Source organism: Rattus rattus, chromosome 8, assembly GCF_011064425.1.
Source record: "Rattus rattus isolate New Zealand chromosome 8, Rrattus_CSIRO_v1, whole genome shotgun sequence".
Lineage (NCBI taxonomy): Eukaryota > Metazoa > Chordata > Mammalia > Rodentia > Muridae > Rattus > Rattus rattus.
The window spans coordinates 111,269,057-111,330,004 of record NC_046161.1 but is presented as its reverse complement, the minus strand read 5'-3'; the positions used below and the strand labels follow the sequence as shown (position 1 = coordinate 111,330,004).

General features: G+C 48.4%; 1 protein-coding gene across 2 annotated transcripts; it reads left to right on the top strand.

The window, feature by feature from the left end:
- Window positions 1–20,564: 20,564 nt before the first annotated feature.
- On the top strand, window positions 20,565–34,918 carry Cx3cr1 (C-X3-C motif chemokine receptor 1). Of its 2 annotated transcripts, none has more exons than XM_032909851.1 (2): window positions 20,565–20,625; window positions 33,715–34,918. In XM_032909851.1, exon 2 carries the CDS (start codon window positions 33,724–33,726, stop codon window positions 34,786–34,788), a length of 1,065 nt encoding a protein of 354 aa, XP_032765742.1. In that variant the 5' UTR covers window positions 20,565–20,625; window positions 33,715–33,723; the 3' UTR covers window positions 34,789–34,918. The 2 variants fall into 2 exon arrangements, with proteins under 2 accessions (XP_032765742.1, XP_032765741.1); XM_032909850.1 differs by lacking the exon at window positions 20,565–20,625 and adding an exon at window positions 21,112–21,174.
- Window positions 34,919–60,948: the final 26,030 nt, after the last annotated feature.

Sequence of the window (60,948 nt, the reverse complement as noted above, 5' to 3'; positions counted from 1 at the left end):
GTTCCTGTTTGTTTGTTTGTTTGTTTGTTTGTTTGTTTTGTTGTGTGTAGCCCTGGCTGTCCTAGAACTCACTCTGTAGACCAGGCTGGCCTCGAACTCAGAGATCCACCTGCCTCTGCCTCTGGAGTGCTGGGATTACAGGTGTGCGGCACTGCTGCTCAGCACAACGCTTGCTCTTAATACGTCCTTACCATTTGCTTCTGTTGTTTTCCTGTTGTCTCTCAGTGACTTGGAACTCCCGAATCGGGCTAGGCTGGCTATCCAGAGAGCCCCAGGATCCATGTAACGCTGCCTCCCTGAGAACTAGAATTGCAAGCATGGGCTACCCTGCCTGGTTTTTGTTTCTGAACGTGGGTTCTGGGCATCAATGCAGCTCCTCGAACTTGTAAGGTGTTCTCTCTCTCTCTCTCTCTCTCTCTCTCTCTCTCTCTCTCTCTCTTCTCTTCTCTTCTCTTCTCTTTCCTCTCTTCCTCTCCTCTCCCCCTCCCTCTCTCCCTCTCCCTTTCCCTCTCTCCCCTCTCTCCTCCTCCCTCTCCTCCTCTCCTCCTCTCCTCCCTCTCCTCCCCTCTCCTCTCCTCTCCTCTCCTCTCCTCTCCTCTCTTCTCCTCCTCTCCTCCCCTCTCCTCTCCCCTCCCTCTCCCTTCCCTCCCCTCTCCCTCCCTCCTCCTTCTCTTCCTCCTCCTGTCCCTCCTCCTTCCTCTCTCTCTCTCTCTCTCTCTCTCTCTCTCTCTCTCTCTCTCTCTCTCCTCCACACTTGGACCTTGGATGCTATTCACTGTATCCCTCTCAGCTTCTGTTCTGTGACCCATAAATCTAACTGCCTTCTGACTAGTGAGTTTATCGTTTAGAAGCATCTTCTGACACCTCAGTTCATCACCAAGAGGTTTTAGGTGAGCTTGGGGGAAGCCCCAGCCTTTAAGACAGTATAGCGATAAGAAAATGTCAGTGTCGAGCTGACTGCGAACACTGGACTCTCGGGTACTGCTGATGCTTGTTGTGACAGTGGAAAGTATGAATCCAACTCCATCAGTGAGGTGCCAGGTCAGAAAGAGCTGGCTCCCATCCCTGCCCAGCAGGACCACTTGTGCATCTGCCCTCATCCTGTGTGTTAGTCCCCTCCAGAGACTGTGACACAGTGCCAGTGACTTAAAGCAATACTTGTTCTCCTACAGACCTAGAGACAAGATGATTGTCATTTACCAGTATGGCCTTCCCCAGGAAGCTCAAAGGACAACCCTTTTTATGGCTTCCAAGTGCTACCCAGCAACCTTGATCTGTCAGTCACATCCCTCCATCTTGGTCTCTATCTCCTTCTCAGTGTGTTTGAGGCCAGTCTTTCTGCTTCTCATCTATAAACGCTCTGACCACCCAGATAATCCGCAGTAAACCCCTCACTTCAAGACCACTGACTGAATTACACCACAGAAGACCTTCTCCCCAAATAATGTAACAAGTACAAATTCCAGAGGTTGGGAATCTCAGTCTGTGGCATTCTGGTCTGCAGACAGGCAGGCAGCAGCTTAACAGAGAGGCCTTTCTGGGTGTGGTGGTACACACATGTGGTCCCAGAACTTGGGAAGTGGAGGCAGGGAAATTGGGAGTTCAAGGCCACCCTCAGATACATAGTACGATCAAGGCCAGCCTGGGCTATATGAAACCTTGTCTCAAAAGAAGGAAGGAAAGAAAAGTAAAAGAGAGGAGAGAAAAGGGAGAAGAAGGGTCCTCGAACACCTGTTGAAAGCATCAGTGATTATGAAGACTTATTTGTGACAGGTTCTTACTTCGTAGCCTTGGATGGCCTGGAGCTCCCTGTGTAGACTAGGCTAGTCCAGAACTCCCTATGTACACTAGGCTGGCCTGGACATCCCTATGTAGACTAAGCTGGCCGAGTACTCAGAGATCTGCCTCACTCTGCTTCCTGGATTCTGGGATTAAAATGATCACACCCGGCAATTTGTTTTATTCTTACTTCATGTGTCTGTGTATATGCACACATGCACCCAAGTGGCCTTGGAGGAGAACAGATTCCCCAGAGCTGGAGATAAAGGCTTTTTGAGCCTCTGAACTTAGTCCCCTGCAAGAGCAGGGCACACTCGTAACCACTGAGCCATCTCTCCAGCACCTTCCCCTTTTAAAAAACTTTCTTTATTTTTAAGGAATTGATTATAAACGTGAAGCCATGGATGTTCCCACTTCAATGGCCGCTCGAAGGCACACTCCGTCACCCAGACACTCAGTTGAGCTATAGGGCTGGAATGGCTCTGCCAGGGGTGGCCTCGCTTGTCACCGTGCTAGGTTTCCAGGGTCCCCAGCAGATGCAAGGGAGTACATTGTCCTCTTCTCTCCCAAACGATGAGACTGTGAAGGTGGCCTTCAACCTCAAGTGGGGATGGAACGACTGCCATTTCAGACGCGTCTCACGGTGTATAGGGAAGATGACCTCAGCCTCCAGTCTGTATAGGGAAGATGACCTCAGCCTCCAGTCTGTCTTTCTCTTCTCACACTCGAGCTCTTTCATTATGAATGTTTAATTCCACAGAAGTGAGGCAAATTGCCCCTGTATCACAGCGTGATGGGGAGAGATTGGGTAGGCAAAGTGCACACTGAGCGAGGCTAAGGATTCATACTCCACATTAAAGGCGCGCTCAGAGCTTCTGCCTGTGATCCCAGTCTGTGGAGGAGAGAGACTAAAGGATCTATGGAGTTCCACGGCAGCCATTCTGACAGAACCAAGCCCTGGGATCAGTGAAAGCCTCTTTCTTAAAGGGTGGAGGGGGAATCGACTAAGAACTATGCCTAAGATCAACTTCTGGCCTTCACATGCATGTGCACACGTGTGCACACCCATGCACATGCACAAAATATAGGGGCAAGGGCATGCATGCACTCATGTGAGCACGCACATGCACACAGACGCACATGCACACACACACACACACACACACACACACACACACACACACACACACAGGCACACAGCTATTTGGTTGTAGGACCAGAGCCTGCACTGAAGCTTCCTAAAGCACAGGTCAAGGGGAATCTTCTAATTAACCTGCATTAAAACTTGTCATATGATAAATATCAAGAAAAGACAGGTGACACTAGGAAAAAAATCTTTTAGAATTATCTGTTCGGAAAATTCTCAGAACTGAAATGGAGTGGCTTATGCCGGCCCTAGTAAGAAATAAAGGAGTCGAGAGTGGCTCAACATGTAAGACCATCAGAGGCTGCTCTTCCAAAGGACCTGGGTTCACTCCCAGCACCCACAACTGGCTTTAAATCAAGTCCGGGAGATGCCATGCCCTCTTCTGGCTTTCGCAGTATCAGGCACGCATGTGATGCACAGACAGACATGCAGGCAAAAGACCAGTTCACGTGAAATAAATCTTCAAATCTTTAAAAACAAAGCAAATTGGGACCATCTGAGGAAGAAAGATGGGCAAAAATTGAATGAATGAATGAATAAATGAATGAATGAACCAACAACCAACGAACGAACCATGAGGTTGCGGAGGAAGGGGTCCCACATACCGCCGGAAGCCACTGACACAGAACTTCCGCCACAGGTTGAGAGAATGGCTCAGCAGTGAAGGGTACTTACTCCCTTGGAAATCAGGAGGACCAGGATTTGGTTCCCAGAACCTGTGTAACAAGTTGTGTTCCTGCAAAGCTTGTAACCCCAGCTCTAAGAAGAGCAAAGATGAGAGGGTAGCTAGACTTGCTGGCGTCCACCCACCACAGAAATCAGGAAGTCCCAAAGAGCCTCGGCTTCAGGAGGAGGCAGAGTGTGGTGCCTCCTGCCTCTACTCACCTCTACATGACCACTCAAATGAGCAGCACACACAACTAACATCTTTTATAAAGGGATGTAGTTTTATTTTTATCTCTACATTTATGTGTGAGTGAATGTCATGCGTGTGCAGTGCCCACAGAAGCCAGTAGAGGGCATAGGATCCCCTGGAACTGGAGTTACGAGCCACTGTGTGAGTGCTGGGAACTGAACTTGGGGCCTCTGCAAGAGCAGCGGCCTTCTTAATCTCCGACTTGTCCCTGTAGCCTTAAATAAAAGAAACCTTAGCAACAAACCACTGCCCAAAACACACCCCACACAACACCCCCACAACCTTACACAGAAAGCATCAGCCGGTATGTCTGTCAGTCAACTGTGGGTTTAGCCTCAGACTGGCGCCATTAGTATTAGTCCTTGGGGCCAGGGATTACTGTTTCAAAGTATCTTACACAATCTCATTTTGTGTTTCTGGACTTTCCATGCTTCAACCTCGTTGTTGAACCTGGGGTTACTGTGAATCTTGCTGCACGTTGTAACATTGTACTCTTTCCAAATCAGCATTGTTTTCCTTCAGAGTATGCCTCTCTGTTCTTTATAGTAACACCCTCCTTCCCATCTACAAATCCATTAGCATTTGCTTCCAAGAGTTTGCAGACAGCAACCTGTATTTAACAAAAGCTCACACGGAGAAAAAAAAATTAACTAAAAGCCCATGTGTTATTGATAGTAAATGAACATATCAGAAAAGTCTTTGGCATCTGGTTAATTTAATTTCTACAGAAGATCTGATGTAACAGCCTGGGGAAACTGCTGTTTACAGGGGCATTGCCACAGACCATTGAAGAGACAACCACAAAACGACAAGGCTGAGTGTGAAAAACCATGGTCAATGGTTTATAGTTTAGGCACTTTCTTTTTCAAGAGATTTATAGCACATGGTATACAAGAAAAACTGATTACCTCTCTCACCCTTGAGGTGGGACATAATGGCTTTCCTGGGGTACCTGGTGCCCCTACTTCATGGGAATTAGATAGAAACTGAGGAAGGGAGCTTTTGACACTCACTTATTCCCAAGATTCATTTTGTAACACTTTTACTTCTGTCACCATGATATAACATGCTGACAAAAGGCATCCTAGGAGACTGTCATAATTACTATTCTATTGCTGTGAAGAGACACCCTTATTTTTTACCTAGATGCCCTCCCACTCCCTACAGGAAATGTCTTCCTTATGTTTCTGGAATGGTACAGAAAGGGACACTGGATGGTGTGTACAGAAAGCTGTGATTTCTCCTTCCAGATGGACCAAGTATTAACATTCTCACGACCTACCTTCGTCATTTTCTCCATGTAGATTTTTCTGAATCATTTGAGAAACATAATGGCTTCTTCCGTGTTCCTTCTTCCCTAAATGAATTCTGTAAAAGCAAGGAGGCATTGCTCTTCTGAAGTGGTGGTACCATTATCAACACCAAGAAATTTATCATCAGGAGCTGGCAAAGTGGCAAGGTGGTTAGGGGCCCTGGCTGCCTTCCTAGAGGACTTGCATTCCCCTCCCTGCACTATCATGGTGGCCATAACTGGCTGTAACTCCAGATCCTGGAGATCGAGTGCCCTCTCCTGACCTCCTCATTTACCAGGCAGACACATGCAGGCAAAATACCCATCCATGTACAGGGAAATAAAATATTTTTTAAGCTTAACACCAGCACAATAAACGCTATTCTGAAGAAAGTATATAATCTAACTTCACCAATGGTTTCAGTAACGTTTTTCTTTCTCTCAGCATTCAGTTTGGAGTCACTAACTGCATAGAGTGAAATACCTTTGTTGGATTTTGGCTAGAAATGATGCTCTTGCCCAAGTCACCATAGGAATATCACACAGCCAGGTAGAACGACATCGTCTCAGTTGGAGGAACTGAATGGAAGGGGCAAGGTATCACATTCTAAAACTTAAGCCAGACACAGAACCACACGTAGTGTGCATTTCCCGTCACATACAGAAACTTTAAAATAAAAAAGGGCCAAAAATGGTGGCACACTCCAGAGGCAGAGGCAGGAGGATCTCTGTGAGTTGGAGGCCAGCCTGGTCTACAGAATGGGTTCCAGGACAGCCAGGGCTGCATAGTGAGGCCTTGTCTCAATAAAACAAACAAACAAAAAAATAAGTAAATAAAATAAAAATGAATAAGATAAAATGTAAAGCATCAAGAAGGAGGAGAGGGGGTTACCAACGGACAGGGATGAGACTTGGCCAGGAAGCCTGTTATCTTGTGCAATTAATATGCATTAATAATTATAATTTGGAACTGGCAGGGGATTGCTTTCAAGCTCTCACAATTATTGATTGTATCAAAGGGAAGAAGCTTCAAGACTTAAGGGGATTTGGTCTCACTGTCCGTGAGTGTGTCAGGAAGCTGTGTCCAGCCTGGCTCTCCATCTCAGTGCACAGCTGACTTCCTGTGCATGGACCTTGCACACAAACCTTCCCCTGGTCTGCACAGAAACTTCAAAGCAGCCCCATCTCCTCCCCTAAGGCCCGCCCTGGCTTTAAGTTAGTTCAGTGGTCTCACACACAGCTGGATAGTGGTTAGGGCGGAAGGATGCCTTTTATCAGCAGGCATCTTGTGCGCTGGTGTGAGGTACAGGGCTGCAGGTGGGCTGCTGGCTTATCTTCCCTGCATGAGTAGAGGCTCCGATGGCTTTGCTCGAGATGTATATTCTACAAGTAAATAACAATTGTGGTTCATATGCATTCTCAAGGGTTCTCAATTTTATCCATTTCTAGGGCGGTGGAGAATGATAAAAACATTGGTGCCGAGGTCCTGTGTTCCAGATGGGTGGAGCCTCAGTCTCTGAGTTGTTCTGAAATCTCCTCTGTGTGTGTGTGTGTGTGTGTGTGTGTGTGTGTGTGTGTGGCCAGAGGTGGATGTCGTGTGTCTTCTCCAAACGCTACCTTATTTCTTGAGACAGGTATCTCACTGAGCCTAGAGCCATCAGTGAACCCCAGAGGGCCTTCTTTCTCAAGCCTCCCCAGTGCTGGTTGCCACTCTGAGTTACCGCACCCAGTTTAGGCAGCAGGTGGAAGAGCTGTGCAGAAGAAGAATTTATAATAACCCTCGATAAACTCATTTCTAGATCTGTATCCACTCTCCACGGCAGGTGCTACTGAGGCCAGACACCCTCTGAGCTCAGCCTCTGAACGTCCCCATACCGCTGGTAGACGGTTTCTGTGGGGCTCATAGCTTCTGTCTCCTGCATGGCCTAGGTCTAGAAGAGCCAGAATAAAAGACAAGAGGCTCAGTTCAGTCCCCGCGGGGGCGGGAATCTGTAATTTGATCTCCAGCATCCTTCTCGCTCTGTGGGAGGAGAGTGAAGTGAGTTCGAGTCTCTCAGAACAGGTAAGGTAAGAAACACACCCAAGGACCTGCTCAGTCAGGATGGTGTGAGAGCAGTACCTGAGCCGGAGCGCACGTCCTTCGGGTGTGGACCTGAGCGGGCGCACGTCCCGGTGTGGACCTGAGCGGAGAGCACGTCCTTCAGTGTGGGACCTGAGCCGGGCGCATGTCGCCGGTGTGGACCTGAGCGGAGAGCACGCCTTCAGTGTGGACCTGAGCCGAGAGCACGTCCTTGGTGTGGACCTGAGCCGAGAGCACGTCCTTCAGTGTGGACCTGAGCCAGTGTGGACCTGAGCCGGAGCGCACGTCCTTCAGTGTGGACCTGAGCCGGAGCGCACGTCCTTCAGTGTGGACCTGAGCCGGAGCGCACGTCCTTCAGTGTGGACCTGAGCCGGAGCGCACGTCCTTCAGTGTGGACCTGAGCCGGAGAGCACGTCCTTCGGTGTGGCACCTGTGGGACAGCAGGGAGTGGAGACCTGTGGGCACAGAAGAGCCTTGCTGTGGTGGGCACAAATGAGTCACACTGTGGTATTCTCAGTGCTATTCTCGGCTCTCATGACAGGGAACTCTGGCTCTGAGATGTCTCCTGGATGGAAAGAGGAAGCCAGATGCTCACACCTAAGTGCTGAGCTGCCAGCAGATACAAGAAGCTTCAAGAGGGGGCTTGACCTTTGACTAGGTGTCGTTCTTCAGTCAAGGCAATGATTCAGAGGCCTGACCACAGGTGGCCATCTGCCAGCAGCACTAGGAGTCTTTAGCATGAAGGTGCCAGGGGTGTAGCTCAAATGGTTACCATGTTTTTATCTCTGGGGCCATCTCTGTCCTCTATCACACAGTGGGAGGAATGGCTCAGAAATTTCTCCAGCCCTCACGATAGCCCTAACAAACACATTTGTTCACGGGTGGGCTTGATGCTGATGAGACCTTTGACTTCCATGAGCCTGCATCTCAAGAAAGCCGTCACAAACCTCGCCACACGGGCAGAATCATCTTCAGACAGAGAAAGCCACAAAGACAGTATCTTTTGAGGTTCCAGCTCTAGCTCTGTCTGTCTGTTCTTGTAGGCAAGATGATAGCCTGGAGGAGGAGGCGGAAGGAAAAGAGGAGGAGGGAGGCTGAGGCCCAGAGTCTCAATGAGCTGGGTAAGACGGGGAGACCCAAGAGATAGAGAAGGCCTGCTGCAGTGAGAGCCTCCACCACAAAAGGACCCAGGTCTGGGACAGCAGGGAAAGGACACAGGTTCAGGAAGCCCCACACTTCCTACCATCCCCTCCCTCCCTTCCCTCCTAATCCCAACCTCGGTGTCCCCCCACCTCCAATCTTAATGTCACCGCGTGAGTCACTGGACGAGCTCTCCAGATTAGCTCCTGTGATAAAGCAAGGAAGGCAGGCAGGGTTTATTTTGGCTCCCTGTTCAAGAGCAGAGTCCATCACAGTGGGAGTGGTTTTCGGTGTGAATTGTCAGATCGACAGGATCTGCGGTCACCCGGAAGGTAAGCCCCAAACACGATTAGGGGTTAATAATGTTGATTGTGCTCATTGAAATGGGAAGACAACCTCACCGTGGGCAGCACCATTCCCTGGCTGGAATCCTGGATGGTGAGAGCACAGAAGGGGAGCTGGGCTGTGTGCTCATTGATCCTGGTTGTGGATATGATGTGACCAAGGGCTGCTCAACTTCCCTGCTACAGTGGACCACGCCCAGGAGCCACAGGTAAACCACGCCCAGGAGTCTTGGGTAGACCACGCCCAGGAGCCTCGGATGGACAACGCCCAGAAGCCGCAAGCCAGGATCAACCCTTTCTCTTTGCAATTATCATAATATTTTTCACAGCAACAGGAAAAGACGATAAGTTGGCAGGAGTATGAGGCAGTTGGTCACAGAGCACAGAGCGATGGATGCTGGCCACAGGGTGTCCACGGTCAGAGAGCACAGAGCAATGGATGCTGGTACTCCACTTATGTGGGGTTTTGTCTGTTTGCTTTTTTATTTTGTGTTTTGTTTTATTGAGGTTACATTCTATTTTGCCTGTGTCCTAGAAAAAAAAAAAAAACTGAAGAAACTTCGAGAGCCAAGGCAGAAGAGAGAGTTCAGTGGTCAGGAGCATTGGCTGCAAAGGATGAGTCAGCTCCCAGCACCCACACAGCGGCTCACAACCATCTATAACTCCACTCCAGGGGGATCTGCGCCCTCTTCTGGCCGCTGCAGGCACTCCACACACATGGCACATATACATACATGCAGACAAAGCACCTATGCACATAAAATAAAACTTGAAAAAGAAAGGTGAAGCAAACTGGGGCCACAGAAAATGTGCCTTCAGTGAATTAAGAAATGTATAGCTCCCCCACCTATCACAGGCTCCACGGCGTAAAGCTGCATATGCCGTTGAAAGACTTTTATTTTAAAGGATTTCCACAAGGGGTGTGCTGCTTGAGCAAGGTTTTCTGGGGAAATACTTTCTCAGGCCCTGCCATGCAGACATTAGTGGCTGGTACAGTTCTCTCTGCCCAAGGGCCCAACTCCTGCACAAGCTAGTGGCTGAGCTTGCGCTGGGCTCTGCTCCCATGTGACAGTTTTTTTTTTTGAATTGTTTATTTATTTTATGTATATGAGTACACTGTTGCTGTCTTCAGACACACCAGATGAGGGCATCAGGCCCCATTACAGATGGTTGTGAGCCACCATGTGGTTGCTGGGAATTGAACTCAGGACCTCTGGAAGAACAGTCAGTGCTCTTAACCTCTGAGCCATCTCTTCAGCCCGACAGTTTTTTTTTTTTCTCCTTTTTTTTTTCCAGGGCTGGGGACCGAACCCAGGACCTTGCGCTTCCTAGGCAAGCGCTCTACCACTGAGCCAAATCCCCAACCCCTTCATGGGACAGTTTTTACAGCCATGCAGAATACATGAGTCCCAGGGTTGTGAGGGGGTTGCATTCAGACTTCCAAAAAATTTTTTTTATTTGTGTATGGGTTTGTGTGCCACACGTGTGTATGTGCTCTGAGAGGCCAGAGGGGGGCGCCAGATGCCCTGCAGCTGGAGTTAAGAGTGGCTGTAAGCCGCTGATTTACCGGGTGCTAAGTATGAAAGTTGGATCCTCTGGAAGAGAATCGAGTTCCCGTCTGCTGAGCCATTTCTTCAGCCACTGCATCCTGATTTTTAAGGAAAGCCTGTGGTGCCTGCCAGTGTGAAATGGGATTATGTAGGGAGCCTCGGAGAAGCCAATGCATGAAGCCGTGAGGACAACTCCAGGTGCAATGGGGACTTCCATGGGTGGTCACCTTTGCTACCCAGAAGCTTTGGGCTAGAGGCAATCCCATCCGTTGGTTCTCAACACTGGGATCCTGAGTTCCTGGGCTCTAGTCAAAGCACGATGTTTGAATCTTCTCCCTAGTTCTTTCTACTTGTTTCTGGTTTTTTTGGTTTTGGTGTTTTGTTTTTTGAAACAGAGACCATCTCCATAGCCACCTAACAGCCACCCTCCAACAGCAAGCCAGACTCCCAAGTTATAACAGTCTCCCCCCCCCCAAGTTTAAACACATACACACTGTACTCTAACAAATTTCAGCCCCAATTACTTTCTCTTTGCTTGCATCGAGGCCACTGCAAGACTGTCTTCCTACTTCTTTCTTAACATAGCTGTCCCTGGTACACAGAGAAGCTACTGGGTTTGCATGTTGATTTCGAACCTGATTTGTTGCTAAAAGTGGTTTTTTATCAGATTTACCGGTTTACTTCCTTCCTTCCTCCCTGCTTCCTCCCGAAGTTCATGATCAAGAAAGCTAGCAAGTGACAAAATTCGTTGATGTTTAAAACCACTCGTGGTTCTGTGATAGAATTCTGGTATTAAGTGTACCAGGCAGCCTGTTGCAGATGAAGACACTCAGCTCAAATAGCCTTTTATAGCTGGTTCCACCCCACAAAAATGCTAACTCCATCCTGGTGCTGAAGGGGCATTCCTCTAGCTGGTGATAACTGGCATGTATGTGTGTGCGCTTACATGTTTGTATGTGTGCCATGTGAATTCAATGCCTGTGGAGGCCAGAAGAAGGCATTGGACCCCCTGGAACTGGAGTTATAGACAGATGTGAGCCACCATGCAGGTGCTGGGGGCTGAATCCAGGTCCTCTGGAAGAGCAGTCAGTGTTCTTAGCTGCTGAATCATCTCTCCAGTCCCAAGTTGTCTATTTGTAATTTTAGAGTAATCAGGTTAGTATCAAGTATGACTTTTAAGTCCAATAACACATGATGCCAAGATCCCTTAAAACTCATAATATCATATTCATATTTTGCACAAAATATACTTTAATGTCACTTGACACACCAGCTAAAATCACTCTTTGTAAGAGTCCAAATGCAGTTAGTAAGAAAAATGTGAAGAAAGATTGAAGAAAGAGGTTTTCTAGCTAACGTAAAAGATGTAACAGAACCTTCCAGAAAACAAGCTGTTCAGTATGGAGTGATTTGCTCTACTGTGCTGTACAGTCAGCTTATGCTATAGTGTGAGACCCTGCCTCAAGAAAAAGACCCACAAAAAAACAACAAAAAGCAAAAACAAAACAAACAAAAAACCCCGAGCTTCTTGGTTGCCCACAAGAACAGGATCATAAGACCCCATTGCTGGAGCTGGAGAGATGGTCCAGCGGTTAAGAGCACTGATTGCTCTTCCAGAGGTCCTGAGCTCAATTCCCAGCAACCACATGGTGGCTCACAACCATCTGTAATGAGATCTGATACCCTCTCCTGGTGTGTCTGAAGACAGCTACAGTGTACTTACATACATAAAGTAAATAAATAAAATATTTAAAAAAAAAAAAAGAGAGAGAGAGAGATTGGGGGGGGGGGATGCAGGCTGTCCATGTGGGATAAGTCAGAGAATTGGAGGGATGCATGGGACAAGACTGGATTACATAAGTGTGAAATTGTCAAAGAATAAATTAAAGTAGAAAAACAAAACCTAAGAGCTGGATTGTAGCCACATGGTGGAGTACTTGCTAAGAGTGCCCAGACTGAGTTCCATCCCCAGCATTTACCACAATGGGTTGTATGTGGTGGGCAGGGCTTCTGGTTTAATGTGTATTCAATCACGACACTGTTTTTCTTTCTCTGCCACCGTTTTGGAGACATTTTCTGAGTTGAAATGAGAGTTTGGACTTTTTAGATTTGATTTCACCCATAACAGCACTTTGCCAAAACGACATTAGCAGTTGCCACTGGATAAAGGAGTGAGGTCCCACCTGTTACATTGTTATAACTGGCCTTTCACACCAGAGAGCAGACGAGCATGCGCACTTGAAATTCTGTTGGCTTAAGACCTCATCCTGCTTCTATTCAGACACATTGTCTTTTCCCCGTTTTTTGGTGTGAGCATGTGGTTGCACGTTTGTGTGGGGCCCATGCCTGTGTGTATGGAGGTCAGAAGTCAATTTCAGGTGTTGTTCTTGAGGACCGATCTATCTTAGTTTTTTAGACAGTACCTTTCATTGGCCTAGAGCTCACAGAACAGGTTAGGCTCTGTGGCCATTGAGATCCAGAAGAGCCCCCATCTCTGCCTTCCTGGAGCTGGGATCACAAGTGCATACCATCATACCCAGCTTTTCACATGGGTTCTGGTATAAATCCTGGGTCCTAATGCTTGTACAACAAACACTTTGTGGACTGACCCACCTTAGCCTTTTTAAAAAAATCTTTTCATTATTTCATGACCTAGTACATTAGAGGTACCTCTGACTGAGGTGTCATTTCTAACCCTTCTCTCCTTCTCACCAGGACACAGTGCTTCTGACATTTTTGAAATGAAGATAAACATTGTGTGTAGTTTTTGCTACCCCACTTTAAGCTCTGGGCGGCCCTCGCTGCCGGCCCCCACCCAGATTCCCTTGGATCCACAGACATAAAACAACACACACACACACACACACACACACACACACACACACACGCACTCGAGCATGCCAGTTAATCTTAAAATGCCTTTGCTAACTCAATGACTGTGCACTCCTGAACCTCCCTTGCCACCCCAGGCATAATCGGATAGAGCGGCCATTGGCCACTCCAACAGAAAACTCACATGGCTGCCTAGCTTTATCTCCTGCTGCTACTGCCTCCTCCTCCTCCTGCTTCCCCAGTTCTCCCCATTCTCCCTGCATCCTCCAGCGCAACTCTAAGTGTCCCACCCTGTCCTCAGCATTGGTTGTTGGTATCTTTGTTGATCTGTCAAGAACCAGTTGGGGAACAGGACCCTTTCGCATCAGAGCCACCTTCTACAGATCAAGGCAAGTTTTATCTTCACTTGCCCTAAGCCCTTTAGCATACAGCCGATGTTGTGAACTCCCAGCATGCACCAACTCGAAGCCCTGAACAGATCTTGTGGAGAGAGAACCCACAAGAGAGCCGCTAGCACAAATGACATCTCAACCTACGAGACTCTATGTCATGGAAGACGTACCCCACTGCCTCCCTATGGTCTAGTGGTTACAAGCAAGCCATGAGTCCTGACCACACTCCCCACAGGACATTAAAAAGACACAGACAACAGAAGACACGGACAGCAGAAGATGACGGTTGGCCCGAGTCTTCCCTGGCAGTTGTCATCTGAGACTGATAAGACCCGCACCAAGAAGTCCTCATCTTGTATCTCATTCCTGCTCTCTCAGACCCTCCAGCCTCATGACTTTCTGTACATAAATCTGACAATACCACCACCAAAACCTCCTTAAAGTCTTTGTTTAACCTTCTACTCAGCTCAATGAATTTCATATTTCCAGTCAGCCTGCATAGTTTATGACTAGTGCATCTATCCCATTGTTCTCGATACCTTCCTGTGTGTCCTTGGGCATATTAGCATTCTAATTTGTATTCTTTTGGTTTTTGGGAGTGTTCTTGGATTTTGTTTTTTCAAGACAGAGTTTCTTTGTATACCCCAGGCTGTCCCAGAACTCACTTTTAGACCAACCTGGCCTCAAACTCAGAGATCCACCTGTCTCTGCCTCTCACAAGTGCTGGGATTAAAAGCATGTACCACCAACACCCGATTAATTTTATATTCTTTATTTACCAAGTCTGCATCTAAAGTCTTTGTGGATCTGCTGTTGGGAACTGATGCCTTTGCTGATTCTTATTCATGGCAGCCTATCCTTGTGTGCTCCGAATTTCTGATTGTGAGTTCGTATTCCCAGACCTTTCCCTGGGTCATGCCAGCCGTGGTCAGTTTGTCAGGTTGCCTGATAGCATCCTTTCCCACAGTTATGGGCTCTCCCTATGAAACTCAAGCCAACATAAACTTTTCCATAACTTTTAGGTCTTGGTATTTTACCACAGCAACAGAAAGTCACCGACACCCTCCTTCAGATCCAGGTAAACCATGTTTCCCAGGCTGTCCTCTACACATCCGCACCTAATTTTCCCTATTGACCTCTTTGAAACCTACCATCATCCCTGGGGTCTCTAGCCAAAAGGTTCATCCCCAAGGGCACTCTCTGGAGTGCATGGCTGTCTGCCTTCTGTTCTGGAAGCCTCCACCTCTCTTTGCCCCTTTAAGCTTAAGGTGACCCATTGGTTGGTTTTTGTCCTCACAACGACCAAAAACTGACGAGAAGCAGCCCAAGGGAGGAAGGACTTACTGTGGCTTACGTTCCAAGGGTTAAGTACTCTCAACCACTAGGACACCCTCCAGCCCCTCAGTAAACCCCTCCTTTCCCCAAAACAGGTGGTGAGCTCTGACCTCTACATGAGTCCTGCATGGCCATGGGCAAGGGACAATGTGACTTGGTTTCTGCCCCTGGAACAGTAGGGCATGGGCCTCCAGGAGTGTTCGTGGTTGCTAGGTGTAAGGCTTTTTGTATATTTCACTTTATTTAGAAATGTCTGTTGTCTGCAGGGCCTGTTAGGTACAGACTGAGGCAGTCAGAGCAGTGAGGAAACTCAACATTCCAAGAGTTCCTCGAATCTAGGTTTTGCCCTGAGTCCCACCCCCAAGGTAGGCCGTGGAGACCACAAACTGTGGATAACCAGTCACAGAAAAAAATACTGACTCAGGTGACAGCTAAGTAAGAGAAACCTTCTGAAGCCTCTTTCTCTCACAGAGAGGCCGCACGGCGCCTCCAGATACTGCTGATCCTTCTTCTCGATGGCTGGCTTTCTCAGCTTCCGCTGGTTGGAGCAATTGGTTCTGAGGAAATGGCTGTGCTGGTTTTAATGGGTGACTTCATTCTGAGTTCTCATGTGGGTGTATATATAGTTTCATAATGAACATCTTTCAGTCAACAGTGCACCACGTCTTCAGTGGTAGTTCCAAGAGATCATATCTCCTAATGACGTGGGTACCTCTCCATTTGTGTAAGGGCACCCTGTGGTGTTCTGATATCGACAGAAGTGTCTAGTTAATGTCTTTCTCAGGTGAGTCTCCTCTGTCAAGGAACACATGACTGTGTGTTGTATGTGTCTTGTCTTCATACAGAACAAGAACTGTTGACTGGGAACTGTTAATTGAGAACTGTTTTTGGAAATGTTCTTTGGTCATTTTTCCAACCCACCCATAACTGTGTGAGAAGAGCTGACTGCAGAGCTCACATAACACATCATACCTTGGGGAGAGGGTTGGCCTTGTTGTTCCTCGAAACCTCTCCAGCTCAGAGAGACTGAAGTATGCTCTGAATGTCACATGACACAGTTCTAGTGGCAGCACAGAATCCTCAGGTCTGGGAGATAGCCCGTAAAATCCTTCCTTCCTTGTTCTTTATTTCTGTTATTGTTCTTTTGTTTCATTTCTTTGTTGTTTTGTTTTGAGACATGGTTTCTCTGTGTTTCTGTATAGCTCTGGCTGTCCTGGAACTCACTCCCCTTGGCTCTGCCTCCCAAGTGCTGGGAACAAAGGCAGGTGCAACCACCTCCCATCCTAAAGTACATGCTTAAATGCATAAATGGTTGTTCTGTAGGAAGCCAAGTGAAATCCTCACTGTCGGAAAGCAAATCTAGAGATGTATACTGGGACTCTGACTGGTCCCTTGGTCCCCTGGGCCCTTGACCTCACCTCCTAACGTGTGGCACACCTGAGAACGTGCAGCCCCCAAGCTGATGGGCGGAGCTCAGATGAGACCTGGCCCTCAGGTGCACAAGGTGGACTTAGATGTCCAGTTCTCAGCTCTGGATCTTTGCCCGGATGCCCAGTCTGTGTCAGACCAGGCCTCAGGCAGCAGTTCACCTCGTCACCTCAAGGGGGCGCTCCAAGGTTTCCAGATAGGAAATTGTTGGAAGTGAGAGGGACCAGGCCAGCCATTTCTTGTCTCCAGTGGCTTTCTTGGAGAAAGAGCCTTGGAAAAGGAGTGGTGGACACTTACTCTGCCTGAGGGCCCTGGAGACACCTGCTCTGAGCTCTAGAACCTTATAGAAGCCACTTGTTTCCTTATTGCACATGTAAATCTCTGACGTGGGTGACAGGTGGCCTTAAGTTGTCCCTTTAATGTCCTCCAACTTCAGTCTCCTCACCTGAAAGATTGAAAATTAAAACAACCAGGGAGAAGAAGGGAGGAGGGAGAGAGATGGGCTGGGAATCTGAGTAAGGTCCAAAGATAACAACAAAAACTCCAGACCTGTTACTCTGAGTGGGCTGAGGGTCACACACATGTAACCTCAGCAGCACTCGGGAGTTGGAATCAGGAGGATCAGAAGTTCAAGGCCGCCCTCAGCTCCGTGGTGAGTACCTGGATAACCTGATAAATCAACCTCTGACTTTGTATCTTGATTGCCAGGGCTACCGTGGTAACCGTGACAGTCTGGGGCCTTAGAAGGTAACACATTGTTTCTGATGGTTTTGGAGCCTGGGAGACCAAGCTCCAAGTGTCATCGGGTTTGCTCTGCAGATTCAATCTGTGGGTTGCAGACAGCCACAGCTCACTGTGTCCTCTGCCCACGCACCTCCCGGGCTGGTTGCACAGTGCAATGTAGCCAAGGATGAGCTTCAAGTCCTCGCCCTCCGCTTCCGAGTGCTGGCATTGCAGCTGTGTCATCAGCTCCAGCGGCTTGCAGGCGCAGGAGATCAACCCAGAGTAAACGCTGCATTTACCGAGCCGCACCCCAAGTCACCATTTTAGAGGAGACCCTCATGCATGAGGGAAGCCTCAGCGTAGCTCAAGATTAGTGTAGCGTGGGAGAGAGGATGGATGGTGTGGGGACAGAGGGTGCAGCCTCTGGGACGCCAGCAGCTCCATCCCTGGTCTGGCTCCCTACTTCCCTGTCCAGGTAAATTCCGACTTCACTAGTGCTTCCTTCCTAACACAGGGCACAACTGAGAACATGAAAGCATTCCAACCTGGACCATCTCCCCGTAAAACTGAGCATTCGCCTTGCGGGCTCTGCCTTAGCCTCTGGGTTGTGGGGAGAGGGAATACAGCTAGGTACTCCCCCATTAGGATTTAAAATGATTCTTTTTTAGGTAGACAGAGCTTTCAGAAAAGCAGAGGGAGAAGTCTGTCTGACAGGGTTGGGTGGTAATGGAGACAGGGCTGCCGAGAATGCGGAGAGTTCTACGAGGACACTGGGCAAAGCCCAGGGAAGTGGGCAGCTCTACTGGGCTCCCTGACAAGTGAAGCATCCTCTGCGACACCTGGTCCCTCTCCTGGAGCTGCCCCTGCAAGAGGGAGACCTGGATCCCTAGGCAGACACAGCTCCTTCCTCTGTGAGCCCCCAAATTCAATCCCCTCCTTACACCCACCTGGCCTTAATTACTTTGGGGTTGTTGCTTCTGCTTTGAGACAAGACCTCGAGTAGCTCAGGCTGGCCTCCAAGTCGCAGCAATCCTCCGGCCTCGGCCTCCCAAGTGCTGGGGTCCCAGGTATGAGCCATATCACCCCACAAGAGGGCAATGCTTAATGGTGATCATTAATAATTATTAAATAGTTAAGGGCTGTGGTAATTTGAACGCAAATGGCCCTCATAGCTCATATGCTCGAATACTTGGACCCAGTTGGTCAATCGTTTGGAAATAATTAGTGGGTGTGGCCTTGTTGGAAGGGGTGTATTACTGGGGATTTCCCAATGTGTCTGTCTCTCTGCTTCGTTCTTTTGGATCAAGATGTGGGTTCTCGGCTGTTCCTGCTCCCAGGCCTTTACTCCACCACTGGACCTTAACCCTCCGAAACCATTAGCTCGGTAAATCCTCCTCTCTAAGTCGCCGAGGGTTGCGCTGAGCATCACGGCATGTGCCGGTTGTCCTGAGAGCTTGTCCTGGGGTGACAGAAGAGCTTAGAAGTTCTAGTTTGGAGGGGCTGAGGTAAGAACTTAGTGCTCGAATAGGCCGGGCAGCAGAGCAAGAGCCTGACTCAGGAGCGAGGGGACTAGGCGACATCTGATGGTCTTATTCCGGAATGAAAGAGAACTTTTGCTCTGATTTGTAACGCACCTCAGTTCCGCCACCTCCAAATGCTATTGCTTAGGAAAACTTTAATCAGGGGCTCAGTAGTGAAGAGCACTGGCTGCTCTGCCAGAGGACCTGGATTTGATTCCCTGCCCCCACTCTGTGGCTCACAACCATGTGCAACTCCAGTCTCAGGGGGCCTGGGATCCACTGCCCTCTTCTGGCCTCTTTGGGTCCAAGCATGCATGTGGTAGTGGCCACACAGGCAAACACTTATATACACAAAATAATAAAAAATAGTTTGTTTTTTGTTTGCTTCTTTGTTTTTGGTTTTGTTTTGTTTTTTTTTTTTAAGAAATAGCTTGGTCCAAGGCTGGAAAGATGGCTCAGTGGTTAGGAGTGCTTACCACCTTCCAGAGGTCACAGTGTCGATCTCAGCACCCGCATCAGATGGCTCACACCCGCCTATAACCCCAGATCCAGGAATCAGTGCCCGATTCTGAACTTCATTTATGCTGTATAGACAGTACACGTATGGCACACGCACAAACATGCACACACACACATGTGCACACACCCTTGCACACACACACACTCACGGATGAGGTAGTGTTTGTCCCCTTCAGGTCCGTAGACCAGGCTTGCTGCCTCCTCACTCTAAAATGGAGCGTCCCACAAGCTCAGGCGAGCTCAGTCCCTCTCCTACACTGTGTCCCTCCGTGTGTGCAGCTGTCCATCTGGGCAGGTGTGCTCATCCTGTGGCAACGGGGCACAAGGAGACTAGCGTGAGTATATTGACACTCATCGCAGAGTTCTGCCCATGGCAGCGCCCATGGATGGGACAGGCTGACTTGTCAGCCCACAAGCGTGTGAGGCAGGGAGGAAAGGCATGCACAGGCCAGGGTATGTGTGCTGGAGGAAGAGGAAGCGGTTAGAGTGCAGTGGGAAGTAAAAAGCCATGGTGCTGAGAAAATGTACACAAGACAGAGGAGAGGAACCTCCGAGAGTGCGAAGTCTGTGGAGCTGTCTCTGGCACGTGGATAGACGGCTGGACCGAAGGATGAAACAGGCTGGACGGGAAGGGAGTGGTGGGCACACGATGCCATCCGGCCCCAGCTGGAGGTGGAGTTGTGTCAGAAGTGGACATTGATGGAATTGTTGGACAGGAGCAGAGGGAGACTCCAGACTCCAGACAGGAGCGAAGAAGAGCTTGAATGCACTGGAGACACAGTTCAGATGGCAGAACGTTCAACGAGCCTGTGTGAAGCCCTGAGTTCAGCCCCACAGCACCTCATAAACCAGACACAGCGGATCATCCCAGACTTGGGAAGTGGAGGAGAAGGGAAAGAGGAGCTCAAGGTCTTTTTAACTCCATAGTTATTTGAAGTCCAGTCCAGGGTGTGTGGGATCTGTCTCGACAACAGAATAAACAAACAAATAAAAACAAAGCCGGGGGTGGGGGGGATGAAGAAATGACTCAGTGCCTAAGAGCACATACCGCTCTTGCAGAGGACATGAGTTCGATTCCCAGCACCCACAGTGATGGGCAGCTCATGACTGCCTACAACTCCAGCCACAGGGAGACCGGAGTTCTCTGACCTCCCTGAGCACACGTACATAATTAAAAAGAAAGCTCTAAAACAAAAAGTTTAGCAGAAATGGATAAGGACTCAACTCTTGTGGGGTAGGGTGGGGAGGAGAGAGGTAGAGAGAGGATTGTGATTGAAATACATGTGAGTTCCCAAGGAATTCATAAAAATAAAAGCCAAGAACCAAGAGCTGTAGTGGGCAGAGTCAAGGTGAGGAGCTGAGACCGGGGGATGCCGAGCAGCCTCTGACCTCGCTGCTGGGGCAACGGGAAAGGGCCAATGTCTGAGAGCCCGTGAGGATCGGCTGGCTCTCTGTGCATCTCTTGGCTTCTGCAGGGGAAGGTGAGCAGACAGGGAGGCCAGAAGGAAGGAGAAAAGGAACTGCCAGTGGACTTCCTCAAATGTGAACAGGTGGAGATCGTCTGGAGCTCTTAGTTCCTACCTCAATGGACAAAGAAGACTCCTGAGAACTCCCAAGAACTGTGATAAGGTCAGTGAGCCTGGGCCCCGGTGCTGCACGGTGGGTACCAGATGCTTTCTAAGATGACTGGAAAGACAAGGGGCTCTCGCGGCTTGCCTGAGACCCCTATTAATGAGAGCTTGAGACCTGCTTGTTTGCTGCTGGACTCTGAGGCTACAGACTCACATATCCATCCATCCCCAGGTCTGCCACCCCACATCCAGCAACTCCCCAGCAGTTCCCAGGTCTGCCACCCCACAGCCCCCAGCAGTCCCCAGGTCTGCTACCCCACAGTCCCCAGCTACCCCACAGTCCCCAGCAAGCCCCCCCCCGGGTCTCGAGTCCCCTAGATTTGAAGCAGACTCTCTTGTGGTCAGCTGGTTCCCAGCCTGGAGCTCTGAGCTTGCTTGTCACAGCATCTAAAGATAGGGTACCACACAGGAAACCAGATGCTATTGGCTAACTTCGAAAATAAAGATGCCCTCATAGAGAGGGAAGCTCTTGCCTCTGGTGGAGTCTGCATGGGACTGGGTGAGTGGCTGGCACTTCCTGCAGAAGTCCCCGTCCCCAGCTGCTCAGGTAAGTACCAGGACTCCTCCCATACCTGGGTGTGGGGTGAACCAGGCGCAGCCACAGGGCTTCTGACGCTGTCTGCCTTCCGTGTCTATTTTCCTGAAGATCTTGCAGATAAAGCAGGAGAGTAAAAGACCTTTTGCCCGATCCTAACTTGAGGCGTTAGTAATTACATTTTAGGGGTGCGGAGAAAGGTTTATGTTAGATGTTACCCAAAAAAGGGCTTGATATAAAACCTCATTCTGGTAAGTGGAAACATTGATGTTCTTAAAGATCACAATTCAGACTGTCAGTCAGATTTTTCGGTTCATGCCTCTAATCCCAGCACTTGGGTAGCTGAGGCAGGAGGATTGCTACAAGTTGGAGGCCAGCCTAGGCTATGGAGTGAGCTCCAGGCTGGTTGGAGCTGCTGTGTGGGACTATCTTAAACAAACAATACCAACTGTAAAAACTAGTGACGATGGTTTCCATTTTTTTTAAAAGGGGCATTTTGTCTTCAGAGATCCACACTCGAATGACTATAAAACGGAATAATCTAATTCAGCCCTGAAGCAGGACTCAGATGGACTATTAACTGGGAGTTTATAATTCCTGGAACAGAGTGGCAGGTGCCTGTTGTTTCCATTGTTTTGTTTTGTTTTGTTTTTGAGTGGGGGTTTTTCTGTGTAGCTGTGGCTCTCCTGGAACTCACTCTGTAGGCCAGGCTTTTCTTGAACTCACAGAGATCCACCTGCCTCTCCCTCCCGAGTGCTGGGATTAAAGGTGTGCACCCCCATTGCCTGGCTCCCCGATTTTGTATAGGCTTGAGGATATGAGGAGAGATAGAGTAGAGTTGTTTGCCTTGCAAGGAACCCTGGGTCCTGGCACAGTCCTCAGCATCTATAATAAAATTAGACTTGGTGGCATTTGCCTCTGGTCACAGCACCCAGGAGGTAAAGGCAGGAGGGTCACAAGTGCAAGGTTTTTCTTGATACACAGGAATTTGAGGCCAGTCTGGACTTTATAGGATCCTGTCTCTAAAAACAACGATGGCGACGACGACGACCACGATGATAAATGTTCAAAATGATGTTAGCATTTCTACTATAAACAAAAAGCTAAAGGAATGTTATACTGAATCTGCAAAGTTGGATAGTTTTAAGGACCCCTCCCCCCCCGTTTTTAAATGCTTTTTTTGGTGCCATCTTTGACTGACATAATGAACACTTATTACGTTTGTCGTAAGCTTGGCACGAGTTCATTCTTCAGTCTCATAAATGCTCAGAACCGTGGCTCAGACTCTTGGGTGCAGATAACCTAGCTACAATGATTGTGGTCTTTGGGAGGGAATCATAAGAACTGGCCAGGAGGGGTTATGCCCCTGCTTGACACAGACCCTGCAGCCTCCCTCTGTGCCTGTGCATTCTCTGTCTTTCCCTCCCCCTGGCTCTGTTCTTCCAAGTCCTCCAAGTTGTTGTTATTGTTGTTGTTGTTGTTGTTGTTGTTGTTGTTGTTGTTGTTGTGCCCTAACTGCCTGAAATATAGTGCTTGAGGTAGGAAGAAATTCAGTCAAACGTGAAGACACTCAGACCCTAAGAAAACACCCTGCTCTGACCCAGACTGTAAGAGGGACCCAGAGTTTACCAACAGGAAACAAGCTTAGAGTGGGGCCTGGCCTGTTCAGCTTTGGGCACCTATGAGGGTCAGCAGGGTAGGGGCAGTGGCTCAACTGGGGTGGGGGTCTCCTGGACAACAGATATGGCCCCAGGAAGGTGTTCGGTTGCTTTTCCAGGAGAGGTGTGAACCAAGTTGTCCACTGAACCTAGGACTCCCGGGGCAGGCAGGAAGGACCCCCACACCCACGTCTCGTCTGGAGAACCAGTAAGTCTTTGGGGGTTATTGATAGGAAAATGCCCTAGGGTTAGTCATAGCTCATCCCAGTGGGGTGCCCACTCATGACAGCTGTGTCCCTGGAGCTCCTTGGAAGCCTCCTGAGGGGGATTCTTACAAGTTAGCTGAATCCTGTGAGCTTCCCTCCTCTTTCCTGAAGGAATAGTTCCTAGAGACACAACAGGAGGCCATCATTGCTTCTCTTATACTCTGTCTTTTGCTGGCCTTTGTTTTTAACAAAGGATTCTGGAACGGGAAATAGTCCCAGCCCAAATTTAGTCAGACTAGCCTGGCCCTTCACACACCCCTGTTTTCTGGGAAGAAGAACCCACCCAACGCTACTCTCTTCGAAATTTTCCTCTACCCTTTCCTTCAGCTGACTCCTTTGCACTGAGAGGGCTGGAGGGTGGCAAGAGATGTTGTTCAATTTAGGGACACAGCCCTGACTCCTCTTCCATCACTTCCGGTGAAGTCAGCCTCCAGCTTCTCCAGTGACAATAGGACCAGGCTATGGAGTGCACCATGAGTGTTAGAGTGTGTTATGTAAATTCCCAGGTTGGATGTCTTTGGTGCTTAAAACCATATGGACCGGGGCTGGGGATTTAGCTCAGTGGTAGAGCGCTTACCTAGGAAGCGCAAGGCCCTGGGTTCGGTCCCCAGCTCCGAAAAAAAAGAACCAAATAAATAAACAAATAAATAAATAAATAAATAAACCATATGGACCAGCAAAGCGTCTGTCACCAAGCTTGACCACCTGAATCTGATCTCTGGGACATGCACAGTGGAAGGAGAGAACTGGCTCCCTCAAGATGTATGCTGATCACATGTTGTGGCATGTGCAAGTGTGCACACACATACACACACCACACACACATATAAATGATCAAGATGTACTTTGATCACATGTTGTGGCATGTGCAAGTGTATACATACACACACACATATGATCAAGATGTACTCTGATCACATGTGGTGGCATGTGCAAGTGTGCACACACATACACTTACACACACACATGTATAAATGATCAAGATGTACTCTGACCACATGTGGCATTTTCAAGTGTGTACATACACACACATACACACACAAACACGCACACACACATATATAAATGATCAAGATGTACTGGCTAGTCCAAGTGTGTGCACACATACGTATAAATAAATGTAATTTTAAAAACAGTGCATGCCTATTGCTTCAGGGAGAGTAAAGCTCTGTGACTTTAGGGATTTAAAGCGACTGCCTGTTTTCAAAGGTTACTAAGGATCCCAAGTCCTAGGGACGGGAGAAAAAGGTGCTAGAGCTGCTCCAGTTCAAAACAACTCTAGTTCCTCCCCTCCCAAACCAGGGGTGGTCTGGGTTCTGGACGAACTGCAGGGAGGGGGTCTCAGGCTGTTGCAGGGCTGGGTGTGTGTGTGTGTGTGTGTGTGTGTGTGTGTGTGTGTGTGTGTGTAAAGCCAATATCCAGTGGCCTTCTCAGTCATTTCCACCTTGTCTCTTCAGAGAGGGCCTCTTCTTTTTACCTAGTACTCACCCATTTGTGGAGGAAGATTTTGTACTGCAAGAAGGTTTTGATTTTCATTCTGCTCCTAGAGTACTGTACTAGAGGAGTACCATACTAGATGAGTACTGTACTAGAGGAGTACTGTGCTAGAGGAGTACTGTACTAAAGGAGTACTGCACTAGAGGAGTACTGTTCTAGAGGAGTACTGTACTAGATGAGTACTGAACTAGAGGGGTACCATACTAGATGAGTACTGTACTAGATGAGTACTGTACTAGAGGAGTCTAGAGGAGTACTGTGCTAAAGGAGTACTGTGCTAGAGGGGTACTGTACTAGAGGAGTACTGTACTAGAGGAGTACTGTACTAGAGGAGTACCATACTAGAATTGGCTGAGAAAGAAACAGCAGTATGAGCGTTCATTACAGAATGTAGGGAAGGTTAAATGATGCCTCAGGCCTGGGCCTCTCTATCTGTCTGCTTTAGGACTGAAGGAGGGGCATTAAGATATTCAAAACAATTTGACTAAAGGAGTTGGTTAAAGGGCTCTCAGGGTTCAGGAGATTCCACTCTCAGGGCACTTTGCACATTCTGAGCCACCGAGAGGAAAGGCACACCACAGCAGTTTTGGTCACAAGCCTCAGCCTTCCTTTGGTTTTCCTTGGCAGGCAATGACCTGCGTCAAACAAGTCCCAGCTTCTGAAAGCTCCTGAGCACTGGCACTCATCAAAGTCAGCAGGGCCTGGGCCACATCCCCCACCCTGCCCCGCCCCCACTTTACCTCTCCGACCCCACCTCCTCACCCTTACTCCAGCCCCTGCCCCCCCCTTTCTTCACCCTCCTCTGCAACAGCTTGAGATCCCCACCCCTGCAGCTCATCCAGTCCCCAGACCACCCCTACACAGCTGGCTTGGGAGGGGAAGGAACTAGAGTTGGTTTTGAACTGGTCAAAGAGAAAGAAAGGAAGCCCTCCCCTTACTGGCTCAATAAACCAAAGTGTGTTATCCTAGACGATCTACCAGGAAACTTGGAGACAGGAATCTTCCTCTCTTCCCATGGCCCAGCAGACACACTCAAATGCACCATTAAGGTGATCAACAACTGCTCATGAAGCAAGAGGATCTGACAGCATATACATATATACATGTATGCATGTGTGCAAGTGTGTACATGTCTGTACATGTATGGATATGTGTGTACATGTATGCACGAGTTTGTGTGAGCGTGTGTGCCTGTGTGTGTATATGTGTGTACGTGTGTGCATGAGTGTGTGTACATGTGCGTGTATGTGAGCATGTGTGCACGTGTGTGTGCATGTGTGGATATATGTGTGCACATGTATGCATGAGTGTGTGTGTGAGCATGTGTGTGAGGGTGTGTGCACATGCATGTGTGTATGTACATGTGCGTGAGCATGTGCACATGTTTGTGTGTATGTGTATATGTGTGTGCATGTGGGCACGAGTGTACATGTGAGTGAGTGAGTGAGAGAGTGTGTATGTGTGCATGCGTGTGTGTGTGTGTGTGTGTGTGTGTGTGTGTGTATGCGTGTAAAGCCAATAGCCAGTGCCGCTCTCAGTCATTTCCACCTTGTCTCTTCAGACAGGCTCTCTTCTTTTTACCTAGCACTCACCCATTTGGTTAGGCTGACTGGCCAGGGAGTGCCAAGGATCCCTCTGTTCCCATTTCTCCAGGGCTGGGGTTACAAAGGTGCACATTCATGCTTTGCTCCTTACGCTTTTGGTTGTGAGCCTTTAATAACTGAGTCATCTCTCCAGCTCCGTGTTTAGCTTCTTGTATGGGTTCAGAGGCTAGAACTCTTGTCTTGGAGCTTGCAATAAGTACTTTGCTGACTGGGCCGCCCCCCCAGTCCCTCAACAGCGTTCTTTGTAACCTTTACGCACCAGCTCTACCTGTGGGGTTGCACTGGTCACTTTTGCTAGCCAATTGGCTCTGTGCAGAGGACCAACCTCCTCATATCTTAGTGGCAGGAGGTAACTTGGAGGCGAGCTCTGAAACTCCTACATCCCCACCGAGATGGAAGATGGCACTCACATTTCCAAGTCCCAGTGCCCAGGTCCTGGAGAAAAGCATTCCTCTAAGACACAGTGGACCAAAGGCCCAATAGGTTTCAAAAGGTCTCACACATTCAGAGAGGAGAAATTACTTACAAACTTTCTGAAGTAACAGTTTTAAGAGAAAAGGGGGCCAGAGAGAAAGGACCCTCTCTTGTTTTCAACAAACTGAGTTAAAAATCTCTTGGTCTGAATTTCTAATTGTACTTAAACATGTGGCTGGCTTTGCTAGGGTCCCTGCAAACTCTACGACCAGCAGAGAGTAATGACTCTCAAGAGGCAAGAAGGAAACACAGTTCAGTGTGACTTAGTTATCTGGTTACTGGTGCAAACACAGGAGTCTGACCCTGAGTAGTTCATTGCAAGCATCCTCAAGTGCAGTACAATTTGGGAGGAAATCCTAGAAACAGTTATCTCAGTCCCTTGTGAACAATAAAACTTAAGGTATGAGGACAACAAGCTCCTTTACAAAGCACTGTAACCTCTTCCAGAAAGACCTAGGACCTGACACCTGGATCTGGAACTGGTCATACGATAGCATAGAGGTTACCAAGCTATGACATATATGTGACATCTCACACAAGGATGGGATCCATGACCAAGAAACAAAGCTAAAGGTCAGGGAGGAAGAGTCTGGGATAAACGTAATACTCTGGAGGGTTCACATGAAGCCTGGCCCTACAGAGAGCACAGGTCACCAGGCTATAAGTTCCATCTACTCCCAATCTTCCGGTGGAAACTGAAGAAGAAGCTGTGTGCTCCACATTGCTGGTTCCCTCCCGCTTATCTCTGGTCAGGAGGACCTCCTTCCTCATGACTTAGTTAACCGAGTGGGCTCGATGGTGGCTCACACCTTTAATCCCAGTACTCAGGAGGCTCAAGCAAGGCCATTGCAGTGAGTATGAGGCTAACTTAGGCTAAATAGAGAATTCTGGGTTAGTGATGGGTGATAGCGTGAGACCTTGTCTCAAAAATTCCTACAGTAACTAGAATTCTATTGCTAAAAAGTCCATCTGTTTCTCCATTACTTAAAAAAAAAGAGAGATTATAAAACATTTGCTTGTTCACAGTTTATTTGGACAGAAATAAACAAATACCACAAAGTGATTTAAAGAGGAAAAGGGAGGGAGGGGTGCCAAACCTCAAATAATGGTGTGCTTTAGAAAGGAGGTAACTCCTTTACCCACAGGGAGGGTCCTGTAGCTTGAGTTTGGGTTTGTTTCTCTGTGCATTCATTGTTTTTTTGGCTTGGTGGTGGCCTTTGATCTGGGCTAAAGCCTGTTGGGCAGCACTGGCAGGCTACTTTATGTGAGCTCATAGCTGTAGGAAGTCGGTGAGCTAACTTGCACAGGAAACAGGGTGGAAATTATAGGAGGGGAAGGGGGAGAGGGAGAGGGAGAGGGGATGGGTAGAGGGAGGAGAAAGGAGTGGGAGGGGGAGGGGGAAGGGGAAGGGGTAGAGGACTGTCAGAGACTGGAGACATAGCTCCCTCAGTGAAGTATAATGCCTGGGGACCAGAGCTCAGACCTCAGAAACTAAAAGCCCGTCTCAGGGACTAAGGAGAATGAAAACCTAATGGGAAACACTGGGTTTAGAAATCAGTAAACAGTGGGGCTGGAGAGATGGCTCAGTGGTTAAGAGCACTGACTACTCTTCCAGAAGTCCTGAGTTCAATTCCCAGCAACCACATGGTGGCTCACAACCATTCGTAATGAGATCTGATGCCCTCTTCTTGTGTGTCTGAAGACAGCTATGCTATAGGGTACTCAAAAGTTAATAAAATATTTTTTCTAAAAAAAATCAGTAAGCCGAACGTGGATCCCAAAGAGAGGAGGGAACACCACAGAAAGGACGCCAGCAAGAAGAAAAGAACTTAGCCATCTTAGGAGAAGGAAGTAAAGAAACAGGAAGCTGGCTGGAAGCTGAGGGTAAGGGTGCCCCATCCCTCGAACAAGGAACGCTACAAAGTAAAGGAGTAGACCCTGATAAAAGGAAGTAGCCAGAGGAAGTGGACCAGGATGGGCAGTGAGAGTGAGGAGGGAGTTTTATAAAGTGGGTCATACGGGAGTCATTTCTGTTTGGATTTAGAACAAGTGTTTCTCAACCTCCCTAATGCTGCAACCTTTAAATATAGTTCCTCCTGTCGTGGTGACTCCCAACCGTAAAATTACTTCATTGCTACTGCTGTTAGGAATTACAATGTACCTATCTGTGTTTTCTGGTGGTCTTAGATGACCTCCGTGAAAGGGTCATGACCCACGGGTTGAGAACCGCTGATGTAGAGCATTCCAATCTCTGCTTCCAGGTTCAACTCAGATTCCCCAGCTGAACATCAGTTAGTGAGACCACAAGCTAGTGCCGGAGAATGGAGACCTGAGAGCAGCTTGCAGGGATTTATGGGAGTTTTCGGTGGATAGGGTTGGGAAGGGGTAGGAAGGATATTTGTGCATGCATGTGTGTGGGTGTAGGTGTGTGTGGGGATGCACCCGTGTGTGTACATGTGTGTTTGTGCAGGTGCATCTGTGCACACATGTGCATGCATGTGTATGTTTGTGCAGGTGCATCTCTGCACACATGTATGACATGCATGTGTGTGCAGGTGCATCTGTGCACACATATATGTGCATGCATGTGGAGGTCAGAGGTCAACCTTAAGTGTCATTCCTCAGGTGGCCTCCACCTTATGTTTTTAGATTGTCTCTCAATGACATCTGAGGCTTTATGACTCAGTTTCCCGGCCAGTGAGTCCCAGGATCTGCCTCCCCAGGGCTGGGGATACAAGCACGCCCTACCATACCTGTCTTTCTTTTCCTGTGTGGTTCTGGATCTCTTCTTGTTTTCACAGCGGGCATTTCACTGACTGAGCCCGTGGGATTTGTGTTCTCGCCTGAGTTATGTAATGCACAGCCCCAGCTGTTGGCTGATGGTACATTTATTGGTGCTAATCCAAACCACCCTCCAGGTATGCTTCCTGGAGCCCTCCTAGGAGTGAAAGCCAGCTGAGAGAATCCTGCAGAGAGATTTCTTGTCAGATTTTTACCCTTCCTTTTCTAGCGTCCTCTGCTTCCATGGAATGCCAGTATCGGGATGGATCTCTGATCTCAGACTTCTCACTATGTAGCCCAGGCTGACCTCAAACTAAGATGGCCCTGGATTCTTGACTCTTCTCTATCTACTGCCAGGAAGGAAACTCTGCCTTTAAGTTCATTCCCCAATCTAAATATCTCAGAGAACCCAGAGATAAAGGCTTGCTCAGGTCAGACCAGAAAGTTCGTTTGCTGGGTTTATCGGGCTGGAGGATGACTTGAGAGAGAGCATTCTTTGCTGACTTGAGGTTTCCAAATCTAGGGGAACCCTGGTGCTTTGGGGCTCATGGATGACAATGGGTTTGAACCGACACAGCGTGCTAGAACCTTCCGGGTAGATAGAGATTTATACACCCTGTGTCATTCTGACTCACGAAGCGGAGGCAGCGTGGTTTCTCAGTATCGGGGGAGAAGACTTGGAAGAAATTGCTGGCACAGGTGTCTGTCTGTCTGTCCACCTGTAGCCATGGCCAGTGTGATGGCTGAGAATGAGTGCTGAGATGATGGTTTCTGGCTGTGGAGACACGGTGGGTCCCTACTGGGACCCCACGTGCTGAGACTTATCTTACCCTGCGTGGTCTTACCGTTACTCAGTCACTCGCTCCCTCGCACACCAGACACCTGCAGAGCTGTCAAGTGTAAGGGCCCGGGGGATAAAAGATAAGTGCATGCCCTGTGCAATTCTCCAGGAAGAGAATGTGTGGAAGGTGACACCGTCACTTTCTCAGAACCTGCCGTTGTGTCACTGTTTATTGTACCTTTTCATTAAAATTCATGTTTCTTCTTGATTTTTAAAATTGGAAAATCCATCAGTTAAAACATTTTGTAGGTGGAGAATACTTACGTGGCTAAGAAAAAAAATCCAAACAAATACAGTAAAAACTAAATCTCCTTTCCCAGATCCTTTGGTCCCCAGAATGGCCCTCTGGCACTGTTGCTCCCAGGGATTCAGATTCACAGACACACACACACACACACACACACACATGCACAAACACACGCACACTCACAGACACACATACACACACGACCCTTTCCAACCTTCTCCAAAATGGAAGCATTCTGTGTCCGTGGGAACTTACATGGTCCTCGTGGTTTTGTCTTGAAGCAGGCGTTTAGCATTCTGTCAGATTCACTGTAGTCAGGACTGATCAGAGCTCAATAAAGGGCACCAGACTCTCCTCCACTTTCAAAATAAGCAGAGGAAGGTACATTTCTTACGTCAGTGGAAAAAAACCACAATCTTTACCATGCCAAATTTCCACAAGGCTCGGGGTCCGGTAAAACAAGAGTTCTCCACCGGCTGTCTAATAGTCAGAAGGTCTCTGCAAAAGTCTGCTGTGACAGAAACAGCCTCTCTCCCTAGAATACGTCTGAGTCAATCCTGAAAGTGAACTTCAGACTTGCAGGGAGACCCAGCAAGCCCAGAGGCCCCTAGCTCATCCTCTGGCTAGAGGGGTCCATCCTCTGAGTTCACAGAAGCTGTTGGACTGGAAGACAGGTCCCAGGCCAACGAGTGTTTGCTGGCTTTGACCTCCTCTTGTGGGGTCAGCATTGCTAAATCTTCACACGAGGAGGAGGAGGAAGAATGTGGCTGTCCTGGGGTCCCCGACTCATGACCTCCGCGGGTCATGTCACCGCATGACACGTCTTTCCATGACAATCTCCTCAGCGTGACAAGCCTCTTAGGCTAAGCAACAACTCCGGCTTGCTCATCTGTCAACTACGGATAAATGAAACATCACATTTTAGGGGATAGTTATTGATTTACTTATTTATGAGACAAAGTCTCAAATATGCCAAATTGGACTGAGGCTTGCTGAAGCTTGCTGTGAAGCCAAGGATGAGGTGACCTTGAACTCTAGCTTTCCTGCCTCCATCTCCCGACTGCTGGGATTACACATGTATACCAACATGCTTAGTTTATGTGACGCTGAGCTCTGACCCCGTGGCTCCCTAGGAAGGTACTCACACCAGCCACATCCTCAGCCCCAAAGTGACACCTGCTGGGTGGAGAGCGCTGTGAGCCAGCAGTCTGGGACTCATCAGCTTGAATGCTGCTGAGTAAGATTATAGCAAGGGCTCTCCTCAGAGGAAAAGGCCCTGCGGCCTGAAGCAAAGACTGACTATGCTCTTCCTGCGGCCTGGACTCCATCACAGCCTGAGGTGATCCAGAGCAGACGGCCTCAGCCCAGTCAGTCCACCAGGGGAGAGGCGGGCTGGCTGTCAGACATGGGAACTCGCAGACGGTTGATGCAGGAAGAAGCCAGGGCTGGGTGGGTGGGCTGCGGTGAGACCATGTTGAGCAGGGTGCGCTGGGTGTGGAAACTCCCTCTGTTAAAAAATCATGAGCTTTGCTTTCCGTTTTCAATGGGGAACGAGGCAATGGCAGCCAGGAAGTGCGCTCTGAGATAACTTCAGACTTCTGAAGGGTCTGTCTGTGGTTTCGAGAGGCAGAAGGGGAGGCTCAGATTCGCAGTGCGGAGTGACCGACCGACCAACCAGCACATCCTGGCTGGGAAGTGAGGGGAAGGGGACAGGTGTCATTACCCAAGTCCTGCACAAATGTCCTCTTTTCCAATTCTCACCCCCAAGAAAACAGGAGAAAGAGTTTCCTCTTCACCTGGAGCTGCAAGATGACCAACCCAGTGGGACTGGGATCGAGGAGTTTTCCACGCAGAATTTTAACCCTGACAAAGTTCCTGGATAGCATGAGACAAGAGTGTGGGACTATGTTGGTTATTTAACTCATACCAGTGGCCAAATACCAGACAAGAAGCAGCTAAGGGAGGAAGAGGTTACAGCGTCTTCTGTAATACCCTGGGCTGAGGCCGTCTGCTCTGGATCACCTCAGACCGTGATGGAGTCCAGGCTGCAGGAAGAGCATAGTCAGTCTTTGCTTCGGGCCACAGGGCCTTGTTCTCTGAGCACCTCCGCTGTGATGTTAGTAATATTCGAGCCGGTTGGTAAGCTGATGTGTCCTTCCTCCTCAAGAGGAGGCGGCCTCCCAGCTGGTGGGATCGTTCTGGTAGCCGGTGTGAAACAGTGTGAAACTCCGGCAGGCGTGTGAGGCAGCGGGTTACAAGGCACCTGTAAGTAGGAAAACTCACTGTCCCTTTTTCTAGGAGGTTTGGGACCCTAACCCATGCAATGGCTCCAGCCACATTTACAGCGTTTGGGCTTTGGTTCTGTCTTTGTCTTTGTTTTTCTGAGACAGGATTTCACCGTGTTGCCCTGGCTGTCCTGGAACTCACTCTGTAGACCAGGCTGGCCTCGGACTCAGAGATCTGCCAGCCTCTGCCTCCTAAGCTCTGAGATTAAAGGCGTGCACCACCAGGCCCATGGCTACAGTGGGTCTCTCTCTACCTTGTTAACTCGATATTTAAAATCCCTCACGTGGGGCTGGAGGGATGGCTCAGGAGTTTAGAGCATTTGCTGATCTTCCGGAGGACTTAGGTTCAGATTCCAGCACCCACCATCCGTTTCAGGGGTTCCAATACCCTCTTCTGGTCTGGGCACCGGGCACATACACATGGTGCCGGCAAGACATGCACACATAAAAACACATAAATCTTTATAAAAATTATAAATGAATTTAAGTCCCCACAGATGTGCTGATAGGCATTTCCTTGGAGATTCTAAATTCCATCAATGAGCTGGAGAGATAGATGCAAGCACTACTCTCGAAGAGGACTCAGTTAGGGTGGCTCCCATGTCAGGGTGGCCCATAACCACCTACAAGTCCAACTCCAGGGGATCCATTGTCCCTTTCAGGACTGAAAAGATACCCGCTCTCCACATGCCTTCCCACACGAAAGCACACATGCACATAATTTTTTAATGAAATCATATTTAAAAAATAAAGGGAACCTGCATGGTGTGGGCCCACATCTTTGATCCCAGCATTCACGGGACAGAGACAGACAGATCTCTGCGATTCACAGACCAGCGGGGTCTACCTAACCTCAATCCTCTCAGGTTCGCACCGTCACGTTTCTCCTTCTGTTGCAGGACCTCACCATGCCTACCTCCTTCCCGGAATTGGATCTAGAATACTTTGAGTATGATGACTCTGCTGAGGCCTGTTATTTGGGTGACATCGTGGCCTTTGGGACCATCTTCCTGTCTATTTTCTACTCCCTTGTCTTCACGTTCGGTCTGGTGGGGAATCTGTTGGTGGTCCTCGCCCTCACCAACAGCCGGAAGTCCAAGAGCATCACCGACATCTACCTCCTGAACCTAGCCTTGAGCGACCTGCTCTTTGTGGCCACTTTGCCCTTCTGGACTCACTACCTCATCAGCCATGAGGGCCTCCACAACGCCATGTGCAAGCTCACGACTGCCTTCTTCTTCATTGGCTTCTTTGGGGGCATATTCTTCATCACCGTCATCAGCATCGACCGGTACCTCGCCATCGTCCTGGCCGCCAACTCCATGAACAACCGGACAGTGCAACACGGCGTCACCATCAGTCTGGGCGTCTGGGCGGCGGCCATCTTAGTGGCGTCGCCCCAGTTCATGTTCACAAAGAGAAAGGACAACGAATGTTTGGGTGATTACCCCGAGGTCCTGCAGGAAATCTGGCCCGTGCTCCGCAACTCGGAGGTCAACATCCTGGGCTTCGTCCTGCCCTTGCTTATCATGAGCTTTTGCTACTTCCGCATCGTCCGGACGCTGTTTTCCTGCAAGAACCGGAAGAAGGCCAGAGCCATTAGGCTCATCCTCCTGGTGGTTGTTGTCTTCTTCCTCTTCTGGACACCTTACAACATCGTGATTTTCCTGGAGACTCTCAAATTCTACAACTTCTTCCCTAGTTGTGACATAAAGAGGGACCTGAGGTGGGCCCTTAGTGTGACGGAGACAGTGGCTTTTAGCCACTGCTGCCTCAACCCCTTTATCTACGCTTTCGCTGGGGAAAAGTTCAGAAGGTACCTGAGACACCTGTACAACAAGTGCCTGGCCGTCCTGTGCGGTCGTCCTGTCCACGCCGGCTTCTCAACAGAGTCCCAGAGGAGCAGGCAGGACAGCATTCTGAGCAGCTTGACTCACTACACAAGTGAGGGAGAGGGATCTCTCCTGCTCTGAAGGGGTCTCCCCGACCCCGACTCTACTAAGAACCCAGAGTTCTTGCATCTGACTCTGTGTAATGAAAACAGATTCACACACACACACACACACACACACACACACACACACACACACACACACACCGCTCCTCCTGTTTTTTTTTTTTTTTTTTTTTTTTTTTTTTTTTTCGGAGCTGGGGACCGAACCCAGGGCCTTACCACTGAGCTAAATCCCCAGCCCCTCCTCCTGTATTTTATATGTGCAAGAAATACGGACCAGGTATCTGCAAATCAAACCCATAGTGTTTTTGAAAATTTTATGTTCAAAGTGTGAAAAACACATGTGTCTCTCGTGCAAATGTTGGGCATTGGGGCTTACTAGTGACAAAGATTCTAACCAAATTAGTGAAATTACGAAGGGGTTGGGCTTGCTGTTTGCAAGATCATGTGGTAAGGGGTGACTTAAGTCCTCAGACTGAGTGGGAACCAAGGCTTGGATTCAGTGTTCCCTCTCTGACCTTCAGATTGTTCATAGTGACAGATCATCCTGGTTTTATCCTCAGAGAGGGACCTTATCTCTCTGATTTCAAAATCGGCATTCCTGGGAACGCCTCCGTTGGCCAAGTGTGTGGGTGCCCATCCCCTGACTAGGTGGTGTCATTCAAACAGAATGGATACCTAAGATGATGTTGGAGTCTCAAGGTTAGAGGTTGAGAGAGAGACATATCTCTAAGAAGTTGGAGGGTGGGAGCTACTCTGACGAGACAGAACAAGAACGGCTCACCCGACTTACCATGGAGCTCACTCAGGCTCTCCCTCGGTAACTCACAGCGTCTACTGCCAGCTTCTTTGTTAAGCCTCTCTTGAGAATGCCCTGAACTCACCAAGGGTTAGGGTTTGGGTTGCTGCCCACAGCATCAAATGCAGTCTCAAGGGCCTGGCCTCCAAGACCAGGGAGATAGGATGCGGTTCTAACAAGAGACTCCATGCTGACTCCTCATTCCCACAGGACTCTGTCCACACTGTTGGCCAGGTCCCCTCCATTTGTCTTCACCCTCATCTCTCCACTTCTCTCAGGCTAGAGGGAGAAATAGAGACATGCCCCAGAGTGAAGGGACAGATTAATATCCCAACTCTGTTGCTTGCACACTGGGGAGACCGGGGCCAACGGAGCTTCAGTCCCCTCGATATAGAAAGGGGACTGTGGGGCCTTCACCCATTCTAGCATGGTCCCTCAGCCAGGACTTTAGCATTCACTGGATCAGGCGCTGCTGCCCTGCCTCTGAGAAATGGAGCAGGTGGAGTGGGAGGAACCTGCAGGCTTTGCTGCAGGACACAGACAAGAGGAGACTCATCCCTACAGCGTCCCTCAACATTTGCCTACATCTACAGAGCCATTCGCATCTCCAAGGAAAGACCCTGGCCATGAGGGCAGCTTGCTTTCTCCTCTGACCCTGCAAGCATGTAGTTTCTAACCGCAGGAACGTTTTTGTGCATTCACTGACTCGGGTCTCCTTTATAGGCTGACATTGAGAGATGCAGTTCTGTAACTTGCTTTTTAAAGAAAAAAAGTACACTGGGTTTCAAATAGCTCTCTGTTCCTGTGCTGACCATAGTAACCATTTCAGAAGTCTCTCCCAGATGGCGGCCCCATGGAGGAAGCTGTGGCCTGTTGCTCACTGCAGCATGTCTGTCTGGTATCTCCTTGGCAGTCTGCCTGTTTGTGTCAAGGATGACAGACTGAGTCATGTTCCCCCAATAGACATGTCCAACCTTTTGTCATTGCGACACAATGCTGTTGTCTACAAAGGTCACAACTGAGAACCTCAAAATTGAGTTACCAAAGTGGAGGCCTGGTGAGATGGCTCAGTGGTTAAGAGCACTGGCTGCTCTTCTGAAGGTCTGGGGTTGAATTCCCAGCAACCACATGGGGGCTCACAATGGTCTATAACGCCTGTTCCAGCTAACCCAACACCCTCTTCTAATTTCTGAGGGCACCGGACGTGTGCACTGTGAACAGATGTGCAAGCAGGAAAACACCCATACATATAAAATAAGTAAAAGAAAAAAATGGTTCTTCAAGATAGGGTCTCTCTATGTAGCCTTGGCTGTCCTGAAACTGCAGACCAGGCTAGCCTAGAACTCAAAGAATTCTACCTGCCTCTGCCTCCGAAGTACTGGGATCAAAGGTGTGCATCACCATGGCAGGCTTCGTGAATACATTTTTTTTTTTATTTTCAAAAGTATCATATGATGTTTTAAGTAAGTGTAGCTTTGGAGTTGGTCTGTATTTACCGCTGTCCCAGTCACATGGTTAAACCTGTCTATTTCACTTGTAATTCTGTCAATAAACTCTGGGTTTCCCTCCAGCTTTTAGCAAATCAAGTCTGATAGCACTTTAATCTTTGGAAGTTTCTTCTCCCTCCTCAGTTATTCCTATCAGATAAAGTCTTTACCATGGGGTTACTGGATCAAAGGGCACGGGGATGCTCAGCTCTGTTCTCCATGTATATACAGTTTTATCAAAAAGCAGAGCCTAGCAGGCTTGCTAACCTACACCCTTAATGACCGTATTCACAGGGCAGAGGTAGGTATCTCTTTGAGTTCAAGGCCAGCCTGGTCACGCTGTGAGTCTGTGAAAAAAAAAACAAAAAACAGAAAAACAACAAACAAACAAAAAACCCTAAAGCTCTATCAAGAAGGCCAACTGATCCTCACAGTCTAAGGCACCTTCATCTCGAAGAATCTGGAAATAATGGGATTTACAAGTCTGTCACAGGCAGCCATCTTGTCTCTTGGCAAGGCTGCCTTGACTGCCTACCTTCTTTGTTCTGCTTTCTTTTTTTTTTTTTGGTTCTTTTTTTTGGAGCTGGGGACCGAACCCAGGGCCTTGCGCTTCGTAGGCAAGCGCTCTACCACTGAGCTAAATCCCCAACCCCTTGTTCTGCTTTCTTAAAAGATTTTAACATTGATTGATTGGTCAGTTGTGTGTGTGTGTGTGTTTGTATGTATGCATGCATGTATGTATGTATATATATTTAGTGCACATGTGTGTATGTGTGTTCATGTGCATATGTACGTGTGTGTGCATGTGTGTATATGTGTGTATGTATATTTAGTGCAAATGTGTGTATGTATGCATGTGTGTATGTGTGTTCATGTGTATATGTACGTGTGTGTGCATGTGTGTATATGTGTGTATGTATATGTACATGTGTGTGCACATGAACACACATGAAGAAACTCAGAGGGCAAATTGCAGAAGTCGGGGCTCCCTTCCACTATGTAAGTCCCGGGATCAAACTCAGGTTGAGGGCCTTGGTGGCGAACATCTTTACCTGATGAACCATCTCTCCAGCCCCCACTCGGTTTGTGCACACATACATATGACCTTCGTTTGGTGGTGACAATTTGTTACAAGCTCTTTATGAAACACATATCCTAGCTGGTTCCAGAGATGTTTCCACAGCAGGGAGACCTGCTCTGCCTCTGTCCTCAGTGATTTTGATTTTATTTTTTTGAGATAGAGTCTTACTTTGTAGGCCAGGCTGGCCTGGAATTCAGAGAGCTGCCTGCCTCTCCCCCTGGAGTGCTGGGTTTAAAGGTGTGCACCACCACGCTGGGCTTGAGGTCTGTAGACAGAAATGGCCTGCCTGTGCTTAACTTGCTCACTGTGTGACAGAGCAGAGGTAACAGCATCTGACCCAAGGCTTTAGGGATATGAGCTTCTCCGGGTAAAGCAGGGGCTGTGCTGATAGGAGGGATGGATGTGGATTTGTGTGAGAGAGCACGAGACTCTGAGAACTCAGCTCATCGGTAACAGCTCGAAGGATGTTTCTCGGCCTGGTGTTGCTGTTCCTGGGGTTGGCTCAGCCAGCAGAGGGTGGCTCCCCTTAGGTGTCTAAGCTTTTGTTCCTTCAGCACCAGACCCTCATTCCAACTGATGAGCCATGAGATTTTTCATTAAAGTTTAACCTGTCCCTGGACTCCCATGTAGAGAAGAAAGAATCCCTCTGGCCTGAGAAGCAATCATAGGGAAACAAAGATTTTCCTTTCTACAAACAAACTAATTGCACTGAGCAAGCGAGCTAGGTCAGCAGATAAAAGGGCTCGCCACCAAGCCTGTCAACACGAGTTCAATCCCCAGGACTTCCGTGCTACAAAGAGAAACATCTGCACTTGGCTCCACGTGGGTACCGTGGCGCATGCACGCGCACACATAATAAAAATAAAATAATTAATCAGAACCCTGTGTTTTCTTTTGTTTTGTGAACAAGACAGGATGGGATAAACACATGGAGTTTCACTGAAAAGCCCCACGTGGCAAGGGCACATTTGAAGCAATTGGCCTTTGCAATATAATTGGGTCAGACCTACTGCTGGTCCGGAGCTCAGAGCTCCAAATAGCAGGGAATGAAGGGTGACGTGCTCTGGAGGCAGAGGATGTGCGACAGCACACGCTGGAGGCCCTCAGCAAGTTCTGTACTTCCTCAGAGGCTCCAATTCTTATCAGACAGAAGGAAATACAGAGCTCGCCCTAGGGTTTTGAGGGATTAGTAAGCTCTAGATTCACATCTGGCTACAGAGTCTAAGCAAGCAGCCCTGTTTTCTCTCCCTTTCTGAGGGAGGACACACCCAGAAGCTTGTCTTTGCTTCTGTTTTCCTTAGTTCCAGGGCCACAGATTACTGAAGGGAGTGGTCAGAAGAAACTGGGTCCATTGCAGGCTTTGGCTAGGGTGCCTTTTGTGATGATGGTGTTTGGACTGAGCCTGTGTGTGTGTGTGTGTGTGTGTGTGTGTGTGTGTGTGTATAGGAGCGTGTGTGTGTATAGGAGCGTGTGTGTATAGGAGTGCCTGTGTATTTGTGAGAGTGTATGTGGTTATGTGTGTATGAGAATGTGTGTGTGAGTATGTATGTATATGAGTGTGTGTATATATGAATGTCAGTATGTGAGTGGATGTTTGCGTGTGCATGTTTGTGTGTGCATGTGTAAGAGAGTATGTGTGTTTGTGTATGTGTATGTGTATGACTGCACATGTGTGTGTATGCTTGTGTGTTAGTATATGTGTTGATGTGTGAGTGTGTGTTTGTGTGTTTGTGAGTATGTGTGAGTGCGAGTGTTCCTGTGAGCGCATGAGAAAGAAAGAGACATAGAGAGGTCAATCTTGGGTTTTGTTCTAGGAGTCATCCATCTTGCTTTTTGAGACAGAGCCTGAGTCTCTCTCCCTCTCCCCTTCTCTCTGGGGTCTGAGTTTCACCAATTTAGGCTAGGCTGGCTGACAAGAAGCCCCAGGGACCTGCCTATCTCGGACTCCCCAGTAGGGAGACAAAGCGTGCATGCCAGCCTTTTACACTCAAACTCAGGTGAAATTGCACAGTGGGCACTCTACCAACCAGGTTACCTCCGTAGCTCCCAGAGGCACACTTTGTAGCTAAGGAAAAGATAGCTGGTCAGTCAGGACTCAGAGTACACTAGGAGAAGGCACATCCTTGCTCCCCGTGTGCCCTGGCTAACTCCATCTTGATCACAGTACACATCATTCGGCTTCTAGGAGCGGAGACCACAGGCAGCTGACAGAAAAAACTGGAGAAGAAGGTCTGCAGATGCGCAGCCACATAGAGGCCGAGGTTCGTGACCTAGACACAGGTTAATGGAGTCAGTCTTGCCCACAGGTATGCGCTGTGCTGCAACCTTCTGTGACGTCAGTATGCACAGAAAGTCGTCAGCAAAGGAACAGGATGCCCAGAGGCAAACGCAATGGGCAGCCTTGGGAAAGGCCCAGACCTCACAGACACAGCGGGGGATGTCCGGGAGAGCTGTGCCCAGGTGCCGCCCAGTGTCAAGTCTCCCCACTCAACCTCACTCGGGACGCTCTACAGGTTGACTCCCCGCCCCCACCCTGAGGGCCTTGCCACTGAAAAAGGTGGAGCATGCGTACTTTCTGTTCCCGGGAGGAACTCTTGGTTGATACCGTGCATTGCAGCTGGGGTCTGTACAGGGTTTCCTGACTTTCTATCTGCTCGTCTCCGAAGCTTTGTCCTACTTCTGGCCCCATAAATGACAACTATACAGGGACGTATGCAAAGCAGCTTGATTGAGAGGTGCATCATGGGAATGCCAAGCTCTAGATAAGACCCCACTCCTGCCCTCAAAAACGCCAGGGGAGTCTTTCCTGACTCAGAAACCAGTTTTCTTTTTTCCACGGCACCCTGTGGGGCGCACCACAGCTACAACATGACTGGAAGATGTTTGCATAACTAACTGGATAGGCAGCCTTGTTTGGGGTGATCCCAATACTGGTGTGCAGCAGGGGGACTCAGCACGTTTAGAAATAGCGAGCTTCCGGGCTGGAGAGATGGCTCAGTGGTTAAGAGCACTGATTGCTCTTCCAGAGGTCCTGAGTTCAAATCCCAGCAACCACATGGTGGCTCACAACCATCTGTAAATGGGATCTGATGCCCTCTTCTGGTGTGTCTGAAGACAGCTAAAGTGTACTCATAAATAAATAAATAGATAAATAAATAAATAAATAAATAAATAAATAAATAAATCTTTAAGAAATAGCGAGCTTCCTTTCATAGGAGCCTCTGAAGTACAATGAGGCCCCAGTTGTTTTCTGGAGTCCGTGAGGCACCACCATGTCTCCACATCTCAGTTGGTAAAGTGCTTGCTGGTAAAGCAGAAGGACCTGAGCTCAGTTCTCAAATCCCGTGTAAAAGAGCTGGGCGCAGGGCAGGTGAGAGGGCTCAGCAAGGAAAGGTGCTTGCTGCCAAGCCTGATCACCTGAGTTCGATCCCTGATACCCGCATGGGGGAGGAAAAGAACGGACTTCGGCAAGTTGCCTTTTTTTTTTTTTTCTTTCCTTGTTATCGTTTTGCTTTCTGCGTGATATATTTTTTAAAGATTTATTAATTTGTTTTTCTACACAGTACACCGTCGCTCTCTTCAATCCGATCCCATTACAGATAGTTGTGAGCCGAGCCACCATGTGGGGACTGAGACTTGAGCTCACGACCTCTGGAATAATCTTCCACAGATAATGTGGAAGAGGAGGAACAAGAAAGCTGGATGTGTTGGTGCAAGTGTGTGTGTGTGTGTGTGTGTGTGTGTGTGTGTGTGTGTGATGTACACGGAGCACACAAGCACACACCTAGGCATTCCTCTGCCCCTGACTGAGAAACACCCAGAACAAAGAGTGTCGGTGCGTCATACGTGGAGCAACAGGCCCTTTGGGAGGAAAAAAAAAAAAGACAAAGAGAAAAGGGAGGACATCATTGCTTCTCTTAGACTTAGCAGAGAAGGACTGAGGAGAGGACAAGAGAAGCCTGGGCAGGAAAACCTACCTTACATTTTTGATTGTGAGCTTAGCCTTTGACGGCTGAGCCATCTCTCCAGCCCGGGAAAGTCTACCTTTCAGGAGTATTGGGAGCCTGGGCTGCTGGAGACGGAGCTTTGTGATGTGAGGGTTGGGAAGGGCCATTTGTGGGTGAAGAACAGGGAGAGGTAACCTGAGGATTGGCTGCACAAAGTGGGTGGGGAAAGCGGGACTGAAGGGGCCTCAAGTTTTCCATGCACCTGCTGTTTCTGTGCTTCCTTGCTAGCCCTCCTTCACTCTGGCATCCAGCCAGCCCTAAAAAGGAACGTGATTTTTCACGATCTGGCTCCCATGCCTCCTGCTTTCCCATCCTGGATCTTCGGCAATGTGGTCCAAGAAGGAGTTTCTTCCAGAACCCAGGCCCCATGTGCTTGGAAGAGCAGAAGCTGAGCGGCCCTGTTTGCACAGGAGGGTGGGCGACTTCACCCACCCAGCGCCAGACTTCACCCGTCCACCCAGAAGGGAAAAGCACCGAGCGAGCGCTATGGTGCAACAGAGCCCATCTCTACTCCCACCACCTGCTGGCCCCCAGTGCTGTGTGGTGACACTGATCCTCCCTGTCAGGAGGAAGCTGAAGAGGCTCACACTTCTTCTTTGGGGTTTGTGTTGCAAAACTCTCCCTCACTCCCGACATTCTTTTACCCTCACAGCTACACGCCAAATCCCATCTGCATCTTTCTAAAAATGGACAGATGAGCTGTGACTCACCCATGGGATGACCAAAGAGAGGCTAACGGAGGGGCTGGCCCAGCGCGCGCGCCGCAATGCATGATGGGACTACAGAGAACTGTTGCTCTTAGGGGACAGCTAATCCCCCAGCCTCCCGTTGTTTCTAACTGCAGGGCCTGTGCCCCAGGGTGGTGCAACTGAGGAAATATACACCCGGGAGGATAGCGCTGAGAGGCAATGTTGGCACCCCACAGACTGAGACAAAGAACAGAGTGACCAGGGCTGAGGAGATGACTCCGTGGGCAAAGGGCTTTCTGTGTATGGATGATAATGCAGCTCTCCAGCAACGTAAAAGCTGGGTGTGGGCAAGAATCTGTAACCCAGATGGACACTGGGGGCTTGCTAGCCAACCAGGCTAGCCAAACTGGTGAGCTCTGGGTTCAGTGAGAGACCCTATCTCAAAAAATAAAGTGAGCCATAGTGGGGGCTGGAGGGATGGCTCAGTGTTCAGAGGAGCTGGGCTCGATTCCAGCACACACGTGGCAGTTTGCTATCATTGGTAGCTCAGTCCAGATGAATTGGATATATGCTTCTGGCCTCTGTGGGCACTGCATGCACATGATGCATAGACTTATGTACAGGCAAAACACATTTACACATAAAAATAATGTTTTAAAAAAGAGCCATAAAGGAAGAAGATTCTCAATATCAACCTACACAGACTCCTATAGACATAAACCATACATAGACTCTTCTACATACATAGACCCCCTATAAACACATAGACCTCCTACAAACAGACCACTACATGTACACATACACTCCTACACACACAGACACAGAGGCAGACAGACAGGCAGACAGACAAACACACACACACGCCTTTAATCACAGCTGGTGGAGGGGTGATCTCTGTGAGTTTGAGATCAACCTGGTTTATATAGCAAGTTCCAGACCACCAAGGTTACATAGTGATACCCTGTCTCAAAGAGAGAGAGAGAAAGAAAGAGAGAGAGAGAGAGAGAGAGAGAGAGAGAGAGAGAGAGGAAACAGCCATGAGTGTCTGTCACACAGACCCTGTGACAAAGTAACCTTAGCCAGGTCATCCAGGGCCTTCCACAACCTTCCGTCTGAACAGTGCCTTACAGTTTTTTGTTTTGTATTTAAAGATTTATTTATTATATATGAGTACATTGTTGCTGTCTTCAGACACACCAGAAGAGGGCATCAGATCCCATTACAGATGGCTGTGAGCCACCATGTGGTTGTCGGAATTTGAACTCAGGACCTCTGGAAGAGCAGTCAGTGCTCTCAACCTCTGAGCCATCTCTCCAGCCTGCCCTACAGTTTTTGAGGAATCCGTCAGTCCTTCTAAGTTAGGGACACACTACTGTGGTGGCATGTCATGCTATTAGAGTCCTGGGGAGTAAGTCCAGAATGACAAAGTCAGGCGCATTCATTCCTTGATAGTGTCTGAAGCTGTTTTCCCCATCTTCCTAGCTGTCCAGCAGGGAGGGTCGTTGATGGGACTCCTCTAGTGTCTACTCTGGGTGTCCTGCTATTGATGGAGGGTGCTAGGAAGGTGTGGGAAGGAGAGGGAGCATCGGAGATGCAGGAGAGTTCCAGACACCCAACCTCAAAGAAAAAGGGCCAGCCCTCTAGAACTCGCTAGTGGGCCCACCCTCTGCTCACACCTCTGTTTGAGATCTTTGTTTCACTTCTTTTAAGAGATCTCAAGATTGTGGATTTGCACTGTGTCCTTGGAGCTGGGAGTGTGGCTCAGCTGGTAGACTTCGTGCTTAGCCTTCACAGAGCCCAAGTTCAAGCCCCAGCATCACATAAACAAGGAAGGGAAAGCGTCGTCCTGCAGGCTTGGAGAGGCGGCTCAGTGGGTACACCAGCATGCACTCGTGTACATTACTTCATTGCTACATTACAAGAATAAGGACCTGAGTCCATATTCCAAGCACCCACATAAAAGCCCTGCGTGGAAGCATCCACCTGAAATCCCAAGGCTGGGGAAACAGAGGCAGGCGGACATCTAAAAATCACTGGCAAGCCAGTCTGGCTGAATCGAGCTCCGGGTCCAGTAAGAAGTCCTGTCTGAAGACTGTACATGTGTGTGCAAGTATGTCTCACTTATCTGCATGTGCACATGCATACATACACACACACACACACACACACACACACACACACACACACACACACACACACAAAGTGAAGACAGATGAGCTTAGGTGAAAAGGGTAAGGTCCAGGCTGGAGAGATGGCTCAGTGGTTAAGAGCACTGACTGCTCTTCCAGAGGTCCTGAGTTCAATTCCCAGCAACCACATGATGGCTCACAACCATCTGTAATGGGATCTGATACCCTCTTCTGGTGTGTCTGAAGACAGCTACAGCATACTTACATATAATAAATAAATCTTTTTTTAAAAAAGACATTTTTTTAAAAAAAATGGTAAAGTCCGTTTTGCAGAAAGAAAACCAGATTGTAAAGTCACAGAGGACAGCTGGGGTCATAGCTCAGTTGTCAGCTTCCCAGAATGCACAGAGGCCGGGGTTCCCACCCCAGCACCTCCTAAACCAGGTACTGCAGTGCCTGCCCGTGATGCAAACGCTTTCGAGGTGGAGGTTAGACCAGGAGTTCATCGTCATCGTCCACTAGTATCGAGTTGGAGACCCCTGCTGGAGTTCCTCAGATGGAGGGGCAGTGTTCATCACTGTCTGTCTGTACCTAAGGAGGAGTGCTCTAGAGAATGAATGGGGCACAGAGAAAAGCTGAACCCAAAGATGATGCAGTGCAGCCATTCTGGGGTGCAGCTTACAGACCTGGGTCCCATCGGACCCAAGCTCCTGACTTTTCCATCGGGTGAGCCAGTGAACGCCCCTCTTTATTTACTCTGGTTTTACTTGGGTTTCCACCATTGGGGTTTGAAGCATTGATCAGTGAGGTCAAGGAAATGTAACCTTGCTCTGGGGTAGCTTCTTCGGAAACTAGAGCGATCTAAAGGAAGGGCGGCGACTAACAAATTGTTTGTCCACACAGTGCACCCTCAGAGGCCTTTGTCTTCCTGGCACACATTCATTTCTTCCACTGCAAAAACAAAGATTTATTTTTATTTTACGTGTACGTGCGGGTGGGTGCCGTGTGTGTGTGTGTGTGTGTGTGTATGTTTGTATGTATGCATGTATGTCTGTGGATATGCGTGTATGTATGCATAGGTATGTATATGAGTGTACATATGTGTGTATGTATAGGTATGTATGTATATATGAATATATGTATGTATGTATAGGTATGTATGTGAGAGTATGTATATGTATATTTGTGTATGTATATATGTGTGTATGGGTATGTATGTATAAGTGCACATTCACGTGTGTGCATGACAAAAGCTGTGTGTTTTTATTTTTACTTTTAATTTTATGTATGTGAGTACCCTGTAGCTGTCTTCAGACACCCCAGAGAAGGGCATCGAGTCCCATTACAGATGGTAGTGAGCTACCATGTGATTGCCAGGAATCGAACTCAGGACCTCTGGAAGAGCAACCAATGCTTTTAATGACTGAGCCATCTCTCCAGCCCTGTCTGGCTTTTTTATGTGGGTACTGGCTATCAAGATCATGTCCTCACACTTACAAGGCAAGTACTTTACCGACTAAGCCATCTCCCCAAAGCTCTAGGAGAGTTGAGATGCCTTCAGTGCCTTAGGTCTACCCTAGGTTATCAGTCATTATTGATACTTTGTTTTCCCAATCATGAAACTTCAGCTGGGAAGACTGACCCAGGGCATCACCAGAGGAGCAGATAAACCTCACAGGGGGCAGTCTTTGGATCACCAGAGCTCACACTACTGAAGAATGAGTGGTACCCTGAAGCAGCCCATACCACTCCTCACACCCCACCAGCCCCACCCGCCCAGGGTGTGTTCCTCTCACCTCTCAGCAGCACGTCACACCCACTGCTACCTACTTAAGCTTATAGCCTTTCTCAGGAAATAGAACCTCTCCCCGCCTTAGCCCTCTTTCAGAGAAGTACAAACCCTCCTAATTCAAGGCAAAGGCCTACCCATCGGGCTTGCCACACTGTTCCTTAGGACCCTCTAAAGATTAGTTTTTCCACTTATTTGCTTGCTTGTTTCTTTTTGAGACAGTGTCTCATCAATGTAGCCCTGGCTGTCCTGGAACTTGCTGTGTAGACCAGGCTGACCTCAAACTCACAGAGATCTGCCTGCCCCTGCTTCCTATGTCCCGGGATTTAAAAATGTGACGAAGGCCAGCCTTTTTCCATTGTTTCTGTTTAGTTGGTTGGTTGGTTGGTCGGTTGGCTGGCTGGCTGGCTGGCTGGTTGATTGGTTGTTAAGTTGACTGGTTGATTGGTTAAGTTGGTTAATTGTTAAGTTGGTAGGTTGGTTGGTTGTTAAATTGGTTGGTTGTTTGGTTGATTGTTAAGTTGATTGGTTGATTGGTTAAGTTGGTTGGTTGTTAAATTGGTTGTTAGGTTGGTTGGTTGGTTGGTTGGTTGGTTGGTTGGTTGTTAAGTTGATTGGTTGATTGGTTAATTTGGTTGGTAAATTGGTTGGTTGTTAAGTTGATTGGTTGATTGGTTAAGTTGGTTGGTTGTTAGGTTGGTTGGTTGGTTGGTTGGTTGGTTGGTTGGTTGGTTGGTTTTCCCATTGCTTTTTAAAGGTCATGGGTCATTATTCTGACCTAGGCAGAGAGGAAGGAAGGAAAGAAGAAGGGACAGACCAAAATAGCTATTGCCTCTGGCCATAAGACCAGGAAAGAGGCACCATAGCCAGACAGAAAGCTTTTAGAGCCATAAGAAGTGGTTTCTACTACTTTCAGCCAAGGGGGAGTCATCACAGACCTAGTGGGAGCCACAGCCACACATTCACACCATAGTAAAAGAAGTTTCTGGCCCCAGGGATCACCAAGTCCAAGAGGGAACCTGGACTCCATCCCTACCCACAGCAGAAGTGAGCATCAGCCCTTCCTTCTGGGCTGCTGTCAGCAGATGACAGTTGAAACAAAAAGTCCAGGTAAGATCAGAGGCTAACACCAAAGACCCTCACATCCAACTTCTAACAGAAGGTCACCCATCGAGCCCGAAACCAACAAGGTCTGAATGTCAGAGAACAGTGGCCAGATGACAGCTCTGAGCTGTTTGGATGACCTGACAAGCAGTTTTGACTGTGTTTTGTTTTTAAGATTTATTTTGTAGGCCAGGCACAGTGGCAGACACATTTAATCCCAGCACTTGGGAGGCAGAGGCAGGTGAATCTCTATGAATTCAAGTCTAGCCTGGTCTACACGTCAAGTTTCAGGGCAGCCTGTCTGAAAACAACAACGCAAGGTTTATTTTGTTCTTTGTCTCTGTGTGAGTGTGCATGCTCTGTGTCTCTCTCCAGCTCCCTATCTCTCTGTCTCCTCTGTCTTTCTATTCCTCCATCTCTGTCTCCTGTGCTTTCTTCCCTCCTTCCCTCCCTCTCTGAGCAGGGGAGAAACACTATCTTTTCATGTAGGTCAAGCTGCCCTGAACCTCTCCATCCCAGCTGGTTTTGTATCAGGTTGACAGAAGCTAGAGTCATCTGAGAGCAGGGAGACTCAACTGAGAAAATGCCTCCGTAAAACTGGGCTGCAGGCAAGCCTGTACGCATTTTCTTAATTAGTGATTTATGGGGGAGGGGCCAGCCCATTATGAGTGGGGCCATCCCTGGGTTGGTGGTCCTGGGCTCTATAAGAAAGCAGATGAGCAAGCCAGGGGGAGCAAGCCAGTAAGCAGCACCCCTCCACAGCCTCCACATCAGCTACTGCCCTGCTTCAGGTCATATCCCCACTGCTTCTGATGATGAACTGCTCTATGGAACTGTAAGTGAAATAAACCTTTTCCTCCCCTAATTGCTTTTGATCATGGTGTTTCATCACAGCAATAGTAACCCTAACTAAGTCACTCTCCACCCACGGCCCTCTTGCCTCTGCCTCTCAAGTGCTGGGTTGAATGAAGACACACCAGATATACTCATGTCCAGTGTCAACGGCTATCTTAGAGAATTATTTTTAAGCTGTTGATGTTTCTTAAGCTCCCCCTGTGGTAAAATTCTTAGCAAGCAGTTCTCCATGAAGGAAGCAGACAGAAGCCTGGGAGCTAGAAAAATAGGAACCACACATGTCCTGTGTCTGCAAGCCCAGAACTAGCTAGACAGACTGACCTATTTATGTGAGGGGAATCGGGAAGTATCCATTGCCAAGACTGAGAAATGCTGCAACTGTCAGCAAGCAGCTGAAGATAAGCAGATAAGAGAAGCCCTGCACCCAACCGAGGGAGCCTGGGCTTTGCACACACAGGGCATCTCCAGATTCTCCAGGCTGCCAGGAAAGCAAGGGTCCAGCTTTCCCCAGGGCCTTGCTTCTTCCTAAGGCAGCCATATTGGAAAACTCCTCATAGGACCTCCTTATCCAGAACCCCCAGCTTTAATGATCTCTCCCTCCTGGTGAGAAGAAGACTTGAGTCTACTCTGGCCTGGGCCAAAAGTGAGCCATAGATTGGCTGAGGGCACCTATGTGACCTAAGAGTGAGTCTCCTGAAGGTGGTCATCTATACTATCTTTATTGTCTCACCCTACTGACAACCCAGGGTCTAACCCCAGCTCTGCCACTCGTAAGCCCTGCAGATAGACAAGAGTCCTTTGGCCACTCTGACTCTCTTTATTCATGGAGGAAATCAAGTCCTGGCATGCTTATAACCCCCAGCAATTGGGAGGCAGACGCAGGAGAAGAATGTGAGTTCCGGGCCAGCCTGGGCTACATAGTAAAATCCTGACTCACAAAAAAAAAAAAAAAAAAAAAAAAAAAAAAAAAAAAAAGAAAGAAAGAAAAAGAAAAGAAAAGAAAAGTAAAAAACGAGATTTTTTTTTTCTGGCAAAAAAGCATTCACCCCTCATTTCAATGCCTCCTATCTGGGGACCGCTGGTTTCAGACAGGCTTTATGGGTCTCTGCTCTCTTCTCTGGGTTGACACCCAGTGGCTGGGTGTGGCACCTCATTCCAGTTGGACTGTGGTCACCCAAGTGTGCTTTTCACTGGAAATAAGCTGAGAAGAAGCGACTGCATAGATAGACATATTCATTCAAACAAAATGGAAGGAGGGAAAAAAGGAAGGAAGAGACTGAGTCAAACACAGCATCACACATCTGTGTGGCCTACGTAATATGTTGGTTCCAGGCCAATACAGGCCACACAGTGAGACCCGACCTAAAAAGAGAGGAGATGGGGAGAAAGGAAAAAGGAAGAAAAGGAGGGAGAGGGAAGAGGAAGGAAGGAAATGTGGTGAATTGGATCAATGTTCCCCACAAACCAACCCAGGAACCAAAGCAAACCTTAATTCTACATTCACAAAACCCTTGACAAACATCCCCACTTCTTCAATCCATTAAAAACAGCTCTTGGCTCCATCCACGGCTTAGCAGGCTCAGCCGCTTACCTCCAAGCCGGAGGACCTGAGTTCAATCCCTGGAACCCACACGGTGGGAGGGAGAAGCGACTCCTAAAAGGCAGATGTGCTCAGTGTCCTCCGTGAGACAGACACCTTCATCAAGACACTGTGCCGGAGGCTGAGGAGATGGATGGTTCAGTGGTTAGGAGCACCGCCTACTCCTACAGAAGGCCTGAGTCAATTCCCAGCACCCACGTGGCAGCTTACAAGTGTCTAAGTCCCATTCCAGGGGAGCCACATCCTCTCCGATTTCCGTGGGCGCCAAGCATGCACAGACTGCAGTACACATATGCAGGCGAATGCATTATACACATAAAATTATAAAAATAATTTTAAAAATAAAGAAACTGTGCCACTCCCTCTGAGCTCCCCCCACTCTACCCCAGAAGGGTTTTGTGCCTTTACTCCCTTTCTCGGTTAGAATACGACCAGAACTCTCATCCAGTCCCAGGCTGATCCAGTCTGCAGTCTGAGACAAGTAGATGACTCCTGTCGATATTTGGACCTTGCAGCGGCATCACGGCCAGCAGCGATGAGTAGAGAATCTTGTTAACTAAGGAGGAGTCTGGGTTCTGTGTCCCACAAAAGGTGAAGAATTACTTGAAAGGTTGAAAGGTTGGAGAGCGTCCTCAGCTCCTGGCTTTCCCATATTGGGGCCAGCGCGGACTATCCTTGAGTATTTAACTTATATCCTTATCCAGACTACAACCAATAAAAGTATAACACGCACAAAAATGACCCAGTTCAACAAATGAAAGCCAAGTGTGTAATGCGGGGATTCTAGACCTGCGCCTCCATCCAAAGGGTCTGCGCTGCTGGGGATTGAGCTCACGGCTTCCTGAACGCGAGGCAATCACCCAAGCAAAGAGCCACACTTCCACCTCTGTTTCCTGTAATTCTTTCCGGGGGTGCCTGCTCTTGTTTTACGAACACAATAAGCCCTCCCCACCCCAACCCCCACGGCATGTCCGTGACTCTTCTTTAGGTTCTGGGTGCTGCCAGAACATTCACAGGTATCACAATGTCAAGCCTACTCGAACTGAACAACCCCTTACTTTTGCCTGTGAGCCTGTAGGTCCTGTGGTCTGTAAGCCACAGACAGCATCGGCTTTCTTTGAGTGGGGCAGGAGGCCACTGAAGGACTTCGGGTAAGAAAAAAATACGAAGAATTTTCTTGTGAAAGGATAGCCCTCGCTATGTTGAGAGTAGCCAACGGGGAGCCATTAGGAGAAACAGAGTCCCCGGAAGAAAGATGGCAGCCATCTTGGTTGCTAAGGGTTTCCTCAGAGGTTCCTTTGGGAGAGCAACCTTGAATACACACCCTCTAGCATCTGCCTCTCAAAAAGCTGGGATTACAGATGTGCACCACCACGCACAGCCTGGCTGGTCTGTTGAGAGCATGTTTGTTGGCAGATGTGAGTAGAGGGAGATGAATCCTGACTCAGGAGCCATGTCCTCAGGGAGAGGGGGGATGGACCTAAGGCAGAGCAGACAGAGCGGGCCCTAGTCACGCTAAAAGAAGAGCTGATTGGACGGGTCTGGTAACCAGGTAGGACTGGGGAGCTCATGAAGTACTTCCGGTTCTTCTGGAAGTACCAATGGCAATGATCACCTGAGGTGAGGTGGGGGAGGTTCACTGGAGATCTGAGAACGGTGGTGAAATGCGGAAGGGGCATATGAATGAACAGCAACCAGAACAAAGAAGGCTGACTGCTGACCAGCCATCCGTACCCACGGAGGTCTCGGAGGTCACAGACCAGGAGGCACTGGTCAGCACTTTCAGATTCTCAGTTCCCCGAACGCTTGTCTCAGTTCTGCCCGCCGTGGTCCTTCTCAGTTTTGCTGTTGATTTGGCAGAAATATCTGTCCACGGTGGCTCACTCGTGCTTACAGTGAGGGGTTGGGCTCACTCCAAGGCACAGTATCCAACTGGAGTGCCCCATCCCAAGCCCAAAGAGGAAGAAGAGACTTATGGGAAGATGCTTACCTCTGCAACGAACTTTGTGGTCAAATCTCAGGACCCCCAAAATGAGGAGGCAATCTCAAAAGGCTTCTAGTGGAGTATATTAAATTTCACCTGTGACAAAGTTGTTTCAAGCAAAGAGAAGCAGAACCAAATGCTACCAGCAACCTTTGATCCAGAAGGCACAAAGCAAATGCTCAAAGCTCCAGAATATGGAGCCAGCTCAGTCAAGAGCACAGCATGGGGGTATTTAATAAACATCTTTGTGAATAAACACACCCTCCCAAGTGTGGTAGTCAGCTTTAATTGTCAACTTGTTACAAGCTAGGATTTCCTGAGAGTCTCAATGAGAGGTTGTCTACAGTAGGTTGGCCTATGGGCATGTCTTTGGAGAACAGTCTTAATTAAGTTAATTGATATGAAAAGACCCAGCCCACTGTGGGTGGCACCATTCCCTAGGCAGGGAATGCTAGACTATAGGAGAATGAAGACACAAAGCTGAGCCCAAGCAAACAAGTGACAGAGCAGAACCCACGCATCCACTTCTCTCTGTTCTTGACTGTGGCAGCTTCTCCTAACTACATATTTGGAATTCCTGACTTGATTTCCCCACAATAATGGACTGTAACCTGGAATTGTGAGCTAAAATGAATCCCTTTCTTCCCTGAGTTGTTATTTGGGTTTTGTTTGTTTGTTTATCTGTTTTGTTTAGGGTATTTTATCACAACAACAGGATCAAAACCAGGATATCAGGCAGGTATGATGTTTAAAAGACACGGGGATAACACAGAGCCTTCAGCACAGATGGATGACCAAGAGAAACACAGGTGTTGTTGTAAAAATATAAAAATAAAAAGGTATTGTTGTCTTTTACCCCGCTAGGTCCACACCGCGGTGCCACAAGATATCTGCTAAATATCTTGGTGGAAACACATCCCAGCCGCGCACTTTCCTAGACTCAAACCCTCACATAAAAGAACACACAACACAAAATCTTAGATCCAATTAATAAGATATAATTGCCCACTTAAACATACAAGCCCCGTACCATCCATCCCTTAGGAACATTAATAACAACCTGTAAATACACAGAGCAGAATCTTAGCATCACCTGACATGGCTTCTCACCCTCTCCTAGTCTCCCTCTCTCCTCTAGTCTCCTCCTCTTCCTTCAAACTTCTCTCCCGCCCATCCTTCCTTCTCCTCCAATGACAGGCCTCCTTCTATCCTGTACCTGCCCCTCACCTGTACTTTACAGATTCAATGGGGAGGTGGTTCTGGTGAAGTCACCTGAGTTCTGAGTACGTGACTAGGCAGCTGTCCTTGGGGCAGCGGAATTAGCATCAAAATACAGATAAATTCAGGGCAAACCACAACACACAGGCAAAGAAGTTGATCTATTAAAATTCTTTGGCAGGGACTGGAATGATGGCCCAGTGGTTAGGAGCACTGACTGCTCTTCCAGAGGTCCTGAGTTCCCAGCAACCACATGGTGGCTCACAGCCATCTGCAATGGGATCTGATGCTCTCTCCTGCTGTGTCTGAAGACAGCTTATATAAGTAAAAGAAATTTTTTTTAAATTCTTTGACAGTTTCACACACGTGTACCATGAATTTTAGTTGTTTTCACACCCAATGTCCATCTCATCCCTGTTTCCTCTCCAGTAGAAACTGCCCTCCTCCCAACAAGTCTCCCCTACTTCCCTGCTGTGTTTTTGCGTGACCCTCTGAGTTTAACTAATGCTGCTTACACAAGCACAGGTAAGAGGTTTTTTTACTGGAGCATGAGCAGTTGATCGGTAGCACATCAAAAAAGACAGTGATAACCACTGGGGCTTACATCTCCAAAGATTTAGTTTTATTTATACACGTGCATGTGTATGCAGGTCCCATGAAGGCCGAAAGGGAGCGCTGAATCCTTTATAGCTAGAGTTCCCAGCGTTTGTATGCAGGTCCCAGGAAAGCCAAAAGGGGGCGCTGAGTCCTTTGGCGTTTATGAGCCACCCCAGGAGGGCATCGAAAGACTTCTCAGGACTTCCTCTTAACCATTGAGCTATCCTTACGGCACCCGCGGTGGTTTCTTTTTAATCACTTTGGAAGGGGTTGGGGTTATGGGATGAAGCTAGGGCCTAATGAATGCTACACAAGCAAGCTACCTCTGAGCGACAGCCCAACCCTCCTTACCTTCTCCTTTATCACGTTCACAAACCCTTTGTTTAAACAGTGGCTTATAATTTACCCACTTCTTACGGTTCTCCACAGATGAGTCCAAGGACAAAGGACAATATTTCTGGCAGGCGGAGTGAAGGGCACACTGCTGGTATCCAGGCAGGGAAGTGAACCAAGAAGAGGTGAGAATAAAAATCCAGTTCAGATTGACGTCATCAACCTGGCTGGGACTCGGAAGTCCGATGCCTGGTGGTTCATAGCCAACATATTTAAAACACAGTTCAGTTTGAAGAAAGAAAAAAGTTGCCTGGTATAATGCAATCCTGGATACACAAGAAAGCATAATTGTATGGAAATTGAATTCAAGGCACATATCTCTTCCAAGAAGATGAGCTCTAGAGCCAGGCTGCCCGTACTGGCTTAAGGGCCTAGGGAAGGATTTTGGCCTGGTCTCGGTCACACAGATAGTGTAGAGGTCACTTGAGATATTAGCCGACCCTAGTCATGGTGGTGGAAGCTTTGGAGAGCCCCTGACTCTAAGGGTCATTTAGATTCCTAGCCACCTCCAGTACTGGTTGTAGAACCTTGATATGGCCTGGCCTAACAGACAACACAGACCACCAAACTGTTAACCGCCTCCTTGTGACTGACACCTGTGGTCTCCCTGGATGTCTGCAGGTGCAAATCAGCAAAAGACACCCAAACAAAAACGCCAAAGGAATATGTTTTTATTTTTTAATACTTATTTTATTTATTATATATAAGTACACTGTAGATGTCTTCAGACATGCCAGAAGAGGGCATCAGATGGTTGTGAGCCACCATGTGGTTGTTGGGATTTTAACTCAGGACCCCTGGAAGAGCAGTCAGTGCTCTTAGTTACTGAGCCATCTCTCCAGCCCAGGAATAGGTTTACGTGACTGATTTCTGTCCTATGTATCAAGCCACTTTAGTTGGTGAACATGTATAGAAAACCTATAGCTAGCCGGGCAGACGGCTCAGCAGGTAAAGGCACGTACCACCAAGCCTGGTGACCTGAGTTTGATTCCCGGAATCAAACCTACAGGAAAGGACAGAGCCTACAAGCTGCCCTCTGACCTCCACACACACGCCACGGCACATGCTCACTCTCTCACACAAATAAATAAATGAATAAATAAATAAATAAATAAATAAATGTCAAAATAAAATAATTCAGGCTGGAGAGATGGCTCAGTGGTTAAGAACACTGACTGCCCTTCCAGAGGGTCCTGAGTTCAATTCCCAGCAACCACATGTAATGGGATCTGATGCCCTCTTCTGGTGTGTCTGAAGACAGCTACAGTGTACTCATATAAATAAAATAAGTAAATCTTTAAAAAAAAAAAAAAAAGCAAAATGATTAGGTATATGTCTTAAGGTTACTACTGCTGCAACAAAAAATAAATAAATAAATAAATAAAATAAAATAATTCACCAGGCAGTGGTAGCACACACCTTTAATCCTAGCACTCAGAAGGCAGAGGCAGGTGAATTTCTGAGTTTGAGGCCAGCCTGGTCTACAGAGTGAGTTCCAGGACAGCCAGGGCTACACAAAGAAACCATCTTGAAAAAAATAAAATTGAGTGAGTAATTGATATTTATTAAGAGAGAGAGAGAAGCTGGGTTGGTGTATATACATGCCTTTAATCCCGTCACTCGGGAGGCAGGTAGATCTCTGTGAGCTCCAGGCCAGTCTGGGTGACAGCCACACACTGTAGGAAATGAGTGTCTGCTGCGGTGTTTATGGTAGGGCAGTAGACGGATGTGCACAAGCTCCCGGATGGAGATTAGTCTGGCTTTGTTTTTATTTCTCTCTAACCACCGTGTAACCAGAAGCTCTGTGGCATTTTACAGACCAGACCTGACTACGTGACATTAGATATAAGTTACTTAACCCTTCCTTGCTAGCCGTCAACACTTGGGAAATGAGCAAACACTGTTTTTGTGCAGCCACTTCCCAGAATGCACTGGTCTTCCACTGTGTGTGGCTGACATGGGGGTTTAATACTGCTTGGGAATAAGTGAAGCAGGGGAAGGAAAATTTCCACTCTACTCTTCACAATTCTGAGTGAGAAACTGGAGAGATGGCTCTGCAGTCAGGACTCATAGCTGCCCTTGATCCGTACCCGGTACCCACACGGTGACTCACGATTATCTGCGGCTCTAGTTCCAGGACATCTAATGTCCTCTCCGGCCTCCAAGGGTCCTGCGTACACGTGGTGCACAGATGTAAACGCTGGGAAAACATTCATACCCTAAAATAAAATAAAAAGGAATACTCCTTGCTCTTTGTTCGTGAACCACCTTTCCTGGATAAGAAGCTACCGTAACATCAAAGCAGCCTGTTTTTACAGCAGACAGAAACCATCCCAGAAAATCACAGCTAGACACAATGCAGAGATGAACAGACTGTTATGTGTGCATACACATATATACCTACACATATGCACATATATACATACATACATGTATAGACAGATCAAGGTCATTATAAACATTTCTCCGGTGCCTTGCAGGTTAATGAAGCTGTAATGCTGTCTTAGTCTTTGTCTCTTCTGGCGTTAGGTCGGGAAGGGACAGCCTTGTGCGGTTATTCTCTGACTCAAATAAGTTATGGAAGGCAGAGTACTTTTCTTCTCAATCGCCATTGGCTCGAAATAATCACTGTGCCAAAGTGTCGGGTGTGTGTGCATGGCACGGTCTACCTTTAGTAATAAACGTGGTAGAATGGTCTCCTAGAGGATTCTTTCCCATCTCTCCTCCAACCCAATTCTCAAGCACAGGAAAGAGGGAATGAGAACACGGGAACTTTTGCTCTGCAGTAACCCTGTCAGGACAGGAAGGAAGCAATCTGAGACCGTCCTCCACGCTCTGCTCAGAGGGATAAGTACTTTCTTCAGCTAATTCAAGTTCTAAGTCAACACCAGACAAACGGGTAAGGACAAAGAGAAAGTTTGCTGCTTTACTTTTATCTCATTTTAAAGATTTTTTTTATGTGCACTGATGTCTTTGCCTAAATGTACGTGTGTGCAGGGAGCCGGATTCCCTGCAACTGGAGTTACAGTTCTGAGTTGTGAGTGCTGGGAATTGAGCCTAGGTCCTCTGGAAGGGCAACCAGTGCTCTTACCCACTGAGCCATCTCCCTGATTTACCTCATTTCATTTGTTTATTTTGAGACAGGGTCTTGTTCCGGGAGCTCTGGACAGGGACAGACGGCTCCGTGCACCTGGACCTTGGTTCCTCTCTGGTTGCTTGGGCTTCCTCACAGCATGGCTCTGGGTCGCAAGATCCCCAGAGATGGAGGCTCTGTTGCCCTTTGACCTTTTGGCATGCTCTATCTTTGCTAATAAACATGATATGACGGTCCCCTAGAGATGTCTCTCTGTTGTCATCACAAGCTTGCCTGACCTCAAGATAATCAGGCGGGCCTCCTTTCAGTTAGAGGCCTTTCAAAGTCACGTTATAAAGAAAGCAGCCATGGCAGGAAACACAGGTAGGGGCTATGTCCCAGGACTGAGTGAACACAGCTCCAGGATCCTCCTGAGCTCAGATCCTCTTCAGTTAAAGACAGAAAGTGCACATAAGCCCCACGTTTTAGAAGCCATCCTCTGCATCCAGGACACGATGGGGCTTTAGAGTTTGAAGAGTAACTGACAGCCATGAAGCCTGGTCAGCTATATGTCTGCCATCTGTGTCTTCAACCAGATGTAGGTTCTGTGAGAATTTATACACGTGTGTAAGATGTAGAATGCACACACACATATCTATGTATTGAGTATGGGCACATATATGCATACACACACACACACACACACACACACACACACATGCTTGCACGAGCGTGCAGACACACAATATCAGTGCTCAACCCAGAGTTTAGCACACAGTGGCTATAAATAAAAAACTTATTTTAGAATGCAATGTGTGCGGCCAGGTGGTGGTGGACGACATCTTTAATCCCAGCACTTGGGAGGCAGAGGCAGGTGGATCTCTGTGAGTCTGAGGTCAGCATGATCTATGGAGCAAGTTTCAGGACAGCCAAGGCTACACAGAGTGACCCTATCTCCAAAGAAAGAAAGAGGGAGGGAGGGAGGGAGGGAGGGAGGGAGGGAAGAGAAGAAGAAAAAGAAAGCCTTTTTGCCAGGCATAGGGGTTGCACACCTTCATTTCCAATGCTTAGGAGTCAGAGGCAAGCGGATCTTTAAGTTCAAGACTGGCCTAGTCTATGAAGGCTGAAACAAACAAAAAGACCAAGGTGGTTTCGAAGCCACAGTGGTCCCGCAGGGTGGTGACGTGCTGCCCCCTTCTGGGAGATGAGTGCAATGCCGCCTATTTCAAATTCCATTTTCTCTCTCTGGAACCAGGCTCCCTTCTCCTATCTTAGCCTAGCCACGCACTTTATATGAATCTTTCCTGGTGGTCAGTCGGTCGATCTGTCTGTCTGTATGTCTGTCTGACAACAATCCTGGCTCCTGTGTTAGTTTCCATTTGAGTCTCCCTTGTGTCCATTCACATGGCTCAGACCGTCCCCTCCTGAGGCCCCAGCCAGGGTTGACATACTTCACCTCTGCTCTGCTGGGATCCCTCAGGACATGCTGTGGCTCCTGGCAGCCGTCTTACCCACACTGCACCACGCTTTCTCCCCCAAATAGCTTCTTGTCTCCGCATGGTCTCCAGCTAGTCTCTGGCTGCAACGTCTCCCCAGCCATCTCTCTAGTCTTCCTTCTCCCAGATCCAGCACTGAGCCTACTCGCATCACGGGCCATTTGGGAGGAAGATCACCACCCTCAGACTCCTACGCACACAGGGGATACCAGCTCAGTCCTCTCTCTCTCACTTCCAGCTCTGAGTGTGACTCACGGGCCACTCCTGGAGACCTGGCATCTCCTGTTCACTTCCAGCTCAGTATGACTCACCGGCTACTCTGGGAGACCTGGATTCTCCTGTTCAAAGCCGTCATTCCCCACCACGCTGCTGTCCTACTTATTGTCTCTCCACGCCGGACTGATAAAAAAGGCCTCGATTTTCTCTCTCCTCGTCAACGTTGTGCAACCTTTATCTTTTAGCTCTGTGTGCTGGCTAGATTTTATGTCAGCTCGACACAAGCTTGGGTCCCTGCCCCGACTTCCTTCAAAGATGAACTCTGAAGTGAGAGAGCAAATGAAATGAGCTCGTGGTGCTTCTCCTCAGCGGTAAAACCCTACGACACAGTGGCTTGTCACTGGGAACTTCCAGATGTTTTGTCGCTGTTGAGACCGGTTTACTATATATGCATGGTTGCAGGCATGCTCCTGCAGCCGGCCATGTTCTAAACCTTGTCAGATGCAAAAGCAACCCATACACCAGTGTTCAGCTTCTGCCTTCCTTGCGATCTCCTGGACCCAATGGTTGATATGTTGGCTCTTTCTTCTACCCCCGCACCCCATCTCTGTGACTCTCTAATGACCGCACTGCTGCCTGCCCTTGACTAGACCTTCTAGAAGTGCTGGAGCTTAGCTCAGCCGGTACAGTGCATGCCTGTCACAGGTCCCTGAGTTCTATCCCCAGCACGGAATAACTCAGCTGTGTTGGAAAGCGCCGATCATCCCAGCACTCAAGAGGTTGAAGGAGAGTCACAAGTTTAAGGTCACCCTCAGCTATACCTCAGATTGACCCATGGGCATGTCTGTGGGGCATTTTTGATGCTAAGTAGCGTAGAAGAGCCCCAGCCCACTGTGGGTAGCGCCATCCCAAGGCAGGGGAGCCAGGGAACCAGCCAGGATAGCCGCCTTCCTTCCCGCCCTGCCTGAGTTCCTGCCGAATACCCTCTGTGACTGGCTGTGGTAGAACTATCAGTCATGGTGTTTATCACAGCAACAGAAAGCAAACTAGAACAGTCCTCAAAGCTTCTCAGTCCAGCCAACAGGATACCCTAGGCATAGAAATGCCCATGGGGCCCGGTGAGTGGCTCAGCACCTGACGGTGTCTGCAGCCAAGCCTAACCTCATTCCGAGAGGGGGAGGGGAGAACCAACCCCACCAAGCTGATTCTTAAAACTTAAAAAGAGAAAAGGAAGGAAGGAAGGGGCTGGAGAGATGGCTCAGCAGTTAAAGAGCACTGGCTCCTCTTCCCAGAGGTCCTGAGTTCAATTCCCACCAACCAACCATGTGGTGGCTCTTCTGTAGTGAGAGGTGATGCCCTCTTCTGGCATGTGGGTGTATATGCAGCAGAGCACGCATACATTAAACTATTTATTTATTTGTTTATTTATTTATTTATTTATTTATTTATTTAATGTATCTGAGCACACTGTCCTTGACACACCAGAAGACGGCACCAGATCCAATTACAGATGGTTGTGAGCCACCGTGTGGTTGCTGGGAATTGAACTCATGTCCTTTGGAAGAGCAGTCAGTGCTCTTAACCATTGAGCCATCTCTCCAGCCCCCGTTAAATACATTTTTAAAAAAATAAATGAAGTGCCTTGTTGGGTGTTTTGTTTTG

Excerpts from the sequence above, each read along its gene's own strand:
- Cx3cr1 (XM_032909851.1), top strand. The coding sequence starts at position 33,724 with ATGCCTACCTCCTTCCCGGAATTGGATCTAGAATACTTTGAGTATGAT.